This window comes from Salvelinus fontinalis, chromosome 7 (assembly GCF_029448725.1).
Source record: "Salvelinus fontinalis isolate EN_2023a chromosome 7, ASM2944872v1, whole genome shotgun sequence".
In the NCBI taxonomy this organism is placed as follows: Eukaryota; Metazoa; Chordata; class Actinopteri; order Salmoniformes; family Salmonidae; genus Salvelinus; species Salvelinus fontinalis.
In genome coordinates this window covers 8,392,212-8,464,300 of record NC_074671.1, presented here as the reverse complement: position 1 = coordinate 8,464,300, position 72,089 = coordinate 8,392,212, and the positions used below count along the sequence as shown (strand labels likewise).

The 72,089-nt window shown below is 44.5% G+C and overlaps 1 pseudogene; it reads left to right on the top strand.

Annotated features, from left to right (window-relative positions):
- The first annotated feature begins 14,544 nt into the window (after positions 1 to 14,544).
- On the top strand, positions 14,545 to 31,580 carry LOC129858885 (protein arginine N-methyltransferase 6-like; annotated as a pseudogene).
- Positions 31,581 to 72,089: the final 40,509 nt, after the last annotated feature.

The following is a 72,089-nucleotide window of genomic DNA, read 5'->3' as shown; positions in this document are numbered from 1 at the left end:
TATCAGGCTATTTAAGGCAGAACGTGGAGACACCATTCCATGGGGGACCCATTTAGAGTGCATTAATAAATGGTTTATTCAGTTTAATGTTCCCTTCATTATGCTGGGCCGAAACCAGAGGAAGAGGAGAGATAGAGCTGGAGGAGCCGGACTATTATTTACAGCTTATTAGCCAGATGCAGAGAGGTATTACTTAACACCATGCTGTGAAGCCCTGCCATCTTGACTGTGTCCCAATACCTCACAGGGTAATGCTGTCATCTATAGCACACCCCTCCCTCCTTCCTCCCTCCTTCCTCCCTCCCTCCTTCCTTCCTTCCTTCCTTCCTTCCTTCCTTCCTTCCTTCCTTCCTTCCTTCCTTCCTCCCTCCCTCCTCCCTGCCTTCTCACAGACACAGTGCCAGTCCTAACCATTCCCGAGGGACAGGGAGGAGGGATAATGACCAAGTTTAACTAAGTGTCCTCTGCAGTGGCCTGGAGCAGCCGTTTGGCAAAGCAATGCAGTCCCCTCTGATACCTCCGGTACATACTAGAGCTGACCACACTAGAACTGACCAATTAGAGCTGATCAATAGAGCTGACCACACCAGAGATGAACAATTAGAGCTGATTACTCCAAAGCTGACCAATTAGAGTTGACCAACTAGAGTTGACCAACTAGAGCTGACCGACTAGAGCTGACCAATTAGAGATGACCAATTAGAGATGACCAATTAGAGATGACCAGACTAGAGCTGACCACACTAGAGCTGACCAATTAGAGCTGACCAACTAGAGCTGACCAATTAGAGCTGACCACACTAGAGCTGACCACACTAGAGCTGACCAATTAGAGCTGACCACACTAGAGCTGACCACACTAGAGCTGACCACACTAGAGCTGACCAATTAGAGCTGACCACACTAGAGCTGACCAACTAGAGCTGACCACACTAGAGCTGACCAACTAGAGCTGACCAATTAGAGCTGACCAATTAGAGCTGACCAATTAGATCTGACCAACTAGAGCTGACCAATTAGAGCTGACCAATTAGAGCTCACCAACTAGAGCTGAACCAATTAGAGCTGACCACACTAGAGCTGACCACACTAGATCTGACCAACTAGAGCTGACCAACTAGAGCTGACCAATTAGAGCTGACCAATTAGAGCTGACCACACTAGATCTGACCAATTAAAGCTGACCAACTAGAGCTGACCAACTAGAGTTGACCAATTAGAGCTGACCAATTAGAGCTGACCACACTAGAGCTGAACCAATTAGAGCTGACCACACTAGAGCTGAACCAATTAGAGCTGACCACACTAGAGCTGAACCAATTAGAGCTGACCAACTAGAGCTGACCAACTAGAGCTGACCAATTAGAGCTGACTACACTAGAGCTGAACCAATTAGAGCTGACCAACTAGAGCTGACCAATTAGAGCTGACCACACTAGAGCTGACCAATTAGAGCTGACCACACTAGAGCTGACCACACTAGAGCTGACCAATTAGAGCTGACCAATTAGAGCTGACCACACTAGAGCTGACCAATTAGAGCTGACCACACTAGAGCTGACCAATTAGAGCTGACCAACTAGAGCTGACCAACTAGAGCTGACCAATTAGAGCTGACCAATTAGAGCTGACCAACTAGAGCTGACCAATTAGAGCTGACCACACTAGAGCTGACCACACTAGAGCTGACCAATTAGAGCTGACCACACTAGAGCTGACCAATTAGAGCTGACCACACTAGAGCTGACCAACTAGAGCTGACCAACTAGAGCTGACCAATTAGAGCTGACCAACTAGAGCTGACCAACTAGAGCAGACAAACTAGAGCTGACCACACTAGAGCTGAACCAATTAGAGCTGACCACACTAGAGCTGAACCAATTAGAGCTGACCACACTAGAGCTGAACCAATTAGAGCTGACCAACTAGAGCTGACCAATTAGAGCTGACCAACTAGAGCTGACCAATTAGAGCTGACCACACTAGAGCTGACCACACTAGAGCTGACCAATTAGAGCTGACCAATTAGAGCTGACCACACTAGAGCTGACCAATTAGAGCTGACCACACTAGAGCTGACCAACTAGAGCTGACCAATTAGAGCTGACCAACTAGAGCTGACCAATTAGAGCTGACCACACTAGAGCTGAACCAATTAGAGCTGACCACACTAGAGCTGAACCAATTAGAGCTGACCACACTAGAGCTGAACCAATTAGAGCTGACCACACTAGAGCTGAACCAATTAGAGCTGACCACACTAGAGCTGAACCAATTAGAGCTGACCACACTAGAGCTGAACCAATTAGAGCTGACCACACTAGAGCTGAACAAATTAGAGCTGACCACACTAGAGCTGAACCAATTAGAGTTGACAGAATGGAGCTGTTGTTGCTGTTTCACCTTATTGTGGTCGGGGATAGATGATGTCATTGTTTTCAGGATGTACAGCAGCCTGAGCCATGGAGTGATGTCACATTGGAATGATGTCACATTGGAATGATGTCACATCCCAGTAAATTCAGACCAAGGAGCAGGGAAAGGAATGCGTTTCAATTATACCGCTGAAGATGCTATTTTGATTGTGCTTGGACAACCTCAGACACCATCGTCCAAATCAACAGACAGGGAATATCTCACACATATATGAACATAAAGTATTGGACTGTCAGGCTCATGCAGAGCGGTAGATGAATAGATTAGCCTAGCGGAAAGACAAGGGCAAGACTTACAGTAGTCGATGTACATACATAGCCGCAGGAAGCACCCCCTGATAAATCACAAATAGTTGTTTTTATGTACACATTTAAAAATATATATATTTTTCCCCTCCACCAAATGAGTGCCCTCCCTAGGCCTTTATTACTCCCGAATGAGCGGAGAAAAATACTGGTCAGCAGAGTGAGGAGAACCCCCCCCCCCCCCCCCGACAAAACATTTCAACACCCCCACCCCAAATCATCTTCCCGCGGCCATGTGTACACAGCCAACAAATGAACATAATATTTACTTGACTCTCAGAGGAAAGAGAGGCAGTGTGTTTTTGAACGGATGCTGGTGGAGAATCGTCTGTTTGTCCTGACTGTCTGGGGACCTTGGCTGAACTAGCCTCAGGGCTGACGCCCGTAGTCCCCAAGCTAAGAGTCAAGACGGGTCACTTTACTGTCCTTTAGGCAAAATGCTACTTTGTGCTGCTCAGAGCACGTAATGGAAACGTATGATTCAGTTTGTTTTGTCTTGTAGAGAGGGACATTTTTTTCTCAGACTCTGTGTTGTTTAAAAACGGAACTGAACTGATAAAAAAAATACTACAAAATGTACTATTCTCTTCAACACGACTTAATGTCCTTGAGAAAATTATTATTTAGCAGTAGTTGTATGATTTGGAAACATTTATGTAGAAAAGGGAACAAATCAATAGATGCATGTTTTTAACAAGGGCTACATGAGTGTGCGTGTGGGTGTGTGTGGGTGTGTGTGTGTGTGTGTGTGTGTGTGTGTGTGTGTGTGTGTGTGTGTGTGTGTGTGTGTGTGTGTGTGTGTGTGTGTGTGTGTGTGTGTGTGTGTGTGTTAATATGCTAGTGGTCTGGAGGCAGTCCTCCTCCAGGCAGTCCTCCTCCAGGTAGTCCTCCTCCAGGATGTCCTCCTCCAGGCAGTCCTCCTCCAGGCAGTCCTCCACCAGGCAGTCCTCCTCCAGGCAGTCCTCCTCCAGGTAGTCCTCCTCCAGGCAGTCCTCCTCCAGGCAGTCCTCCACCAGGCAGTCCTCCTCCAGGCAGTCCTCCTCCAGGCAGTCCATCAGGCAGTCCTCCTCCAGGCAGTCCTCCACCTGGCAGTCCTCCTCCAGGCAGTTCTCCCCCAGGCAGTCCTCCTCCAGGCAGTCCTCCACCAGGAAGTCCTCCACCAGGCAATCCTCCTCCAGGCAGTCCTCCTCCAGGCAGTCCTCCACCAGGCAGTCCTCCTCCAGGCAGTCCTCCTCTAGGCAGTCCTCCTCCAGGCAGTCCTCCATCAGGCAGTCCTCCTCCAGGCAGTCCTCCACCAGGCAGTCCTCCTCCAGGCAGTCCTCCTCCAGGCAGTCCTCCTCTAGGCAGTCCTCCTCCAGGCAGTCCTCCTCCAGGAAGTCCTCCCCCAGGCAGTCCTCCTCCAGGCAGTCCTCCTCCAGGCAGTCCTCCACGCAATCCTCCACCAGGCAGTCCTCCTTCAGGCAGTCCTCCTCCAGGCAGTCCTCCACCAGGCAGTCCTCCTCCAGGCAGTCCTCCTCCAGGCAGTCCTCATCCAGGCAGTCCTCCATCAGGCAGTCCTCCTGCAGGCAGTCCTCCTCCAGGCAGTTCTCCCCCAGGCAGTCCTCCTCCAGGCAGTCCTCCACCAGGCAGTACTCCTCCAGGCAGTCCTCCTGCAGGCAGTCCTCCTCCAGGCAGTTCTCCCCCAGGCAGTCCTCCTCCAGGCAGTCCTCCTCCAGGCAGTCCTCCCCCAGGTAGTCCTCCTCCAGGCAGTCCTCCTCCAGGCAGTCCTCCTCCAGGCAGTCCTCCACCAGGCAGTCCTCCTGCAGGCAGTCCTCCTCCAGGCAGTTCTCCCCCAGGCAGTCCTCCCGCAGGCAGTCCTCCCCCAGGCAGTCCTCCTCCAGGCAGTCCTCCACCAGGCAGTCCTCCTCCAGGCAGTCCTCCTGCAGGCAGTCCTCCTCCAGGCAGTCCTCCACCAGGCAGTCCTCCTCCAGGCAGTCCTCCTCCAGGCAGTCCTCCTCCAGGCAGTCCTCCACCAGGCAGTCCTCCTCCAGGCAGTCCTCCTCCAGGCAGTCCTCCACCGGGCAGTCTTCCATCAGGCAGTCCTCCTGCAGGCAGTCCTCCTCCAGGCAGTTCTCCCCCAGGCAGTCCTCCTCCAGGCAGTCCTCCACCAGGCAGTCCTCCTCCAGGCAGTCCTCCTCCAGGCAGTCCTCCTCCAGGCAGTCCTCCACCAGGCAGTCCTCCTGCAGGCAGTCCTCCTCCAGGCAGTTCTCCCCCCCGGCAGTCCTCCTCCAGGCAGTCCTCCACCAGGCAGTCCTCCTCCAGGCAGTCCTCCTCTAGGCAGTCCTCCTCCAGGCAGTCCTCCATCAGGCAGTCCTCCTCCAGGCAGTCCTCCACCAGGCAGTCCTCCTCCAGGCAGTCCTCCTCCAGGCAGTCCTCCTCTAGGCAGTCCTCCTCCAGGCAGTCCTCCACCAGGCAGTCCTCCTCCAGGCAGTCCTCCTCCAGGCAGTCCTCCTCCAGGCAGTCCTCCACCAGGCAGTTCTCCCCCAGGCAGTCCTCCTCCAGGCAGTCCTCCACCAGGCAGTCCTCCTCCAAGCAGTCCTCCTCCAGGCAGTCCTCCACCAGGCAGTCCTCCATCAGGCAGTCCTCCTCCAGGCAGTCCTCCTCCAGGCAGTCCTCCTCCAGGCAGTCCTCCTCTAGGCAGTCCTCCTCCAGGCAGTCCTCCCCCAGGCAGTCCTCCTCCAGGCAGTCCTCCTGCAGGCAGTCCTCCACCAGGCAGTCCTCCGCCAGGCAGTCCTCCTCCAGGCAGTCCTCCTCCAGGCAGTCCTCCTCCAGGCAGTCCTCCTCCAGGCAGTCCTCCTCCAGGCAGTCCTCCTCCAGACAGTCCTCCTCCAGGCAGTCCTCCTGCAGGCAGTCCTCCTCCAGGCAGTCCTCCAATTCAAATCAGCCACAATCCTCCTGTGTTTGTTTTTCTTTTAGTCTGTTTTGATTTCACCGCATAAAACACTGCTTACGTAGGCATCCATGTAATCAAGGCCAGAATTGCCCAAGAGTGTACACTTCTGTCCCATCTGGCCAAACAGATGTATGAAGTGTTGCATTCTGGGTAGAAACATGACGCAAGCCTGAGAGAATAAGAAAACATGCACTCAAATAAAGGTACAGGAGATATCTGAAAAACAAATCATAAATATATACATTCAGTCTGGTTCCAAAGGCCACAAAACAGCCTTCAACAAACAGTTAGGTCTCCAACAGATTTACTGAATAGGTTGTAGTGAAAGCAGACTGGAAGGAGGTTACTTCTGGAACATGCCACCATGCAAATCCAAGACATTTCTATTGAAAATAACAATTAAAATGCAATTTAATTGTTTTGCATACAGCACTTCAAGAAAATCAAATGACTGTTGTTCCTAATCCTTTATTTGCATCAAATCCATCTGAAATTCAGTTGAATATGATATTAACACTTTTTCTTTCTTTATCTAATTTAAAGTTTAAAACATTTTTTTTAAATTGAATTTCAAGTGGAGAAGGGTTTGTGGACAATCGATGCATGCAATTAGACTCACAGCGTCTACCAATTAGACTTTGTGCTAATGTAGCAGAATGGATTTTTCTAACTGGATGGGAGAGAGCAATACTGTCCGGCTAAACGTCTAGCCTGCCTGTCACAGTACGAGGAAATCTAGAACACTAAAAGCACCAATAGCATTCCAGGAAGTGTTTTGTTTCAGCTTCATCCACCAGTACCAGCAGGAGTTTGATCTGCTAGTATCCCTGTCACCTTAGTCTAGCTGCTTCAATTGAGACAAATACCACACCAGCTATGATAATGATGGATTCAAGATGTATTTTTAATCATCCTCTCTATCACACAACAGCCACACATACAGACAAGCACAGACACCCCCTCCCTCCCTCCCTCCCTCCCTCCCTCCCTCCCTCCCCATAGGTGTCATTAACCATATCACTGTTTTTTATCATTCCATTATGAGTCTGGACGGACTGTTTGCATAGGGTCTCTTCTTTCCAGACAGCGGGACAACTCCACTCCATACATGACTGACACTTCAGTGTGTCCTCATGGCGTCCTTCCCTAGTCTAGTCTGCACCTGGGAGACAGACAGACAGACAGACAGACAGACAGACAGACAGACAGACAGACAGACAGACAGACAGACAGACATACTGGTAATACAATCATTTGAAATACATATAGATATATTTTCATCTTTGCTAAAATGCTTGTAATGCCTAAGAATATTCCAGAAATGCATGGCTAGGACATCTAGTCTACAGGGTGGCCAAAGTGCTTCCTGATTCAGCTTCTTAAATTACTCGTTATATATTGATCAATGGAGATACTTTTGCTGACCATCAAGCCAAAACCTTGGCAGTGATATAATAAAAATTGCGTTGGTGAGTAAAACAAAACAACATCTGATTTCAGCAAATTTTTGACACACTGTCATAAAGAGCACATGCTCCAACTTCATTAAAAAAACATGTTTTCGCATCGCAAGAGATACAATTTAAATGACTATAGTAAGTGCCTCTCTTCAAGTTTAATAAAAAAAACAAAAAATAATCTAGTGCAGTGAGATCGGGCACTAGGCTGTTTGTCCGATGATATATTTCTTTATTGATTTAAACAAAAACTATACTGTACATCATATAACGTTCCACAATATGTCACAGTGTAGGTCTAGGTCCATTGCTTCCAAATTGTATTTTACAGCTCTACAGTGAATGGTTAGCGGTGTTATTGTGCGTTCTTAACCAAGTGAGAAGTGGGAATTTAACACATCTGGGAAAAATCCGCTTGAACGGCCATCCAACTGGTACTAGTTAAATCAGCCTTGAATCCCCCTGTGACAGAGGGAATGGAAGCTTGTGTGCAACATGGAGGGTCAATTGCATGCAAGCTTGGTTCAAACATTTCTAGGCTGTCAATCTTTGGGTAAGAGGGTTGGCGTGTTATAAACGACCCGCTCAGTTTTCCACCATAAAACACCACAAAATGGTCAGAAAGTGTAGAACCAGCTAACCCCTTTTTACACTATGATTTTATTATTAGATGTTCAATGTTTCTTTATAAAAATTATTTAAGAAGGAATAGTTTCACCATATTAAAACAAGAGTACAGTTCACTTAACAGGGTTGCCCCTAAAAATGACGTACACGGTTTTCTTTGACCTTAAACTGAATCACTAATCACATGAAATAAATAATAATCATCAGACATGACTTTCTCAAAGCAGAAAACTAGGATTTTACAATGATAGTGAAAACGTGGAGAAAATGTTGGTTTTAAATGGGTTAAAATCACAGAGAGCACAGATTGTCACGTCCTGACCATAGAACGCTTTTATTTTCTATGGTAGAGTAGGTCAGGGCGTGACTGGGCGGTTGTTCTAGTTTATATTTTCTATGGTAGAGTAGGTCAGGGCGAGACTGGGGGGTTGTTCTAGTTTATATTTTCTATGGTAGAGTAGGTCAGGGCGAGACTGGGGGGTTGTTCTAGTTTATATTTTCTATGGTAGAGTAGGTCAGGGCGAGACTGGGGGGTTGTTCTAGTTTATATTTTCTATGGTAGAGTAGGTCAGGGCGAGACTGGGGGGTTGTTCTAGTTTATATTTTCTATGGTAGAGTAGGTCAGGGCGTGACTGGGGGGTTGTTCTAGTTTATATTTTCTATGGTAGAGTAGGTCAGGGCGAGACTGGGGGGTTGTTCTAGTTTATATTTTCTATGGTAGAGTAGGTCAGGGCGAGACTGGGGGGTTGTTCTAGTTTATATTTTCTATGGTAGAGTAGGTCAGGGCGAGACTGGGGGGTTGTTCTAGTTTATATTTTCTATGGTAGAGTAGGTCAGGGCGTGACTGGGGGGTTGTTCTAGTTTATATTTTCTATGGTAGAGTAGGTCAGGGCGTGACTGGGGGGTTGTTCTAGTTTATATTTTCTATGGTAGAGTAGGTCAGGGCGTGACTGGGGGGTTGTTCTAGTTTATATTTTCTATGGTAGAGTGGGTCAGGGCGAGACTGGGGGGTTGTTCTAGTTTATATTTTCTATGGTAGAGTAGGTCAGGGCGTGACTGGGGGGTTGTTCTAGTTTATATTTTCTATGGTAGAGTAGGTCAGGGCGTGACTGGGGGGTTGTTCTAGTTTATATTTTCTATGGTAGAGTAGGTCAGGGCGAGACTGGGGGGTTGTTCTAGTTTATATTTTCTATGGTAGAGTAGGTCAGGGCGTGACTGGGGGGTTGTTCTAGTTTATATTTTCTATGGTAGAGTAGGTCAGGTCGAGACTGGGGGGTTGTTCTAGTTTATATTTTCTATGGTAGAGTAGGTCAGGGCGAGACTGGGGGGTTGTTCTAGTTTATATTTTCTATGGTAGAGTAGGTCAGGGCGAGACTGGGGGGTTGTTCTAGTTTATATTTTCTATGGTAGAGTAGGTCAGGGCGTGACTGGGGGGTTGTTCTAGTTTATATTTTCTATGGTAGAGTAGGTCAGGTCGAGACTGGAGGGTTGTTCTAGTTTATATTTTCTATGGTAGAGTAGGTCAGGTCGAGACTGGAGGGTTGTTCTAGTTTATATTTTCTATGGTAGAGTAGGTCAGGGCGTGACTGGGGGGTTGTTCTAGTTTATATTTTCTATGGTAGAGTAGGTCAGGGCGTGACTGGGGGGTTGTTCTAGTTTATATTTTCTATGGTAGAGTAGGTCAGGGCGTGACTGGGGGGTTGTTCTAGTTTATATTTTCTATGGTAGAGTAGGTCAGGGCGAGACTGGGGGGTTGTTCTAGTTTATATTTTCTATGGTAGAGTAGGTCAGGGCGAGACTGGGGGGTTGTTCTAGTTTATATTTTCTATGGTAGAGTAGGACAGGGCGAGACTGGGGGGCTGTTCTAGTTTATATTTTCTATGGTTGAGTAGGTCAGGGCGAGACTGGGGGGTTGTTCTAGTTTATATTTTCTATGGTAGAGTAGGTCAGGGCGAGACTGGGGGGTTGTTCTAGTTTATATTTTCTATGGTAGAGTAGGTCAGGGCGTGACTGGGGGGTTGTTCTAGTTTATATTTTCTATGGTAGAGTAGGTCAGGTCGAGACTGGAGGGTTGTTCTAGTTTATATTTTCTATGGTAGAGTAGGTCAGGGCGTGACTGGGGGGTTGTTCTAGTTTATATTTTCTATGGTAGAGTAGGTCAGGTCGAGACTGGAGGGTTGTTCTAGTTTATATTTTCTATGGTAGAGTAGGTCAGGGCGTGACTGGGGGGTTGTTCTAGTTTATATTTTCTATGGTAGAGTAGGTCAGGGCGTGACTGGGGGGTTGTTCTAGTTTATATTTTCTATGGTAGAGTAGGTCAGGGCGTGACTGGGGGGTTGTTCTAGTTTATATTTTCTATGGTAGAGTAGGTCAGGGCGAGACTGGGGGGTTGTTCTAGTTTATTTTTTCTATGGTAGAGTAGGTCAGGGCGAGACTGGGGGGTTGTTCTAGTTTATATTTTCTATGGTAGAGTAGGACAGGGCGAGACTGGGGGGCTGTTCTAGTTTATATTTTCTATGGTTGAGTAGGTCAGGGCGAGACTGGGGGGTTGTTCTAGTTTATATTTTCTATGGTAGAGTAGGTCAGGGCGAGACGGGGGGGTTGTTCTAGTTTATATTTTCTATGGTAGAGTAGGTCAGGGCGAGACTGGGGGGTTGTTCTAGTTTATATTTTCTATGGTAGAGTAGGTCAGGGCGTGACTGGGGGGTTGTTCTAGTTTACATTTTCTATGGTAGAGTAGGTCAGGTCGAGACTGGAGGGTTGTTCTAGTTTATATTTTCTATGGTAGAGTAGGTCAGGGCGTGACTGGGGGGTTGTTCTAGTTTATATTTTCTATGGTAGAGTAGGTCAGGGCGTGACTGGGGGGTTGTTCTAGTTTATATTTTCTATGGTAGAGTAGGTCAGGGCGTGACTGGGGGGTTGTTCTAGTTTATATTTTCTATGGTAGAGTAGGTCAGGGCGAGACTGGGGGGTTGTTCTAGTTTATATTTTCTATGGTAGAGTAGGTCAGGGCGAGACTGGGGGGTTGTTCTAGTTTATATTTTCTATGGAGAGTAGGTCAGGGCGAGACTGGGGGGTTGTTCTAGTTTATATTTTCTATGGTAGAGTAGGTCAGGGCGAGACTGGGGGGTTGTTCTAGTTTATATTTTCTATGGTAGAGTAGGTCAGGGCGTGACTGGGGGGTTGTTCTAGTTTATATTTTCTATGGTAGAGTAGGTCAGGTCGAGACTGGAGGGTTGTTCTAGTTTATATTTTCTATGGTAGAGTAGGTCAGGGCGTGACTGGGGGGTTGTTCTAGTTTATATTTTCTATGGTAGAGTAGGTCAGGGCGTGACTGGGGGGTTGTTCTAGTTTATATTTTCTATGGTAGAGTAGGTCAGGGCGTGACTGGGGGGTTGTTCTAGTTTATATTTTCTATGTGGGGTTCTAGTTTGTTTTTTCTATGTTGGTGTTTTAGTATGATTCACAATTAGAGGCAGGTGGTTATCGTTGTCTCTAATTGGGGATCATACTTAAGTAGCATTTTTTCCACCTGTGGGTGTTGGGATATTGTTTATGTTTAGTTGCCTGTCTGCACTGCATTGTCGTCACGGTTCGTTTATTCTATATTTGTTGTGTATTTGCTTAAGTTTCACTTTATTCATTAAAAGTATGTGGAACTCGAAGTACGCTGCGCCTTGGTCCGACCATCATTATTACGAACAACGTGACAGAATATCCCATCCCACCAGCACCAAGCAGCGTGCTACAATGGGGAAAATAAGTTGGACCTGGGAGGAAATAATGGAAGGACAGGAGATCCTTCCTTGGCAGGAGTCACAGCAGATGGAAGGAGATAATGGAGAGCAGCGACGACGCCAGGGTTCGCGGCCATGACGCAAGCCCAAGAAGCAGCCTCAAAAAAACAGAGTGGTCGTTGACGCTGAGGGGTGAGTCAGAGACCGAGGAGGAATATTGGGACAGATTGAGCGAGGAGTGGTCGGCGAAAGTTGAGGGGAGTGAACCAAAGACTGTCAGTGAGTTGAGGGAGAATGTGGAGGAGAGAGAAATGAGAGAGTTATTGAATTGGTGGAGGATGCACGACATTTGCCCTAAGGAGAGTGTGATCGATTTAAAGCCACCTGAGTCAGCTCTCCGTACTCATCCTGAGAAGTGTGTTAAAGTTCCGGTACAAGTGATGCCGGCTATACGCACCAGGTCTCCAGTACGCCTTCCCAGCCCAGTACATCCTGTGCCAACTCCCCGTACTCATCCTGAGAAGTGTGTTAAAGTTCCGGTATAATTGATGCCGGCTATACGCACCAGGTCTCCAGTACGCCTTCCCAGCCCAGTACATCCTGTGCCAACTCCCCGTACTCATCCTGAGAAGTGTGTTAAAGTTCCGGTGTAATTGATGCCGGCTATTTGCACCAGATGTCCAGTGCGCCTTCACAGCCCAGTACGTCCCAGTACTTCTCTGGGATGCTAACGTCCCACTTGGCCAAAAGCCAGTAAAAATGCAGCGCGCCAAATTCAAATACATTTCTATAAAATTCTATCTTTCATGAAATCACACATGAAAGACACCAAATTAAAGCTATGTCCTGAATCCAGCCAAAATGTCTGATTTCAAAAAGGATTTATGGCGAAAGCACACCAAACGATTATGTTAGGTCAGTACATAGCCACAGAAAAACACAGCCATTTCCCCAGCCAAAGATAGGAGTCACAAAAAGCAGAAATAGAGATAAAATGTATCACTAACCTTTGAGGATCTTCATCAGATGACACTCATAAGACATCATGTAACACAATACATGTATGTTTTGTTCGATAATGTGCATATTTATATCCACAAATCTCTGTTTACATTGGCGCCATGTTTAGAAATGCCTCCAAAATATCCGGAGAAATTGCAGAGAGCCACATCAAATAACGGGAAATACTCATCATAAACTTTGATGAAAGATACATGTTTTACATATAATTAAAGATACACTTGTTCTTAATGCAATCGCTGTGTCAGATTTCAAAAGAAGTTTACGGAAAAAGCACACCATGCAATAATCTGAGACGGCGCTCAGATGTAAACAACATTCCTCCGCCATGTTGGAGTCAACAGAAATACGAAATTACATCATATATATTCCCTTACCTTTGATGATCTTCATCAGAATGCACTCCCAGGAATCCTAGTTCCACAATAAATTGTTTTTGTTCGATAATGTCAAATATTTATGTCCAAGTAGCTACTTTTGCTAGCACGTTCAGTACACATGTCCAAACGCTCGCGCCGGTCCAGGCGAACTCGGACGAAAACTTCAAAAAGTTATATTACAGGTCGAATAAACTTCTCAAACTAAGTAGAGAATCAAACTTCAGGATGTTGTGATCATATATATCCAATAACGTTCCAACCGGAGCATTCCTTTGTGTCTACAGAAGTAATGGAACACAAGGCGATTTCATTTGGAATGCGCATGACCAAGAACTGGTACTCTGCCAGACCACTGACTGAAATACCTCCCATCCGGCTCAACATCACAGTAGAGGCTTCATTCAACGTTCTACAGACTGTTGACATCTAGTGGAAGGCGTAGGAAGTGCAAACAGATCCATATCTTACTGGGATTTGAATAGGCGATGAGTTGAAAATCAACCAGCCTCAGAATTTCCACTTCCTGTTTGGAAGTTTGCCTGCCATATGAGTTATGTTATACTCACATACATAATTCAAACAGTTTTAGAAACTTCAGAGTGTTTTCTATCCAATAGTAATAATAATATGCATATATTAGCATCTGGGACAGAGTAGGAGGCAGTTCACTCTGGGCACGCTATTCATCCAAAGTGAAAATGCTGCCCCCTATCCTAGAGAAGTTAAAGTTCCGGTAGAATTGATGCCGGCTCTACGCACCGTGTTTCCAGTGCGCCTTCACAGCCCAGTATGTCCTGTGCCAGTTCCTCGCACTTGCCGGGCGAGGTGTGCCATCGAACCGGTACCATTGATGCCGGCTATATGCACCAGGTCTCCAGTACATCTCCACAGCCCGGTACGTCCTGTGCCTGCTCCTCGCACTCTCCCTGAAGTGCGTGTCCCCAGTCCAGTACGTCCTGTGCCTCCTCCCCACACTCGCCCCGAAGTGCGCGTCACTAGTCCGGTGCCACCTGTATCGGCCCCACGCATCAGGCCTCCAGTGTGCCTCCCCAGTACAGTACGTCCTGTGCCTGCTCCCCGCACTCGCCCTGAGGTGCGTGACACCAGCCCAGTACCACCAGTGCCGGTCTCACGCACAAGGCTTCCTGCGACAGTTCCCAGTCCAGAGCTTCCGGCGACAGTGCCCAGTCCAGAGCTTCCAGCGACAGTGCCCAGTCCACAGCTTCCAGCGACAGTACCCAGTTTAGAGCTTCCGGCGACGTTTCACAGTCTGGAACCTCCAACGACGGTCCACAGTCCGGGACCTCCAACGACGGTCCACAGTCCGGAACCTCCAACGACGGTCCACAGTCCGGAACCTCCTGAGACGGTCCACGGTCCTGAACCTCCTGAGACGGTCCACGGTCCGGAACCTCCTGAGACGGTCCACAGTCCAAAAATTCCTAAGATGATCCACAGTCCGAAACCTCCTGAGACGGTCAACGGTCCGGAGCCTACTGAGACGGTCCACGGTCTGAAACCTCCAGCTCCATGGCCGGAGCCTTCCCCTGCGCCGATGCCCAGTCTAAGCACGGCGTCCAGTCCAGCTCCAAGGCCAGAGTCTTCTTCTGCGTTGGTGCCCAGTCCAGGCACAGCGTCCAGTCCCGCTCCATGGCGGGAGCTTCCCCTGCACCGATGTCCAGTCCAAACACGGCGTCCAGTCGAGCTCCATGGCAGGATCCTTCCTCTGCGCTGATGCCCAGTCCAGACACGGCGTCCAGCCTGGAACCATGGCTGGACCTGCGGGATGAGCGGGTTCTTCGTCCCGCACCAGAGCCACCACCGGTACTAGACACCCCCCCCTAACCCTCCCTTTTTGTTTCAGATTTTGCGGTCGGAGTCCGCACCTTTGGGGGGGGTACTGTCACGTCCTGACCATGGAAAGCTTTTATTTTCTATGGTAGAGTAGGTCAGGGCGTGACTGTGGGGTTGTTGTGGTTTATATTCTCTGTGGGGTTCTAGGTTCATTTTCTATGTTGGTGATTTTTATGATTCCCAATTAGAGGCAGCTGGTTATCGTTGTCTCTAATTGGGGATCATACTTAAGTAGCATTTTTTCCACCTGTGGGTTATGGGATATTGTTTATGTTTAGTTGCCTGTCTGCACTGCATTGTCGTCACGGTTCGTTTATTCTATATTTGTTGTGTATTTGCTTAAGTTTCACTTTATTCATTAAAAGTATGTGGAACTCGAAGTACGCTGCCCCTTGGTCCGACCCTCATTATTACGAACAATGTGACACAGATGGACAAGTCTTTATTAAAAATGTATAGAATTTTCCTTGTGATCTATATTAAAGGGAAATTCATTAACAGGCTTTTAAATTGTAATATTTGTGCGTACTTTCTACTTAAAATACCAAAACACTTGTTTCGTAGAATGACCTAGCACCTACAGATGAAGCGTCTTAAAGGAGGCCTGTAGCACCTACAGATTAAACATTATGGAGTCTTAAAGGAGGCCTGTAACACCTACAGATGAAACATTATGGAGTCTTAAAAGAGGACTGGGTAAGGCCAAAAAGTCGAAAATATTCCAACTTCAATTAATGATTTCTCAATTATGCTTTAAGATACAAATATTTGTGGCATCCCCCTGGCGGTCGAGGGCCCAGCATTGCACACTCCTGCCACCATCATTATGCACACCTGCCTTCCCCCCCGTCACACGCATCAGCGATTATTGGACTCACCTGGACTCAATCACCTCTGTCTTTACCTTCCCTATATATGTCTGGTTCCCTGCTCTGTTCTCTGCTTCAGCATTGATTGTCGTATGTCCTTTTTACCTGTTTACCTGTCTTGTTACCTGTTTTTTCCTGATTAAATGTTGACGACCCGTACCTGATTCCCATCTCCTGCGTCGGTCCTTACAATATGAAAACAATCCTTCCTCCAAAGGACCTTTCTCTACATCAAATTTTGTCAAAATACCAAATAATATAGTAATTTTTTTATAGTTTTGTGAGGAATCACCTACTGTGGAGACAGGCTGTATTCACAACAGAGAGGGAGAGAGAGACACAGAGAGAGAGAGCGAGAGAGAGAGCTGCTGCTGCCCCGTGTCTCAGACTGAAAAGCATTGATTTTTTTTTCTCTCACAACCTCAAGGTCAGTGTTGAGGAGCAACCTAAAGTATCACATCTCCTCAGAGCTGCTCTCAGTCTGACCTTTTTATTGAGAGGATAAATCTTACGTTTGTTAGTTTAACTTAAACACCCCTACCTTAGATTGAATGTGGTTTATAAACACTTATACTACTGTGGTTAATGAGAGTAATGAATTTACAGACTATTTCAAACAGCAATAGGAATGTTTACATCTTGTACACCGCAGTCTTCCACACAACGTATACGTCATACAAACTCTACAAGTGCATACGACATGACGTAACCTTATACATTTAGTGCATTATAAAAACATTGTTAGCGAGAGGTTGTCTGGCTATCGTTCATTTAATTCCTTGACCTCAGATCTTTGAATGAATAGCTCCCTATCTGACTTTCTAATTAGGCCAGGTCAATAAGCCAGATGTCTGCTATCTGTCCAATTATCACCTGTCTGTTAAATGGCCATTACCCCGTGGTGTCCACACATAGCCTGCTGGACGCCTGGTGAGATGATAGCATATGACTTGAATGTGCATGGATCATTGCTTTAGAGTTTGTTCTATGGTCCTATCAATTATGCTTTAGAAAAATGCTGTGCAATATACCAATAATGAATAATATACACATTCTTATGTTTGCACATTGATATAGGACATATAGCCTACAGTTCTGTATACAGTGTATGCATAAAGACATACAGTATGTACCACTAACAGCATTGAGGTAGCAATGCAAAAAGATTTGCCTCTTTTTAAAGGGGCAATCTGGCGTTCAAACATCAACAAATAGGTTACCCCGACACTTTCTTTGTTGAACATCAAAATAATGTAAAAGCACAAAAATGGATGTACCAACCCCAGATTTCCCCTTTGTCGTTACAACTTTGCATGTCATTCAATGAAAAAACAAATTTCAGGGAAATTATTGAAACTGTCTGTGGCATTTTCTGTTTCAACGACTAAGTTTCTGTTTCGACTTCTCAGAGCATCAAGCATATTTAAGTGCACCGTCAAGTTCACCACAATCTGTTTGGACCACAATCTGTTTGGAGAACCGTCTGTTTGGAGCACCGTCTGTTTGGAGCACCGTCTGTTTGGAGCACCGTCTGTTTGGAGCACCGTCTGTTTGGAGCACCGTCTGTTTGGACCACCGTCTGTTTGGAGCACCGTCTGTTTGGAGCACCGTCTGTTTGGACCACCGTCTGTTTGGAGCACCGTCTGTTTGGAGCACCGTCTGTTTGGAGCACCGTCTGTTTGGACCACCGTCTGTTTGGACCACCGTCTGTTTGGACCACCGTCTGTTTGGAGCACCGTCTGTTTGGACCACCGTCTGTTTGGACCACCGTCTGTTTGGAGCACCGTCTGTTTGGAGCACCGTCTGTTTGGACCACCGTCTGTTTGGACCACCTTCTGTTTGGAGCACCGTCTGTTAGGAGCATTTCAAACCTTACCAACCTTTTACAGGATGTTTGATTAATGAGCACTTTTGGAAAGGCTTCACTTGACTTGGTGGTTAAGTGTTAAAGGTGATACAGAGGTGGACAGGAGGAGCTGGGGGTTAAGGTGATACAGATGTGAACTTGGGGTTAAGGTGATATGGAGGTGGACTGGAGGAGCTGGGGGTTAAGGTGATACAGATGTGAACTTGGGGTTAAGGTGATATGGAGGTGAACTGGAGGAGGTGGGGGTTAAGGTGATAAAGAGGTGGAACTGGAGGAACAGGGGGTTAAGGTGATACAGAGGTGGAACTGGAGGAGCTGGGGGTTAAGTTGATATAGAGGTGGAACTGGAGGAGCTGGGGGTTAAGCTGATATGGAGGTGGACTGGAGGAACTGGGGGTTAAGTTGATATAGAGGTGGAACTGGAGGAGCTGGGGGTTAAGGTGATACAGAGGTGGAACTGGAGGAGCTGGGGGTTAAGGTGATACAGAGGTGGAACTGGAGGAGCTGGGGGTTAAGGTGATACAGAGGTGGAACTGGAGGAGCTGGGGGTTAAGGTGATACAGAGGTGGAACTGGAGGAGCTGGTGGTTAAGGTGATACAGAGGTGGAACTGGAGGAGCTGGGGGTTAAGGTGATACAGAGGTGGAACTGGAGGAGCTGGGGGTTAAGGTGATACAGATGTGGACTGGAGGAACTGTGGGTTAAGGTGATACAGAGGTGGAACTTGAGGAACTGGGGGTTATGGTGATATGGAGGTGGACTGGGGGAACTGGGGGTTAAGTTGATACAGAGATGGAACTGGAGGAGCTGGGGGTTAAGGTGATACAGAGGTGGACTGGAGGAACTGGGGGTTAAGGTGATACAGAGGTGGACTAGAGGAGCTGGGGGTTAAGGTGATACAGAGGTGGAACTGGAGGAACTGGGGGTTAAGGTGATACAGAGGTGGAACTGGAGGAACTGGGGGTTAAGGTGATATGGAGGTGGACTGGAGGAACTGGGGGTTAAGTTGATACAGAGGTGGAACTGGAGGAACTGGGGGTTAAGGTGATACAGAGGTGGACTGGAGGAACTGGGGGTTAAGGTGATACAGAGGTGGAACTGGAGGAGCTGGGGGTTAAGGTGATACAGAGGTGGAACTGGAGGAGCTGGGGGTTAAGGTGATATGGAGGTGGACTGGAGGAACTGGGGGTTAAGGTGATACAGAGGTGGACTGGAGGAACTGGGGGTTAAGGTGATACAGACGTGGAACTGGAGGAGCTGGGGGTTAAGGTGATACAGAGGTGGAACTGGAGGAGCTGGTGGGACCAGACAGTAAAGCTACACGAGGCTGCTGCACACAATATCAGAAGATGTAAACAAGACTGTTTGTCTGACTGTGCATGTTTGTCTTCTATGTAGTTATGTTTCTTATACAGTTGAAGTCGGAAGTTTACATACACCTTAGTTAAATATATGTACTCTCTATTTTTCACAATTTCTGACATTTAATCCTCATAAAAATGTCCTGTCTTAGGTCAGTTAGGATCACCACTTTATTTTAAGAATGTGAAATGTCAGAATAATAATAGAGAGAATTGTTTATTGCAGCTTTTATTTCTTTCATCACATTCCCAGTGGGTCAGAAGTTTACATGCACTCAATTAGTATTTGGTAACATTGCCTTTAAATTGTTTAACTTGGGTCAAACGTTTCGGGTAGCCTTCCACAACTTCCCACAATAAGTTGGGTGAATTTTGGCCCATTCCTCCTGACAGAGCTGGTGTAACTGAGTGACGTTTGTAGGCCTCCTTGCTCGCACATGCTTTTTCAGTTCTGCCCACAAATTTTCTATGGGATTGAGGTCAGGGCTTTGTGATGGCCACTCCAATACCTTGACTTTGTTGTCCTAAAGCCATTTTGCCACAACCTTGGAAGTACGCTTGGGGTCATTGTCCATTTGGAAGACACTTTTGCAACCAAGCTTTAACTTCAAGACTGATGTCTTGAGATGTTGCGTCAATATATTCACCTAATTTTCTTTCCTCATGATGGCATCTATTTTGTGAAGTGCACCAGTCCCTCCTGCAGCAAAGCACCCCCAGAACATGATGCTGCCACCCCCGTGCTTCATGGATGGGATGGTGTTCTTCGGCTTGCAAGCCTCCCCCTTTTTCCTCCAAACATAACAATGGTCATTATGGCCAAACAGTTCTGTTTTTGTTTCATCAGACCAGAGGATATTTCTTCAAAAAGTATGAGCTTTGTCCCCATGTACAGTTGCAAACCGTAGTCTGGCTTTTTTTTTATGGCCGTTTTGGAGCTGTGGCTTCTTCCTTGCTGAGCGGCCTTTCCAGGTTATGTCGATATAGAACTTGTTTTACTGTGGATATAGATACTTTTGTACCTGTTTCCTCAACCATCTCCACAAGGTCCTTTGCTGTTGTTTTGGGATTCATTTGCATTTTTCGCACCAAAGTACGTTAATTTCTAGGAGACAGAACGCATCTCCTTCCTGAGCGGTATGACGGCTGCATGATCGCATGGTGTTTGTTTGTACAGATGACCGTGGTACCTTAATGCGTTTGGGAATTTCTCCCAAGGATGAACCAGACTTCAGGAGGTCTACAATTTGTTTTCTGAGGTCTTGGCTGATTTCTTTTGATTTTCCCATGATGTCAAGCAAAGAGGCACTGAGTTTGAAGGTATGCCTTGAAATACATCCACAGGTACACCTCCAATTGACTCAAATGATGTCAATTAGCCTATCAGAAGCTTCTAAAGCCATGACATCATTTTCTGGAATTGTCCAAGCTGTTTAAAGGCACAGTCAATGTAGTATATGTAAACTTCTGACCCACTGGAATTGTGATACAGTGAATTATAAGTGAAATAATCTGTCTGTAAACAATTGTTGGAAAAATTACTTGTGTCATGCACAAAGTAGATGTCCTAACCGACTTGCTAAAACTATAGTTTGTTAACAAGACATTTATGGAGTGGTTGACAAACCAGTTTTAATGACTCAGACTTAAGTGTATGTAAACTTCTGACTTCAACTGTTTGTACCAATCCATCACCACACATGAAGTTCCCTCTCGGGAAAAACACTTTTTTGGAATTGAATTGAAATTGCTGCTACATAAACACAATGCCAGTAGACAACATGATCCATCTGGTAACCCTGGAGAACAGCCTGTACATGTAAATAATGCATGTAATACAATGTACAGTACAAAGATGTTGCTTGAACCTGAAAAAAGGACAAGATGTGAGATGTCTAATGACGTCTGTGAATAATCGTAGTTCCAATTGTAGTCTGGCTTATACTCAGGAGGAATTCTAGTCTAGTTACACATTATACTCAGGAGGAATTGTAGTCTGGCTTATACTCAGGAGGAATTCTAGTCTAATTACACATTATACTCAGGAGGAATTGTAGTCTGGCTTATACTCAGGAGGAATTGTAGTCTAGTTTACACATTATACTGAGGAGGAATTGTAGTCTAGTTTACACATTATACTGAGGAGGAATTGTAGTCTAGTTTACACATTATACTGAGGAGGAATTGTAGTCTGTTACACATTATACTGAGGAGGAATTGTAGTCTAGTTTACACATTATACTCAGGAGGAATTGTAGTCTGGCTTATACTCAGGAGGAATTGTAGTCTAGTTTACACATTATACTGAGGAGGAATTGTAGTCTAGTTTACACATTATACTGAGGAGGAATTGAAGTCTAGTTTACACATTATACTGAGGAGGAATTGTAGTCTAGTTTACACATTAGACTGAGGAGGAATTGTAGTCTAGTTTACACATTATACTCAGGAGGAATTGTAGTCTGGCTTATACTCAGGAGGAATTGTAGTCTAGTTTACACATTATACTGAGGAGGAATTGTAGTCTAGTTTACACATTATACTCAGGAGGAAGTGTAGTCTAGCTTACACATTATACTCAGGAGGAATTGTAGTCTAGTTTACACATTATACTGAGGAGGAATTGTAGTCTAGTTTACACATTATACTCAGGAGTAATTGTAGTCTGTTACACATTATACTCAGGAGGAATTGTAGTCTAGTTACACATTATACTCAGGAGGAATTGTAGTCTAGTTTACACATTAGACTGAGGAGGAATTGTAGTCTAGTTTACACATTATACTCAGGAGGAATTGTAGTCTAGTTTACACATTATACTGAGGAGGAATTGTAGTCTAGTTTACACATTATACTCAGGAGGAATTGTAGTCTAGTTTACACATTATGCTCAGGAGGAATTGTAGTCTGTTACACATTATACTCAGGAGGAATTGTAGTCTGTTACACATTATACTCAGGAGGAATTGTAGTCTGTTACACATTATACTGAGGAGGAATTGTAGTCTAGTTTACACATTATACTGAGGAGGAATTGTAGTCTAGTTTAAAACATTAGACTGAGGAGGAATTGTAGTCTAGTTTACACATTATACTCAGGAGGAATTGTAGTCTAGTTTACACATTATACTGAGGAGGAATTGTAGTCTAGTTTACACATTATACTCAGGAGGAATTGTAGTCTAGTTTACACATTATACTCAGGAGGAATTGTAGTCTAGTTTACACATTATAGTGATGAGGAATTGTAGTCTAGTTTACACATTATGCTCAGGAGGAATTGTAGTCTGTTACACATTATACTCAGGAGGAATTGTAGTCTGTTACACATTATACTCAGGAGGAATTGTAGTCTGTTACACATTATACTGAGGAGGAATTGTAGTCTAGTTTACACATTATACTGAGGAGGAATTGTAGTCTAGTTTAAAACATTAGACTGAGGAGGAATTGTAGTCTAGTTTACACATTATACTCAGGAGGAATTGTAGTCTAGTTTACACATTATACTGAGGAGGAATTGTAGTCTAGTTTACACATTATACTCAGGAGGAATTGTAGTCTAGTTTACACATTATACTCAGGAGGAATTGTAGTCTAGTTTACACATTATAGTGATGAGGAATTGTAGTCTAGTTTACACATTATGCTCAGGAGGAATTGTAGTCTGTTACACATTATACTCAGGAGGAATTGTAGTCTGTTACACATTATACTCAGGAGGAATTGTAGTCTGTTACACATTATACTGAGGAGGAATTGTAGTCTAGTTTACACATTATACTGAGGAGGAATTGTAGTCTAGTTTAAAACATTAAACTGAGGAGGAATTGTAGTCTAGTTACACATTATACTGAGGAGGAATTGTAGTCTAGTTTACACATTATACTGAGGAGGAATTGTAGTCTAGTTTAAAACATTAAACTGAGGAGGAATTGTAGTCTAGTTTACACATTATACTCAGGAGGAATTGTAGTCTAGTTTACACATTATACTGAGGAGGAATTGTAGTCTAGTTTACACATTATACTGAGGAGGAATTGTAGTCTAGTTTACACATTATACTGAGGAGGAATTGTAGTCTAGTTTAAAACATTAAACTGAGGAGGAATTGTAGTCTAGTTTACACATTATACTCAGGAGGAATTGTAGTCTAGTTTACACATTATACTCAGGAGGAATTGTAGTCTAGTTTACACATTATACTGAGGAGGAATTGTAGTCTAGTTTACACATTAGACTGAGGAGGAATTGTAGTCTAGTTTACACATTAGACTGAGGAGGAATTGTAGTCTAGTTTACACATTATACTGAAGAGGAATCGCGATACAGTCAGCATCTCTCTCTGCCTCCTTGGTGTCTGTCATACTTGGAGAATGTGGGAGGGAGGATGAGCTAGAGGATAGGGAAGAATGGGGGAGGGAGGGGAGGGCAGATGGGGGAAGAATAGACAGTGTTGCTACTGTATGGGTCATATTTGTGTGTATGTCTTGAATTAGACTTGACATGAACTATGTCCACATCTCACTGGTTCACATAAAATAGATGTTTTGTGACAACTGTGTTTGTCATGGAAACAAAGTGAAGGATAAAACAACAATCAATGTTTTGTGTAAAAGAAAAGCTGTTTTTTCGACACCACTGTTGGTGCATGCGAGTGTTGCTGGTGCAAGGCTGGTGACAGGTCTGGTCTGGGACTACTGTATACAGACTGACATTAGTCAGGCTGCTACTGGGGGACTATACAGACCTCCAGTACCGCCAACAGCCCAACTCCAGTCCCCCAGTACCCCCAACAGCCCAACTGGAGGACTGGAGTTGGGCTGTTGGGGTTCCTGGAGGACTTGAGTTGGGAACCACTCTACTATGCAAAATGAGTAGGTCTACATTTTGTGGCAAATGGTAAAATGTGTGGATTTACCATGGGCACAGAACCCCCAAAAATATACAATAATTGTTTCTAATGTTAACAATTTTGATAAACCAGGTCATGGTAAAGTTTCGTTACATGATATACTACTTTCCATGCATGCTCACACTACACACATGCTCAAATGTTTCATCACACTGCCCTGTGTTTCCATTTGAAAAGAAGGCAGTCTGTAATGCTGGAAAACCCAACAACCTGGCAGCTCTCTACTTTCCTTTTCATCTTAGTGAAATGGGATACAGCTCCTGCTCCACTAGCACTAGCCAAGGATCTTTGGAAGGAACTGAGAAAGTCACAGAGGATTCACTCAAAGAGGAGAACAGTTCCATAAACCTGTGTTCTGCCTGCCATAACTCTGGGGATGGACAGCTTAGAACTATTTGTGGGCATGCTGGGTAGCCTATAATTGGTCTTCCCCACAGCAAAACATATCCTAACGGAGTACATGTAGGCCTATGATGGCCACTGTATCCTGTTTTATATTGTTTTACAGTGATGATGATGATGGTTTTCTTGCATGCTGCATATGATATGCAAGGTTGTCTTGGTGAACATTCACTAGTCCCATTTTCAATATCATAACGTTTCTCACTATTCCTTAAGATGATTTTTGATGTCCTGCTATTCATGCCATTGATTGATTAATAGGTGTATCAAACAATGCATTGCGACCGCCGTCTTTTTACTTATGGGAAATGTAGTTCTACCGCAAGAAAATAGCTATCACATTGACAAATTTGACTGCTTATAAAACTACAAAGACCACGATGGAACCCATTTCCACTTTCAGGACGTATAATGCACTGAAATTCCATTTCCAATGTGATAACAAGAATTTGAGGGCAAGGAAAATTCCACTTCACAAAGAAAAGGAAATTAGACAGAAATGTGCAGGATAACTTGTACTTTGACAGTTATTCTGATATTACCATTCATGAAGAAATGATTGCAGACACTGTCCGGACGAACACGTACAGGACAGGGGTACTGAGGAACAGCAGTTCAATCCAAACTAAAGTAGTGTTGGATGTCGGGGAAGGAACTGCTGTTTTTTTGCCCAAGCCGGGACCAGGAAAGTTTACGACGTGGAGGGTAGTTCAATCGCTGATCAATCTGTGAAAATCGTTAAAAATATACTAAGATTGAAGACAGAATCGAAGTGATTAAAACTACTCTGGAGACAATCGATTTGCCCGAGCAGGTGGACGTGATGAGTGTATGTGCTGCTTCACGAATCCATGCTGAATTCCGCTTTCCATGGTGGAATTGTACATTGCACCCATCAATGACTTGGTGGTGGAGGGCTGGCTGAGTTTCTGGTCCACTATGAAGGACCAGTATGGACATGTCATGCATGTCTGTATTCGCCAGGAAATGCATCATGAAAAAATGACATCACCGTGAACTTGGTGATGGTAGAGGACGTGCTCTCCCACCTCTCCAAGTTCGCAGAGTTGGATCTGTACTCGTTTGCCACGGAGCAGCTGAAATCAGTGAAGGAGGCATTCAAGTGCGACTGTTTTGGTTCGTCTGCTGTGAACGCGATTAAGCGTGTGGTTCACAGTAACCTTTCCTGGTAGCGAGGAAAAGCCCCTGGTCCTCTCCACATCTCCTTTCAAACTGGATATCCACTGGAAGCAGGCGGTGATGTATCTGGATGAACCAGTGGTTGTAGGTAGGACACCGTAGTGGTGGGTGAGGTCAACATGAATCCCTCAGAGGACAGTTCCAAACATATAACCATCCACGTGGACTACATTATAGGAGAACTCAAAAAACATTCCAAGACCTTCTCCATCCCAGATGGATATTCTGGAGAGGCTCAACTGGCGTTAGCAGTGTCAGTATCAGGCTTAAAGTAGCGTACTGGCTTAGCATATTAGCTTAGCGTACTGGCTTAGCGCACTGGCTTAGCGGACTGGTTTAGCGCACTGGTTTAGCGTACTGTCTTAGCGTACTGGCTTAGCGTACTGGCTTAGCGTACTGGCTTAGCATATTAGCTTAGCGTACTGGCTTAGTATACTGGCTTAGCGCACTGGCTTAGCGCACTGGTTTAGCGTCATTAATTGTCATTAATTGTCATTAATTGTGGTCATTAATTGTAGGCCTATGTTGTAAAGAAGGAAGGATGGAAACAATCTCACTATTGTTAAGGAATTTGCTGATGTCCTTGTACTTGTGGAGAGCCTAAGTGTTGTTATAATTGATCTGAATTGATTACCCGAGTGGATGGAATTAAATGAATCAATTCAACCGAGAAGTTCTCTTTATTCGAAATGGTATACTTTTACTCATGTTTACATGAACTATTTGTTTTATCTCTAAAACCTACGAGCGACTCTGACAGTAGAATAAAGGAAACAACTCAGGTCTACCATTTATCAGCAGTAGGTGAACAGCTCTGTCAACAGTCACCATAACTGTTGTCTGGATCCACTGATTCCTATGATGTCTTGTCTTCTTGTCTTGTTCAGTATAGGTAGGCTAGATATTAGACCAGCAGCAGACGTTTGACATTACACATGCTGATCTAAGGCTTGTATGCAGCTGCTTAGCCATGAAAACCTATAAGCTCTCGACGAACAGTTCTTGTGCTGAAGTTGCTTCCAGAGGCAGTTTGGGACTCGGTAGTGAGTGCTGCAACCGAGGACAGACGATGTTTGAGCGCTATACCCTTCAGTGCTCAGCAGGCCCGTTCTGTGAGCTTGTGTTGCCTATCACTTTATGGCTGAGCAGTTGTTGCTCCTAGACGTTTCCACTTAAGAAATTCCACAAATTAACTTCTAACAAGGCACACCTGTTAATTAAAATGCATTCCAGGTGACTACCTCCTGAAGCTGGTTGAGAGAATGCCAAGAATGTGCAAAGTTGTCATCGAGGCAAAGGGTGGCTACTTTGAAGGATCTCAAATATAAAATATATTTTGATTTATTTACGACATTTTTGGTTACTACATGATTCCATATGTGTTATTTCATAGTTTTGAAGTCTTCACTATTATTCTAAAATGTATAAAGTAGTAAAAATAAAGAAAAACCATTAAATGAGTAGGTGTGTCCAAACTTTTGACTGGTACTATATATTTGCAGGATTCCCATCTCACTGGGCCATAGACTTGAACCCATTGAACTGAATCTGATATCATATTTGAACTCATTGTCATTCTAATGGTTATGCACTATTAAAACTTCTACTTGGTCACCATCCCGGATCCGGGAGCATCCTCATCAGTAAAAAAGCTGACTAGCATAGCCTAGCATAGCGCCACAAGTAAATACTAGCATATAAATATCATGAAATCACAAGTCCAAGACACCAAATGAAAGATACACATCTTGTGAATCCAGCCATCATTACCGATTTTTAAAATGTTTTACAGTGAAAACACAATATGTATTTCTATTAGCTAACCACAATAACAAAAGACATATTTTCACCATTTTTTTACCGCATAGGTAGCTATCACAAAACCGACCAAATAGAGATATAATTAGTCACTAACCAAGAAACAACTTCATCAGATGACAGTCTTTTAACATGTTATACAATAAATCTATGTTTTGTTCGAAAATGTGCATATTTTGAGGTATAAATCATAGTTTTACATTGCATCTACCATAAAAAATATCACCAAAGCAGCCGGAATAATTACAGAGAGCAACGTGAAATACCTAAATACTCATCATAAAACATTTATGAAAAATACATGATGTACAGCAAATGAAAGATAAACATCTTGTGAATCCAGCCAATATTTTACAGCGAAAACACAATATAGCATTATATTAGCTTACCACAATAGCCAACCACACAAACGCATGTATCAGCAGCAAAATGTAGCGATTGCAAAAACCAGCAAAAGATATTAAATTATTCACTAACCTTGACAAACTTCATCAGATGACAGTCCTATAACATCATGTTACGCAATACATATATGTTTTGTTCGAAAATGTGCATAGTTAGAGCTACAAATCCTGGTTTTACAATGTGAATACGTAGCCAAACTGCACAAAATTCTCCGGAGATATTTTGGACAGTCACCTAATCTAATCAAAGAACTCATCATAAACTTTACTAAAAAATACATGTTGTACAGCAAATTAAAGATACACTTGTTCTGAATGCAATCGCCGTGTTAGATTTTTAAAAATAACTTTAGTACGACATACAGCTTACGTTATAGCGAGACAGCGCCTGCAATGAGGGCGGAAAATAGAACTAAACATTTTCCACAGAAATACGAAATAACATCATAAATGGTTCCTACTTTTGCTGAGCTTCCATCAGAATCTTGTACAAGGAGTCCTTTGTCCAGAATAAATCGTTGTTTGGTTTTAGAATGTCCTCTTCTCCTGTCGAATTAGCAACCATAGCTAGCCAAGTGGCGTGAACATGTCCATCTTCTCTCGAGGCAAACAACGCGAAAACTCCAAAACTCCCGATAAACGTTGAATAATCTGATAAAAGTCGATTGAAAAAACATACTTTACGATGATATTATCACATGTATCAAATAAAATAAAAGCCGGAGATATTAGCCGTGTATACCGAAAGCTTTTCAGAAGCCAATGCTGATGTCCTTCCCGCGCCTTCGAAGACAAAGGAAATATTGGTCACGTTATTCCAAGAGCTCTTGTTCGACCTCAGATCAAGCTAGACACCCCATTCCACTTCCAACTGCCTGTTGACATCTAGTGGAAGACGTATGTATATCCATAGATTTCAAGCAAATGAATAGGAAGGCCCTGGAACAGAGCCTCGATTTCAGTTTTTTCACTTCCTGTCAGGAAGTTTGCTGCAAAATGAGTTCTGTTTTACTCACAGATATAATTCAAACGGTTTTAGAAACTTGAGAGTGTTTTCTATCCAACAGTAATAATATGCGTATTGTACGAGCTAGAATAGAGTACGAGGCAGTTTAATTTGGGCACGATTTTTTACAAAGTGAAAATAGCGTCCCCCTACTGAGAAAAGGTTTTAATGTTATAGATTAATCCAATAGTGGACTGAATTCTAGTTTGAAACTCCCTGATGTATACTATTATATTACCCAAACATGACTGCTTTGCTATTATATTACCCAAACAAGACTGCTATGCTATTATATTACCCAAACAGGACTGCTATGCTATTATATTACCCAAACAGGACTGCTATGCTATTATATTACCCAAACAGGACTGCTATGCTATTATATTACCCAAACAAGACTGATGTATGCTATTATATTACCCAAACAAGACTGCTATGCTATTATATTACCCAAACAAGACTGCTATGCTATTATATGACCCAAACAAGACTGCTATGCTATTATATTACCCAAACAGGACTGCTATGCTATTATATTACCCAAACAGGACTGCTATGCTATTATATTACCCAAACAGGACTGCTATGCTATTATATTACCCAAACAGGACTGCTATGCTATTATATTACCCAAACAAGACTGATGTATGCTATTATATTACCCAAACAAGACTGCTATGCTATTATATTACCCAAACAAGACTGCTATGCTATTATATGACCCAAACAAGTCTGCTATGCTATTATATTACCCAAACAAGACTGATGTATGCTATTATATTACCCAAACAAGACTGCTATGCTATTATATTACCCAAACAAAACTGTTATGCTATTATATGACCCAAACAAGTCTGCTATGCTATTATATTACCCAAACAAGACTGATGTATGCTATTATATTACCCAAACAAGACTGCTATGCTATTATATTACCCAAACAAGACTGATGTATGCTATTATATTACCAAAACAAGACTGCTATGCTATTATATTACCCAAACAAGACTGCTATGCTATTATATTACCCAAACAAGACTGATGAATGCTATTATATTACCCAAACAAGACTGCTATGCTATTATGTTACCCAAACAAGACTGATGTATGCTATTATATTACCCAAACAAGACTGCTATGCTATTATATTACCCAAACAAGACTGCTATGGAGGTCAAGTGAGGTGAACATTTCCAGCTTTCTCTGATATTTCAGTTCTCATTCCACAGCATGAGAGTCTATCCATTAGCTTACAGTAATGCATTTCAGTTTTCATTCCACAGTATGAGAGTTAGCTTACAGTAAGGTGATCATGTGTGATAGGGTAATGTCACAACTTCTACTGAAGTCGGTTCCTCTCCTTGTTCGGGCGAGTGTTCGGCGGTCTACGTCACCGGTCTTCTAGCCATCGCCGATCCATTTTTCATTTTCCATTTCTTTTGTCTTGTTTTCCCACACGCCTGGTTTTCATTCTCTCATTACGTGTTGTGTATTTAACCCTCTGTTCCCCCCATGTCTTTGTATGGTATTGTTTGTTTGTAAGTGCTTGTGCACATGTGGACTGGTGCGCATCGGGTTTTGTACCCAAGTTGTTATTTTCTTGATGCCCTTGGTTTTGGTATTAAACTGCTCCGGCTATTACCTAGTTCTGCTCTCCTGCGTCTGACTTCCCTGCCACCAGTTACGCACCCTGTACAAGTAATTAATGTATACTGAACAAAAATATAAATGCAGCATGTAAAGGTGTTGGTCTCATGTTTCATGAGCTGAAATAAAAGATCCCAGAGAATTCAATTTTCATTTCTCTACCATAAGCAGCCTCCAACATCGTTTCAGAGAATTAAGCAGTACGTCCAACCGGCCTCAAAACCGCAGACCACGTGTAACCACACCAGTCCAGGACCTCCACATCCGGTTTCTATACCTACAGGATCATCTGATACAGCCACCCGGACAGCTGATGAAACTGAGGAGTATTTCTGTCTGTAATAAAGCCATTTTGGGGGGGGAAAGTAATTCTGATTGGTTGGGCCTGCGCTCTTGCCCAATCATGTGAAATCAGTAGATTAAGACCTAATGAATTAATTTCAATTGACTGGTTTCATTATATGAACTGTAACTAAGTAATATCTTTGAAGTTGTTGCATGTTGCGTTTATATTTTTGTTCAGTATATATGGATAAGGGCATGACAAACGTGTTTTTGTCTTCATGATTCTGCAGTGTGGGACAGGAGGTGGGAGAGGAGGTGGGAGAGGAGGTGGGAGAAGAGGTGGGAGAAGAGGTGGGAGAGGAGGTGGGAGAGGAGGTGGGAGAGGAGGTGGGAGAAGAGGTGGGAGAAGAGGTGGGAGAAGAGGTGGGAGAAGAGGTGGGAGAGGAGGTGGGAGAGGAGGTGGGAGAGGAGGTGGGACAGGAGGTGGGAGAGGAGGTGGGAGAGGAGGTGCATGGCAGATAGGATGTTATTCAGTAGTCTTTCTTGACTCTCATTGTTCAATCTGACTTCACAGCAACATTTTGTCTCAAATTTGCTCTGCTGCCACATTTTGGCTCAAATTCACTTAGTTGCCACTGTGCCACAGGTGTCTCCTAACCTGCCAGTTCTCCGCTCAGTAGACAGACTAACTGCAGATGCGCAGATATTGGAAATGTCAAGTGCAGTATTAGCTTCCAGCCGCTCCTGAACTCTGTATCAAACTCTGGCATACACAGTCATTCTCTGCTCAATACTAAACCAATATTAAACCATCCTTGGCATAGAACTTTAAATGGGTTTATTTGTCTTGTATTGCACTACGATGGAGAGAAAGATCAATAGAGAATGTTTTTAATCTAACTCATTCTGGAGGCATTATGTGTGAGAGGAGAATCCACTATGTTCGAGCTCCTGGGTAGGTAACAACTATTCTGTCCAAAGGTTCATAGTCCCGTATCTCTCTTAAAAATATCTTCCCAGTCGGAGAAACACAAGCACTCGTCTGACAGCAGGCGATGAGGAAAACAGCTGTTATGGGACAACATACGTCATCAAATAAATGAAAGAAATCTAAATACGCATCTGACGTTCTGTGATTTTCAGCATTATAACTTCACAGACTGATGAAGGCCCTCGAGGAGGAAGGAAGGCGCTAGGAGGAAGGAGGGCGCTAGGAGGAAGGAGGGCGCTAGGAGGAAGGGGGTGTGCTAGTTGCTAGGAGGAAGGAGGGTGCTAGGAGGAAGGAGGGCGCTAGGAGGAAGGAGGGCGCTAGGAGGAAGGAGGGCGCTAGGAGGAAGGAGGGCGCTAGGAGGAAGGAGGGCGCTAGGAGGAAGGAGGGTGCTAGGAGGAAGGGGGGTGCTAGGAGGAAGGAGGGTGCTAGGAGGAAGGGGGGTGCTAGGAGGAAGGGGGTGTGCTAGTTGCTAGGAGGAAGGAGGGTGCTAGGAGGAAGGAGGGCGCTAGGAGGAAGGAGGGTGCTAGGAGGAAGGAGGGTGCTAGGAGGAAGGGGGGTGCTAGGAGGAAGGGGGTGTGCTAGTTGCTAGGAGGAAGGAGGGTGCTAGGGGGAAGGAGGGTCCTAGGAGGAAGGAGGGTGCTAGGAGGAAGGAGGGCGCTAGGAAGAAGGAGGGTGCTAGGAGGAAGGAGGTGTGTTAGTTGCTAGGAGGAAGGAGGGTGCTAGGAGGAAGGAGGGCGCTAGGAGGAAGGAGGGCGCTAGGAAGAAGGAGGGTGCTAGGAGGAAGGAGGGTGCTAGTTGCTAGGGGGAAGGAAAGTGCTAGTTGCTAGGAGGAAGGAGAGTGCTAGTTGCTAGGAAGAAAGAGGGTGCTAGGATGAAGGAGGTTGCTAGGAGGAAGTAGAGTGCCAGGAGGAAGTAGTGCCAGGAGGAAGAAGTGTGCTAGGAAAGTGTGAAATAGCTGAGGAAGATAAATAGAAGCTTCATAATGTAGGACATAGTGCAGGACATAGTGCAGGACATAGTGCAGGACATAGTGCAGGACATACTGTAGGACATACTGTAGGACATACTGTAGGACATACTGTAGGACATACTGTAAGACAAACTGTAAGACATACTGTGGGACATACTGCAGGCCATACTGTAAGGCATACTCCACTGTAAGACAAACTGTGGGACATACTGTAGGACATAGTGCGGGACATACTGTAAGACATACTGTAGGACATACTGCAGGATATACTGTAGGACATACTGTAAGACAAACTGTAAGACATACTGTGGGACATACTGCAGGACATACTGTAAGGCATACTCCACTGTAAGACAAACTGTGGGACATACTGTAGGACATAGTGCAGGACATACTGTAAGACATAATGTAGGACATACTGCAGGACATACTGTAAGGCATACTCCACTGTAAGACAAACTGTAAGACATACTGTACTGTAAGACATACTGTAAGACAAACTGTAAGACAAACTGCAGGACATACTGTAAGGCATACTGTACTGTAAGACATACTGTAAGACAAACTCTTAGACATACTGTAGGACATATTGTAGGACATACTGTAGGACATACTGTAGGACATACTGCAGGACATACTGTAGGACATACTGCAGGACATACTGCAGGACATACTGCAGGACATACTGTAGGACATACTGTAGGACATACTGTAGGACATACTGCAGGACATACAGCAGGACATCCTGTAGGACATACTGTCAGAAGTACTGTAAAACATACAGTAGGACATACTGCAGGACATACTGCAGGACATACTGTAGGACATACTGTAAGACATAATGTAGGACATACTGCAGGATATACTGTAGGACATACTGTAGAATATACTGTAAGACACTGTAAGACATACTGTAGGACATGTATTCTTACACCAATAGTGTTCCATTGTCTTGTTAAAACCTGTTTGGGATAGGAGGCAGCATTTTAACATTTGGATGAAAATCGTCCCCAGAGTAAACTCCCTGCTACTCAGTCCCAGCTGCTAATATATGCATAGTATTAGTATATTTGGATAGAAAACACTCTGAAGTTTCTAAAACTGTTTGAATGATGTCTGTGAGTATAACAGAACTCATAGTGCAGGCAAAAACCTGAGAAAAATTCAACCAGGAAGTGGGAAATCTGAGGTTTGTAGCTTTTCAACTCTTGGCCTATCGAATACACAGTGTCTATGAGGTCATATTGCACTTCTTAAGGCTTCCACTAGATGTCAACAGTCTTTAGAACCTTGTTTGATGCTTCTACTGTGAAGTGGGGGCGAATGAGAGGGGCTTGAGTAAGGTCTCTCCCAGAGTGCTATGAGCTGACCATACTCGTTCACGTGAGAGTTAGCTTGAGTTCCATTGCATTTCTGAAGACAAAGGAATTCTCCGGTTGGAACATTATTGAAGGTTTATGTTTAAAACATCCTAAAGATTGATTCTATACTTCGTTTGACATGTTTCTACGGACTGTAACGGAACTTTTTGACTTTTCGTCTGCACCTAGTGATAGCGCGTCATGAATTTTGATTACCGTGCTAAACGCGCGAATGAAAAAGAAGTATTTGGACATAAAGATTAACTTTATCGAACAAATCAAACATTTATTGTGGAACTGGGATTCCAGGGAATGCATTCTGATGAAGATCATCAAAGGTAAGTGAATATTTATAATGCTGTTTCTGACTTCTGTTGACTCCAACATAGCGGATATCTGTTTGGCTTGATTTGTTATCTGAGCGCCGTACTCAGATTATTGCATGGTTTCCTTTTTCCATAAAGTTTTTTTGAAATCTGACACAGCGGGTGCATTAAGGATATGTATATCATTAATTTAAAAAAAATGTAACCTTTATTTACGTAGGCAAGTCAGCTGTGAACAAATTCTTATTTTCAATGACGACCTAGGATCAGTGAGCTGCCTTGTTCAGGGGCAGAACGACAGATTTGTACCTTGTCAGCTCGGGGATTTAAACTTGCAACCTCGCGGTTAATAGCCCAACGCTCTAACCACTATGCTACCCTGCTGCACCAATTCTGTGAATAACACTTGTACCTTTTATCAATGTTTATTATGAGTATTTATGTAAATTGATGTGGCTCTGTGCAAATTCACAGGATGTTTTGGAGGCAAAGTCAAATGTAAACGGAGGTTTTTGGATATAAATATGAACTTGATCGAACAAAACATACATGTATTGTGTAACATATTGTCCCGGAAGTTCTGATGAAGAATATCAAAGGTTAATGATTAATTTGATCTCTATTTCTGCTTTTTGTGACTCCTCTCTTTGGTTGGAAAATCGCTGTATGCTTTCTGTGACTAGTTGCTGACCTAACATAATGATATGTTCTGCTTTTGCCGAAAAGCCTTATTGAAATCGGACACTGCGGTTGGATTAACGAGAATTTTATCTTTAAAATGGTGTCAAATACTTGTATGTTTGAGAAATTTGAATTGTGAGATTTCTGTTGATTGAATTTGGGGCCCCGCTAGCGGAACCCCGTTCCCAGACAGACAATAAGGCTACATTTCAATCACTCTTTTGTACACAAACATTGACGCACATAGTATAGCTGTTCAAATACTATGATTTGTTCCTATAAAAACTCAGCAAAAAAAGAAATGTCCTCTCACTGTCAACTGCGTTTATTTTCAGTAAAATGAACATGTGTAAATATTTTTATGAACTTAACAATATTCAACAACTAAGACATGAACTGAAAAAGTTCCACAGACATGTGACTAACAGAAATTGAATAATGTGTACCTGAACAAAGGGGGGATCAAAATCAAAAGTAACAGTCAGTATCTGGTGTGGCCACCAGCTGTATTAAGTACTGCAGTGCATCTCCTCCTCATAGACTGCACCAGATTTGTCAGTTCTTGCTGTGAGATGTTATCCCACTCTTCCACCAAGGCACCTGCAAGTTCCAGGACATTTCTGGGGGGACTGGCACTTACTCTCACCCTCCGATCCAACAGGTCCCAGACATGCTCAACGGGATTGGGATCCGGGCTCTTTGCAGGCCATGGCAGAACACTGCCATTCCTGTCTTGCAGGAAATCACACACAGAACGATCAGTATGGCTGGTGGTACCACATGAGGGAGGAGGATGTCTTCCCTGTTACGCACAGCGTTGAGACATCCTGCAATGACAACAAGCTCAGTCCGATGATGCTGTGACACACCGCCCCAGACCATGACGGACCCTCCACTTTCATATCGATCCCGCTCCAGAGTACAGGCCTCGGTGTAACGCTCATTCCTATGACAATAAACGCAAATCCGACCATCACCCCCAGTGAGACAAAACTGCGACTCGTCAGTGAAGAGCACTTTTTGCCAGTCCTGTCTGGTCCAGCAACGGTGGGTTTGTGCCCATAGACGACGGTGTTGCCGCTGATGTCTGGTGAGGACCTGCCTTACAACAGGCCTACAAACCCTCAGTCCAGCCTCTCTCAGCCTATTGCGGACAGTCTGAGCACTGATGGAGGGATTGTGCGTTCCTGGTGTAACTTGGGCAGTTGTTGTTGCCATCCTGTACCTGTCCCGCAGGTGTGATGTTCAGATGTACCGATCCTGTGCAGGTGTTGTTACACGTGGTCTGCCACTGTGAGGACGATCAGCTGTCAGTCCTGTCTCCCTGTAGCGCTGTCTTAGGCGTCTCACAGTACGGACATTGCAATTTATTTTCCTGGACACATCTGCAGTCCTTATGCCTCCTTGCATGCCTAAAACACGTTCACTCAGGTGAGGAGGGACCCTGAGCATCTTTATTTTGGTGTTTTTCAGAGTCAGTAGAAAGGCCTCTTTAGTGTCCCAAGTTTTCATAACTGTGACCTTAATTTCCTACCCTCTATAAGTTGTTAGTGTCTTAACGACTGTTCCACAGGTGCATGTTCATTAATTGTTTGTGGTTCATTGAACAAGCACGTGAAACAGTGATTTTTACGAATTATCTTTGAAAGACAGAGTCCTGAAAAAAGGCAGTTTATTTTGTTGCTGAGTTTGGTTTTATCCCCATCCCATGATTGTTTCAAAAAATATATACAGTATATATATTTAACCTTTATTTAACTAGGCAAGTCAGTTAAGAACAAATTATTGTTTACAATGACGGCCTACCGGGGTACAGTGGGTTAAACTGCCTCATTCCGGGGCAGAACCACAAGTTTTGACCTTGTCAGCTCGGGTATTCCATCCCTCAGGGATTCGATCCCCCAACGCTCTAACCACTAGGCTACCTGCCGCCCCATTGTGACTGACTTCACATTCAAATGCTTAGCTGGAGATCCCATGTGTGTGTGTGTGCGTGCGTGCGTGCGTGCGTGTGTGTGTCAGAATTGCATCGAACTGAATTCAGTGAGGCATGACTGTATAGACGGACACAACAGCAACCAATCACAAGAGGAAAATAGTTGGCTGGTGCTGTTAAGTACATCCCAAATCGCTTGCAGAGCAACAACACAAATCCGAACAGGACACCCAAATCTCAATCAGTGGTTGAGTGAGGTACAAATCCAACACAAACTACGTGGGCCTTTGTGGTTCTAATCCTTTTTCAATTCCCTTGGATTACGCTCCTGTGTAATTCTTCCCAGGTAATGTTTTTTTTTTTTTTTTTTTTACTTATTATGATATTTCAATTTCGGGGAGTCGAGTTCTGGGTTTTAAACACTATGCAGTACCAGCAGATGCCTGTAAAACACAGATTGACGAAGGGACTTTAGCCAGGTCTAGAGCGCACGGTGAAATTCACAATGGATGTTCTCTTAATTAGCATACCTTTACCAGTTTAGTAGTAATACACCTATTACTGGGCTTTATGACATAATCGTTTTATTCTTGGTATTATTGTGTCCTAACCATCCCACTGCTGACACCGATGTAGCACATTTTGTCAAACTGGGCCTATTTTTGTTCCAGTGCTTGTAACAAACTTCCTGATAATTACTAAGTCTGTTTTTGTTTTGTTATTCAGGACAAAATGTTAAGTAAGCCTGTCTCCCCCTCACACACACTGCCTTGCACTTACTTACCGACCGGATGAAGGCAACAGTACAGTCCATTGAACCAAGGTAAAATCCAATACTCAGCCTGCCGTCTGTGAGACAGTGATGGGTGCAAAAACAGCTGTAGATGTACAATATATGTCAGAAAAGCACACTGCCACACTCAGATTAAGGCACACACACACACACACACACACACACACACACACACACTGACAGAGTAGGATAACAAATAATGGAGTGTGAGGCACATGAATGACAGTCTGTGTTGATTGCAGCGCCGGCTATCGAACCTCCACATAGATTTGAAGACGCGTGTTTGTGCTGAAAGGGGGAGAGCAGACACACATGCTATGGAAGCTTTTCAATCACAAGAGGAAGGGGCCAGTGGATCACAGTTGGTTTTTGCAATCCGTTCTACCACGATTCATTTGAGGTCTCATTTAAGTACCATTTTTACCCCTCTGTCTGTGTGATATTTTATTGGTAATTGTTTAGTGACTGTTAGATAGAACAACCTTTTTCGATTGAGAGGTTATTGTTAGGGGTAGATAGTTATAGACGATAAAAACAGTAAGGCCCTTGAGTTATAGACTATAACTACAGTAAGGACCTTGATTTTTAGACTATAACTACAGTAAGGGATTTGATTTATAGACTAGAACTACAGTAAGGGATTTGATGTATAGACTATAACTACAGTAAGGGCTTTGAGTTATTGACTATAACCACAGTAAGGGCTTTGAGTTATTGACTATAACTACAGTAAGGGACTTGAGTTATAGACTATAACTACAGTAAGGGCTTTGAGTTATAGACTATAACTACAGTAAGGGCTTTGAGTTATAGACTATAACTACAGTAAGGGCTTTGAGTTATAGACTATAACTACAGTAAGGGCTTTGAGTTATAGACTATAACTACAGTAAGGGCTTTGAGTTATAGACTATAACTACAGTAAGGGCTTTGAGTTATAGACTATAACTACAGTAAGGGCTTTGAGTTATAGACTATAACTACAGTAAGGGCTTTGAGTTATAGACTATAACTACAGTAAGGGCTTTGAGTTATAGACTATAACTACAGTAAGGGCTTTGAATTATAGACTATAACTACAGTAAGGGCTTTGAGTTATAGACTACAACTACAGTAATGGCTTTGAGTTATAGACTATAACTACAGTAAGGGCTTTGAGTTATAGACTACAACTACAGTAAGGGCTTTGAGTTATAGACTACAACTACAGTAAGGGCTTTGAGTTATAGACTACAACTACAGTAAGGGCTTTGAGTTATAGACTACAACTACAGTAAGGGCTTTGAGTTATAGACTATAACTACATTAAGGGCTTTGAGTTATAGACTATAACTACAGTAAGGTACTTGATCTGGTTACCTAGTTATGTATACTGACCCTGAGGCATTGTTTTAAATAGACTTAAGTTCTTACTTCTATTCTTCAGAGTAAGTGGTGATGCAACGGGAACATTTCTACTCAGTTAAAGATATTCAGTGCATACCATCTGTATTCAAATGTACTATAAAGCTGTTCTGCCATTGGTGTAGCTAAGTGGGCATAAAATAGGCATTACGGGAAAAGAGAATTGCATGAAACGGCCTGTGTTATTCCATTGCTGGTTATTGTGAAGGCATGACGCATGTTCCTATTAGATTGATTGCTTTTGCCCCTCCGAGACACTTGAGGAACTGTCCACGGTGCTGACATGAGCGCCGCTGCAAATTTAAAATGTAAGGAACTGTCCACGGTGCTGATGTGAGTGGCCAGTTGACGCAATCTACATAGCGCTACAGTTTGTCTGGTCTTTTTCTCTTGAAGTGAACGTGTAATGCATTTTGAGCAGAGCACATAACACTGTAACACAATTTTAATAATTGTTCTCCATTTTAGGATTGGGGTGATCCTTAATTTGAATGTTTTATCAATTCACATGCCGACTCAAAAATAGCCCATGTGGCAGTCTTCCATCTATGTTTGCTAAAAAGGGCTCTGACGGGCTCAGATGCAATGTTATCATGATTCCACAACCGTTCTATGATTGTCACCTGTTATAGATTTTCCACTGGTCAATCTGTGTTCTCTAATGTTATCTTTTGACATGAGATGATTTACAAAACTTAGTTGCGACATTTTACTTACTATATGACTATACAGGCGCAAAAAAATATATACTCTTAACAAATGCGTTGATATTGATTAAACACGATGGTTCCACTATTGTTTTTAATGCTTGAACTGTGTGTCTCGTTAGACATGATAATTCACTACATGGCAGTATACTGTAGCACTACATGAGTGTCGCTATTATAACCGCTTCGTCTGCAAGCTGATAGTCTCTATAGCCTTTGCATTTTTTTTTCGACCAACGAGTTTTTCAGACAAGTATTAGGTAGAATCCAAAGTAGTATTTCCTTTTACCCTTGCGTGATATCGCATGTGTCTGTCTAGGTGTTTCACTAACTGAAGTGACATCCGCGCCTTCACTCACCCCATTCCGGGGAAGCCATGGAGTGAACCAGTCGTTTCGGAGCAAGTCTCTGCTCTCCGCGTGAACAACAATGTCCCGGTTTAAAAACAATAAATACATCGGTGTGTTACATGATCTTCACTATTCTTTGCAAAGTTACGAAATGAAGCTTTGAGAGAAAAGGTAAGGTCTACCTACCTGTTTTGGTATGTTGGAGGGATGATCGCGTCTATTTAAGACACCTTTTGATAGTGTGCCTTCTGACAGCCGACAGGAAAAGTTTATAATTGTCTAAGATAAAAACAGATCATACATAATCAATTGTCTTACATAGTGCTTCAGCAATAAATAGACCATGAAAGTACACTGGATTCAGCATTTCTAAATTGCTTCTCTTTACCGTTGATTTATTTGTATGTTCGCCGCATCGTGTAAAACTTGCCAAAGTGCTGTTGCACACTTTCTGTTCCGGAATATCTGACAGATGATTGAGTCAATATGCCTCACTGTAGGGCTCACTGTCCAATACACACATACGTGCATACTGACGCCACACACACACACACACACACACACACACACACACACACACACACACACACACACACACACACACACACACACACACACACACACACACACACACACACACACACACACACACACACACACACACACACACACACACACACACACACCACATAGACCTAAGCTGTTGCGACGGTCTATTTATCCTGTTTCCTAGTCACTTTACCCCTACCTAAATGTACATAGCTACCTCAATTACCTCGTACCCCTCCTGCACATCGACTCGGTACTGGTACTTACTCGTTATTTTTATTCGTTATTCACTGTGTATTCATTCCTCATGTCATTATTTATATTGTGTGTTTTATCTTATCTTTAAATCTGCATTGTTGGAAAAGGACCCATGAGTAAGGATTTCACTGTTGGTCTACACCTGTTGTTTTACGAAGCACGTGACAAATAGAATGTGATTTGACCAGAGGTCTGATGGATGCATGGCACAGCTCATACAGTGGTGAGCTGTGTGTGGGGCGTATAGGCCTAATGCATTCAGACCTCTATAGGTAAACGCTATAGGGACTGCTTTCCTTTGCTACACAATGGAGAACATTCAAAATAGCTTTTAAATCCAGGACTAGGCTTAATATGTCTACCGGAAACCGGTTCTAAGTGGCAAATCAGGTGCAGGGTCATTAATACATATTCAGTGTTCTCCTATTCTCCATCTGTGCTGTTTATGGTTTCATTCTCTCCCCGGATCGTCGCCGCTGGAGGATTTACTGTCAGAATGGATAGCATTTTAATATCATCTGCGCCCTCCCCAAGGCTAATATCATGACCGTGTGAGAGACTGCTGCGGACTCAACCCCTTGTAGAAATCAAATGTTTCCACTTTTGCCAGTGTCGGGTAAATTGCAGTGGAAAGTCAGCGAGCAGACTGAGTCTAACACAAGGTGTTATGACGTTGCTAAACTGTCGGCAACTCTACTGACTCATCAAGGCGGGCAACGGTGTGTGTGTGTGTGTGTGTGTGTGTGTGTGTGTGTGTGTGTGTGTGTGTGTGTGTGTGTGTGTGTGTGTGTGTGTGTGTGTGTGTGTGTGTGTGTGTGTGTGTGTGTGTGTGTGTGTGTGTGTGTGTGTGTGTGTGTGTGTGTGTGTGTGTGTGTATGTTGTAATTTGAGCGCGTAATTCGTAATGTGGCCTATGGGGTGTAGTGCCTGCTTTTAACAGATCTCTATAGCATACTCATCTTGTCTTAATTTAACAGACCTCTACTCATCTTGTCTTAATTTAACAGACCTCAACTCATCTTGTCTTAATTTAACAGGCCTCTACTCATCTTGTCTTAATTTAACAGACCTCTACTCATCTTGTCTTAATTTAACAGACCTCTACTCATACAGACCTCAACTCATCTTGTCTTAATTTAACAGACCTCTACTCATACAGACCTCAACTCATCTTGTCTTAATTTAACAGACCTCTACTCATACAGACCTCAACTCATCTTGTCTTAATTTAACAGACCTCTACTCATACAGACCTCAACTCATCTTGTCTTAATTTAACAGACCTCTACTCATACAGACCTCAACTCATCTTGTCTTAATTTAACAGACCTCTACTCATACAGACCTCAACTCATCTTGTCTTAATTTAACAGACCTCTACTCATCTTGTCTTAATTTAACAGACCTCTACTCATCTTGTCTTAATTTAACAGACCTCTATAGCCTACTCCACTTTTCAAACCTTCATTCATTTAACCCGGGCAGATATAGAGGCTCACGAGCACCATATTTAGGCATGGTATAGGCTTATGTGTTTAACAATTTGATATCGTTATTTCCTGCATCTCCAAGTCAATCACGAACATCACCACAATGTCCAATGCGCCTATTACGCGAGAAATGTTTACCTAACATTTAAACAGTTAGGCTATATCATTAAACCAAACCAACTGAATTTAAGAGAGTTAAAAACATTTTTTTTGAACAAATGGTTAAAAAACTAACAAAAATATATAAATCATAATTACAATTATCAAAAGGATTGACACCCTTTAGGACCCTGCAGAACGCACAAGTATTGAGGTAGAGGTAAGGGTTGCAATCACCAGCTCGCGTTTGGAAGAGATTTCTTATCTAATATAGATCGCTCTGCTCTGTCCTTGTTAAAGTGGTGGCAGGCATAGGAAACCACGGTTCACAGTGGTCTCTCATTTGTCCTCCAAGTTTAGCTACATCAACCCTATTGAGTCTCAGACTGGTCCTAAAAGAGGACTCGCTGCTGGGGGGGAATATTGAGTTCTAGAAGAATATTTAGGCTGAGTGAGCGGTTTCATCTGATGGACTCGAAGTGCGTTATCTCCTACCCGAAATCTCCACTGAGCAGTTTGCAGCGATGCGCTGTGATGTGTAATGCGCGAGGGATGCGTGACGCGGGCACATTGGAGGATATTCTCGGCAGCGCTGTGATTCATGTCCCCTTTTATTGCCTGTAGTACATAGCGAGAGAGAGGGGGGGTAGAGTCAGATATCCGCTCACCGGAGTCAAACGTATTGACTGTGGATCTAAGAAATGATACAGATAAAAGGGACATTTCATGAAAGACAACGGAGCGGTCTCCAAAGTTTTTCCTAGTGGAATTGTCCTAGTGGAATTCCTAGTGGAATTGTTTGTCTCCTGCAGACACGGTTCTAATACCGATAATGGAATGGCACATGGCGGAATGATGACTAGCTGGACATAGCCCAGTGTCAAAATACTCACCTTTTTGTTCTGTGATTGTGCTGATCTAAGACCCCACTAACAGCGATCAGTCAATTTGTATTTAAGTGGGAGAAAATCTCTTCTGATCCCGTTTCTCTTCGCCAAAGAGATGTTCCACTTTGCACAGCGATTCCAGGAAGATTTACGTGTGCGCGGGGGGACCATTCAATCGCTGCCTCAAGCTCCATTCAGCTTGTTTTCAGTCTTTGGTCATCAATTTTTACCATCCCGTTTATGCCAAACTCGTCACAGTAAGATTAACACGCGCATTTGAAAGGAGTTCCCGTGGTCTTGTTGAACTTGTTGATCACTTACAAAGACTGGACTGTGCACCGTGAATTGAGGGCAGACCTACAAAATGTAAGTATGCATATGAGGGGAAATGAGAGAAAGCTAAGACTATTTTGCATTGTACAATTAAAGTTGAGAGTCGTTCAAATTGTTGTCTTCGTTAAAACATTGTATGCTGTGTGAAGGAAGCAGAAATACTCATGTTTCAATACTTCTTGGAATTGTAGCTTAAGTTTTGTTGGCAAACCACCTACAACGGTGGAATAATTTGCCATGGCAGACAATGGAGTAGCCTATACGAATGAAGTTGAACGCGTCCATACTCATTTAATGACCTCCATGTAATGAGAACATGAATTACTGGACTCCGGTGCACTGTTGGCAAAGTTTAGGCGAATAGCGATTTGTTGAAGCGCCCCCTTGTGGAATCAATTCCGTATTAATACATCATAAATGTATAGCCTACCAGATTGTATATCATTTAATGTTATGAAATGCTGCTGAAAAGATACTATTTCATATGTCCTATTCATCCCTGTCCTATCCATACGCCTGCTGTATTTTAATCCCGAGACATGCGTGTGCGGGTAGTGGGGTACCAAAATAGAAAGGTTCTTAAAAGATAAGACAATCTATCTAAAGGGTTGATAGTGTGGTTGTATTGACTGTACTGATACGCATGGCGATATGTTTGATTGGTTGTTGTATTCAGAACACCTTTCTTTCCTCGCTTTACTTGTGCTTTTCCAATCCAGGTTTATCCTCTGACTTGGATTTGATTAGATGTGGTTAAAACGTAATGGTGATGAGAAGATGCAGGCTAAGAGTCAGGAGTATGTATATTATAAAGTTGAGATTGGTTCACATTATTGCATTATACTCCATATAATATATTTTATGGCATACTAGTTAATTACCTTATGATGTTATAATGGGCTTACCTACATGGTTTCTTTGTTAATATGTTTTGGTTTGTAGTTGTTATTAGTAGTAGTAAATCATTGTATGTATTTTGATTTTACATAACTTTTAAAACAAGTGCTGCAATGTTCACATGTGGACTTTCAGAGTTATTCCTTTTATTCATTGTAAGGTTTATATATAATATGCCTTCGGGAAAGTATTCAGACCCCTTGACTTGTTACACATTTTGTTACGTTTAAGCCTTATTCTAAAATTTATTAATAAACAAAATAATCACAGCAATCTACACACAATACCCCATAATGACAAACCAAAAACAAGTTTTTAAGAAATTTTTGAAAATGTATTTAAAAATAAAAACAGAAATACATTATTTACATAGGCATTCAAACCCTTTGCTATGAGACTCGAAATTGAGCTCAGGTGCATCCTGTTTCCATTGATCATCATTGAGATGTTTCTACAACTTGGAGGACACCTGTGGTAAATTATTATTTTTGGACATGATTTGGAAAGGCTCACACCTGTCAATATAAGGTCCCACAGTTGACAGTGCATGTCAGAGCAAAAACCAAGCCATGAGGTCGAAGGAATTGTGTGTAGAGCTCAGAAACAGGATTGTGCCGAGTCACAGATATGGGGAAGGGTACCAAAACAGAAGCATTGAAGGTCCCCAAGAACACAGTGGCCTCCACCATTCTTAAATGGGAGAAGTTTGGAACCATCTTCCTAGAGCTGGCCGCCCAGCCAAACTGAGCAATCGGGGGAGAATGGCCTTGGTCAGGGAGGTGACCAAGAACCTGATGGTCACTCTGACAGAGCTCTATATTTCCTCTGTGGAGGTGGGAGAATCTTCAAGAAGGACAACCATCTCTGCACCACTCCACCAATCAGGCCTTTATGCTAGATTAGCCAGACGGAAGCTACTCCTCAGTAAAAGGCACATGACAGTCCACTTGGAGTTTGCCAAAAGGCACCTAAAGATTCTCAGACCATGAGAAACAAGATTCTCTGGTCTGATGAAACCAAGATTGAACTCTTTGGATTGAATGCCAAACCTGGCACCATCCCTACTGTGAAGCATGGTGGTGGTAGCTTTATGCTGTGTGGATGTTTTTCTTTGGCAGGGACTGGGAGATTAGTCAGGATCGAGGCAAAGATGAAAGAAGCAAAGTACAGAGAGATCCTTGATGAAAACCTGTTCCAGAGCCTCAGACTGGGGCAAAGTTTCACCTTCCAACAGGACAATGAACCTAAGCAAACAGCCAAGATAATGCAGGAGTGGCTTCAGGACAGGTCTCTGAATGTCCTTGATTGGCCCAGCCAGAACCCGGATTTTAACACGGTCTAACATCTATGGAGAGACCTGAAAATAGCTGTGCAGCAACGCTCACCATCCAACCTGACAGAGCTTTTCGAGGATCTGCAGAGAAGAATGGAGAAACTCCCCAAATACAGGTGTGACAAGCTTGTAGCATCATAACCAAGAAGACTCAAGGCTTTCATCGCTGCCAAAGCTGCTTCAACAAAGTGTTGAGTAAATGGTCTGAATACATATGTAAATGTTATGTTTCAGTTTTTTGTTTTAATAAATTAGCAAAAATTGGGTAGAATTATGAGAAGAAAAAAAGAAATTTAATACATTTTTGAATAAGGCTGTAACCTACCAAAATGTGGACAAGTCAAGGGGTCTGAATACTTTCCGAACGCCCTTTGTATGTATGTGTGTCTGTGTATATATATACATATATATACCTGACAATGAATTATTCACCTTACAATTAATATTAAATAATATTATGTTCACCCTTAGATTATGATGTTGATCAAATTTGGTAAGAGCGATAGTCCTAATTCAGTCCCACTCATAGCTTTGCCATGTTGTCAGTAGTAACACTTGCTACTGTATTTACCTTACTATTTAGCCGTGGATGCTTTAATTTAAACATTGCTTGTTGATGGATTTTGATAAAGCTAATTATAACAGTATCAGCCATTATACACACATATTACGATTACAACACATGTTGTCTATTTCCAGTGGGTTACCTTGCTGGGCCTTTCCTATTGGCTGGAAGTGGACCTGTGGAGTAGCCTGGCATGGCTACCATATTATCCTTGCTGGGCCTATCCTAAGAGCTGGAGGTGGACCTGTGGAGTAGCCAGGCATGGCTACCATATTATCCTTGCTGGGCCTTTCCTATGGGTTGGAGGTGGACCTGTGGAGTAGCCAGGCATGGCTACCATATTATCCTTGCTGGGCCTATCCTAAGAGCTGGAAGTGGACCTGTGGAGTAGCCAGGCATGCCACTGTGAAAGTTCAATAATATGGTAGCAGAGCCTTTCAGGAATAGTGTCTTTAATAATGCATAAGGTGTTCCTATGTCGCTATGAAGTGTGCTTGGTGAAGAAGGGAGGGAGGAAGGAAGGGAGGGAGGGACGGGAGAATGTGAGAGAGTGAGAGGTAAGGAGGAAGAGGAGAATGTGAGGGAGGGAGGGGGTCAAGGAGTGCTAGTGACGGTGTAGACCTCTCTTTTGCTGCAGTATGCTTCTATATGTGGTGCTGCAGTAACAGACCCCCCCGAGCTCCAAACACACATAGCTCCACACAGACGGCTTCTCAAGAGTCACCCTGTCAAAAGTGCCACTCTCTCACACACAAAGTGCATGTGGCATTTTCCCTAGCTTGTAAGAGGGAGGACGGAGGAAGTAAGGAGAGAGAGAGAGAGAGAGAGAGAGAGAGAGAGAGAGAGAGAGAGAGAGAGAGAGAGAGAGAGAGAGAGAGAGAGAGAGAGAGAGAGGAGAGAGAGAGAGAGAGAGAGAGAGAGAGAGAGAGAGAGAGAGAGAGAGAGAGAGAGAGAGAGAGAGAGAGAGAGAGAGAGAGAGAGGAGAGAGAGAGAGAGAGAGAGAGAGAGAGAGAGAGAGAGAGAGAGAGAGAGAGAGAGAGAGAGAGAGAGAGAGAGAGAGAGAGAGAGAGAGAGAGAGAGAGAGAGAGAGCTGTAGGGGCAAGTCAAGCACGTTTTGGCAGCTGAGCTGAGGGATTGTCTTGCCTTCAGAGGTCCGGGACCTGTCTGGCTACAACAATCAGATTGTATTAGAGGGGGAAGGGATGGCTGTCATGTTCCACGATGTTCTGGGGAGCCAGGAGCCAAGACCAAACCCTCCGCTTTGATTTCTCCCTGCTCTCCTCCCTGACAGACAGCCATGCTGAATCACTGAAACAGTTGTTATAGCTTCATCCATTAGCTAGTCTACACCATATAATTATTAAAGAAAGATCATACACCTGTATGCAGATTGGCAGCAGAGACGCGCTGAAGACAGAGGGGAGGGAGTGTGGGGATCGGCTGGTGTTGTGGTGATGGCGTGCCACAGAGATAGTATGTGCTAGGTCCGTCACACATTCTGGAACATTGAACGTTTGGCTGTGATGTTTGCAGGGGCGTTCTCCGGTTGTCTGCCACATGTTTATTTATGAGGACTGTCATATTGGCAGTTTGTTAACAGGGAAGATTTAGCGATTCTGGGAAAGGAAGGCAGGCCCAGTAATCTAAGGAGAAAGAAGAGGCTCCCGGTGATGCTGGCCAAGCTTTCTGTCTCTCTGTTTCTGTGTCTCTCACTCCCCTTCTCTCTCTCTCTTTTTCTCTCACTCTCACTCCCTCTCTCTCTCTCCACATCTCTGTCTGTCTTTCTCCCACGTAAGCCATGCACATCACTGGCTTTGTTTAGCGAGACACGTATAGGGAGACAGAGGGAGATGAGGAACATCTGAAAAGGTGAAAAGTGAGGAAGATGACGAGATGAAGAGGAGGATGCGCAGGATGGTAGGGAGGCTGTGATGTAGGATGAAGAGGACATGGAGGGAGATGAAGACGTTGGGTATTCATACACATGTGTCATTTAGAAGCTACTGCTGTAGTTGTAACCACTGCCGGGCCAAGCATGCATGTCTATCCCTACCTGACTTTTAAACACTCAGCCGCGCTCGAGTTGCCCCAGGGACGACATGGAAGCGGATGCAACGGGCTGTTTCACAGCTTGAGAGAGAGAGAGAGAGAGAGCTCTCTAGCAGGTCATAAGGACCCTGTAAAACATTTATGGGTTTAAATATAAAACCAACCTCAGCATCATTGGTAGGATCCTACGTCCCAAAAATACACTCCCGTCTATCTATGCCACATCAGCCAGTGAGCCAGGAGCCCAGTACTGTTCACCTAGTTTACCTTAGAGCAGGAATCACTGAAAATACAAGTCATTTATTACAGGGTTTCACAAACTCAGTCCTGGGGCCCCACCTGGGTGCACCCTGAGGGGGGGGGGGAGGGGCAGGACTGAGTTTGGGAAACCCTGATTTAGTGTACTGTAGAAGAGTCTGTATAAGGGAATCTATTCCTATTCCATGTGAAGTAGTTCAGTAAATATTTTGTTTATTTTACAGTTTTGTTTGTGTTGCATTGCTTCATTATCAATAAATGGTACGGGTTATTTACCATTTTAACATGTCATCTATTCAGGACCTATTTTATCACACAATTAAGGACAACATATTCATCTTTGAACATATTTTTATTTATTTATCGAAATACAGTTCACTTCTTAAATGTCTTTCACATCCTCTTAAAACCCATTTCCCCAGTGTGTTTCAAGTTTTAAAGTCACATGGACTAGTACAGTGAAATGCCTTTCTCTCCAAAACCAACAACGCACCAATCAAGTTCAATGTAGTACCAGAAATAACAAGGTAGAACAAAAACACACAAAAAATACACATAAGAAGTAAGAAGAACACCAGAAGGAAGTAAGCTACATACAGGGACAGTCCCAGGATCAGTAGTTATATACAGGGTCAGTTCCAGGAACAGTAGCTATATACAGGGTCTGTTCCAGGGTCAGTAGCTATATACAGGGTCAGTAGCTATATACAGGGTCAGTTCCAGGGTCAGTAGCTATATACAGGGTCAGTTCCAGGGTCAGTATTTATATACAGGGTCAGTTCCAGGAACAGTAGCTATATACAGGGTCAGTTCCAGGGTCAGTAGCTATATACAGGGACAGTCCCAGGGTCAGTAGCTATATACAGGGTCAGTCCCAGGGTCAGTAGCTATATACAGGGTCAGTAGCTATATACAGGGTCAGTTCCAGGGTCAGTAGCTATATACAGGGTCTGTTCCAGGGTCAGTAGCTATATACAGGGTCTGTTCCAGGGTCAGTAGCTATATACAGGGTCAGTAGCTATATATGGGGTCAGTAGCTATATACAGGGTCAGTTCCAGGGTCAGTTCCAGGGTCAGTAGCTATATACAGGGTCAGTTCCAGGGTCAGTAGCTATATACAGGGTCAGTAGCTATATACAGGGTCTGTTTCAATACCACATTTTCAATGTGCAGGAATACTGGAGTGTCCCACATTATCCTTTGATCGATGGGAGGAAGACGTCGACAACCCCAAATAGCCCAGGTCTCAATTAAAATGCACAGGACGCTCCTCTCCTCTGCCGGTGACACTGGGTTTAAGTTGGGAATAATGAGAGGAAGGACCATTGTCTGAATTGTAAAGAGCGATAATGACCTCTGATCTATCTCTGTCCCCTCTCCCCTTATCTAGCCTGGTATCTCTGTCCCCTCTCCCCTTATCTAGCCTGGTATCTCTGTCCCCTCTCTCCTTATCTAGCCTGGTATATCTGTCCCCTCTCCCCTTATCTAGCCTGGTATCTCTGTCCCCTCTCTCCTTATCTAGCCTGGTATATCTGTCCCCTCTCTCCTTATCTATCCTGGTATCTCTGTCCCCTCTCCCCTTATCTAGCCTGGTATCTCTGTCCCCTCTCCCCTTATCTAGCCTGGGTATATCTGTCCCCTCTCCCCTTATCTAGCCTGGTATCTCTGTCCCCTCCCCCCTTATCTAGCCTGGTATGTCTGTCCCCTCTCTCCTTATCTAGCCTGGTATGTCTGTCCCCTCTCTCCTTATCTAGCCTGGTATATCTGTCCCCTTATCTAGCCTGCTATATCTGTCCCCTTATCTAGCCTGGTATATCTGTCCCCTTATCTAGCCTGGTATATCTGTCCCCTTATCTATCCTGGGTATATCTGTCCCCTCCCCCCTTATCTAGCCTGGTATATCTGTCCCCTTATCTAGCCTGGTATATCTGTCCCCTCTCTCCTTATCTAGCCTGGTATATCTGTCCCCTCCCCCCTTATCTAGCCTGGTATATCTGTCCCCTCTCCACTTATCTAGCCTGGTATATCTGTCCCCTCTCTCCTTATCTAGCCTGGTATTTCTGTCCCCTCTACACTTATCTAGCCTGGTATATCTGTCCCCTCCCCCCTTATCTAGCCTGGTATATCTGTCCCCTCCCCCCTTATCTAGCCTGGTATATCTGTCCCCTCTCTCCTTATCTAGCCTGGTATATCTGTCCCCTCTCCACTTATCTAGCCTGGTATATCTGTCCCCTCTACACTTATCTAGCCTGGTATATCTGTCCCCTCTCCACTTATCTAGCCTGGTATATCTGTCCCATCTCTCCTTATCTAGCCTGGTATATCTGTCCCCTCTCCCCTTATCTAGCCTGGTATATCTGTCCCCTCTACACTTATCTAGCCTGGTATATCTGTCCCCTCTCCCCTTATCTAGCCTGGTATATCTGTCCCCTCTCCCCTTATCTAGCCTGGTATATCTGTCCCCTCTACACTTATCTAGCCTGGTATATCTGTCCCCTCTCTCCTTATCTAGCCTGGTATCTCTGTCCCCTCTCTCCTTATCTAGCCTGGTATATCTGTCCCCTCTCTCCTTATCTAGCCTGGTATATCTGTCCCCTTATCTAGCCTGGTATATCTGTCCCCTCTCCCCTTATCTAGCCTGGTATATCTGTCCCCTCTCCCCTTATCTAGCCTGGTATATCTGTCCCCTCCCCCCTTATCTAGCCTGGTATATCTGTCCCCTCTCTCCTTATCTAGCCTGGTATATCTGTCCCCTTTCCACTAATCTAGCCTGGGTATCTTTGTCCCCTCTCCACTTATCTGGCCTGCAAATCTCTTTCCCCTCTCCACGTATCTAGCCTGAGTATCTCTGTCCCCTGCACCTTCTTTTAGCCTGGGTACCTCTATTCCAGCTCCCCTCATCTGGCTTGGTTACCACCATTCCAGCTCCCCTAGCCTGGGTGTCTCTCTCCCTACTACCCCGTCTTCATCCAGTCAGGCCTACCCTACTCAAACAGGTCCCTGTCCACTCCAACGTCAGGCCTACCCTACTCAAACAGGTCCCTGCCCACTCCAACGTCAGGCCTACCCTACTCAAACAGATCCCTGTCCACTCCAACGTCAGGCCTACCCTACTCAAACAGGTCCCTGCCCACTCCAACGTCAGGCCTACCCTACTCAAACAGGTCCCTGCCCACTCCAACGTCAGGCCTACCCTACTCAAACAGGTCCCTGCCCACTCCAACGTCAGGCCTACCCTACTCAAACAGGTCCCTGTCCACTCCAACGTCAGGCCTACCCTACTCAAACAGGTCCCTGCCCACTCCAACGTCAGGCCTACCCTACTCAAACAGGTCCCTGCCCACTCCAACGTCAGGCCTACCCTACTCAAACAGGTCCCTGCCCACTCCAACGTCAGGCCTACCCTACTCAAACAGGTCCCTGTCCACTCCAACGTCAGGCCTACCCTACTCAAACAAGCCCCTGCCCACTCCAACGTCAGGCCTACCCTACTCAAACAAGCCCCTGCCCACTCCAACGTCAGGCCTACCCTACTCAAACAGGTCCCTGTCCACTCCAACGTCAGGCCTACCCTACTCAAACAGGTCCCTGCCCACTCCAACGTCAGGCCTACCCTACTCAAACAGATCCCTGTCCACTCCAACGTCAGGCCTACCCTACTCAAACAAGCCCCTGGTAATTCCAACACTTCTCCTTAACATGAAAATATTATGTCTATTAATCACATGAAGCTCTGGTGCTAATGGATAGGCTCCGTTTTACCTGTCCACGTCTCCTCGGTTTTACCTGCCCACGTCTCCTCTGTTTTACCTGCCCACGTCTCCTCTGTTTTACCTGTCCACGTCTCCTCTGTTTTACCTGTCCACGTCTCCTCTGTTTTACCTGTCCACGTCTCCTCTGTTTTACCTGTCCACGTCTCCTCTGTTTTACCTGTCCACGTCTCATCTGTTTTACCTGTCCACGTCTCCTCTGTTTTACCTGTCCACGTCTCCTCCGTTTTACCTGTCCACGTCTCCTCCGTTTTACCTGTCCACGTCTCCTCCGTTTTACCTGTCCACGTCTCCTCCGTTTTACCTGTCCACGTCTCCTCCGTTTTACCTGTCCACGTCTCCTCCGTTTTACCTGCCCACGTCTCCTCCGTTTTACCTGTCCACGTCTCCTCCGTTTTACCTGTCCACGTCTCCTCCGTTTTACCTGTCCACGTCTCCTCCGTTTTACCTGTCCACGTCTCCTCCGTTTTACCTGTCCACGTCTCCTCCGTTTTACCGGTCCACGTCTCCTCCGTTTTACCTGTCCACGTCTCCTCCGTTTTACCTGTCCACGTCTCCTCCGTTTTACCTGTCCACGTCTCCTCCGTTTTACCTGCCCACGTCTCCTCCGTTTTACCTGTCCACGTCTCCTCCGTTTTACCTGTCCACGTCTCCTCCGTTTTACCTGTCCACGTCTCCTCCGTTTTACCTGTCCACGTCTCCTCTGTTTTACCTGTCCACGTCTCCTCTGTTTTACCTGTCCACGTCTCCTCTGTTTTACCTGTCCACGTCTCCTCTGTTTTACCTGTCCACGTCTCCTCTGTTTTACCTGTCCACGTCTCCTCTGTTTTACCTGTCCACGTCTCCTCTGTTTTACCTGTCCACGTCTCCTCTGTTTTACCTGTCCACGTCTCCTCTGTTTTACCTGTCCACGTCTCCTCTGTTTTACCTGTCCACGTCTCTTCTGTTTTACCTGTCCACGTCTCTTCTGTTTTACCTGTTCACGTCTCCTCTGTTTTACCTGTCCACGTCTCTTCTGTTTTACCTGTCCACGTCTCCTCTGTTTTACCTGTCCACGTCTCCTCTGTTTTACCTGTCCACGTCTCCTCTGTTTTACCTGTCCACGTCTCTTCTGTTTTACCTGCCCACGTCTCCTCTGTTTTACCTGTCCACGTCTCCTCCGTTTTACCTGTCCACGTCTCCTCCGTTTTACCTGTCCACGTCTCCTCCGTTTTACCTGTCCACGTCTCCTCTGTTTTACCTGTCCACGTCTCCTCCGTTTTACCTGTCCACGTCTCCTCCGTTTTACCTGTTCACGTCTCCTCCGTTTTACCTGTTCACGTCTCCTCCGTTTTACCTGTTCACGTCTCCTCCGTTTTACCTGTCCACGTCTCCTCTGTTTTACCTGTCCACGTCTCCTCTGTTTTACCTGTCCACGTCTCCTCTGTTTTACCTGTCCACGTCTCCTCTGTTTTACCTGTCCACGTCTCCTCTGTTTTACCTGTCCACGTCTCCTCTGTTTTACCTGCCCACGTCTCCTCTGTTTTACCTGCCCACGTCTCCTCTGTTTTACCTGCCCACGTCTCCTCTGTTTTACCTGTCCACGTCTTCTCTGTTTTACCTGTTCACGTCTCCTCTGTTTTACCTGTCCACATCTCTTCTGTTTTACCTGTCCACATCTCCTCTGTTTTACCTGTTCACGTCTCCTCCGTTTTACCTGCCCACACTCTTCCATTGGCATTCTTATTCTTTAGCAGTGAAGGTCTTTCTCTCGTACCCCTTCCACCCCTCTCTCTCCATCTCACCCCCTTCCCTCTCTCTCTTACCCCCTTCCCTCTCTCTCTCGCTCTCTCACATTCTCGCTCCATCCCCATCTCTCTCTCTTTCTCTCCATCTGCATCTCTCGCTCTCTCACTCTCTATCCCCATCTCTCTCTCCATCCACTTCTCGCGCTCTCTCTCCATCCCCTTCTATCTCACCATCTATCTCTCTCTATCCCTTTCTCTCGCGCTCTCTCTCCATCCCCTTATATCTCTCTCTATCCCTTTCTCTCTCTCTCTCATCCCCATCTCTCTCTCTCTCTCTCTCTCTCATCCCCATCTCTCTCTCTCTCTCTCTCATCCCCATCTCTCTCTCTCTCTCTCTCATCCCCATCTCTCTCTCTCTCTCTCTCATCCCCATCTCTCTCTCTCTCTCTCTCATCCCCATCTCTCTCTCTCTCTCTCTCATCCCCATCTCTCTCTCTCTCTCATCCCCATCTCTCTCTCTCTCTCTCTCATCCCCATCTCTCTCTCTCTCTCTCTCTCATCCCCATCTCTCTCTCTCTCTCTCTCATCCCCATCTCTCTCTCTCTCTCATCCCCATCTCTCTCTCTCTCTCTCTCATCCCCATCTCTCTCTCTCTCTCTCTCATCCCCATCTCTCTCTCTCTCTGTCTCCATCCCCCTCTTTCTTTCTTTCTTTCTCTCTCTCCATCCCCCTCTCTCTCTTTCCCCCTCTCTCTCTTTCCCCCTCTCTCTCTTTCCCCCTCTCTCTCTTTCCCCCTCTCTCTCCATCCCCCTCTCTCTCTCTCTCTTTCCCCCTCTCTCTCTTTCCCCCTCTCTCTCTTTCCCCCTCTCTCTCTTTCCCCCTCTCTCTCTTTCCCCTCTCTCTCTCTCTCTCTCTCTCTCTCTCTCTCTCTCTCTCTCTCTCTCTCTCTCTCTCTCTCTCTCTCTCTCTCTCTCCTCATCCCCATCTCTCTCTCTCTCATCCCCATCTCTCTCTCTCTCATCCCCATCTCTCTCTCTCTCATCCCCATCTCTCTCTCTCTCATCCCCATCTCTCTCTCTCTCTCATCCCCATCTCTCTCTCTCTCTCATCCCCATCTCTCTCTCTCTCTCATCCCCATCTCTCTCTCTCTCATCCCCATCTCTCTCTCTCTCCATCCCCATCTCTCTCTCTCTTCATCCCCATCTCTCTCTCTCTCCATCCCCATCTCTCTCTCTCTCCATCCCCATCTCTCATCCCCATCTCTCTCTCTCTCCATCCCCATCTCTCTCTCTCTCTCTCTCCATCCCCATATCTCTCTCTATCCCCATCTCTCTCTCTCTCTCCATCCCAATATCTCTTTCCCTTTCACATCTCATCTAGAGTGGTGGATATAATCAAGATCTCCACCCATAGCGTTACTGGTCATCATGATTGATATGATGGATTTAAATATAACAGAATTATATTTTTTACATTCATGAAAATAGATGTGTTTCTATTGCTGCCTGTATGAGTAGAAGAGTTCCGTGGGTTAGACAGGTACCACCATCTGACTCAAATGATTGGAGAATGACAATGTTTCTTCAAATAAAATATGACAAAATATTGTACTTTTACAGTAGGTATAAGATAGATATTACTGTATTCATTTGCAATAAGTTGTGAGCAAATAAAAAATAAATGTTTATATATATTTTTAAAGCTGATGGCATGTCCTATTTCATGGCATCTGAGGCCTGTTCAGGCTAGGCAGTGTTTTTAGCCCATCTCAATGTTAGACAGAGAGGCCTATACACAGGCTTAAGAAGATGAATTGAAGAGCTACTGGTAGTCTTGGTCCTCCTGGGGAGAGGGGTGTAGAACAGAAACCCATGAAAAGTGATAGCCAAAGTGAGGTGAGGTGTGGGCTTAGTATGAAAGGCATCCAATTCACCTTGATGGCCCAGGCCTTGGTTATCCAATCTCTCTCTGTAATGTACACATACACTATGGCACCCCCACCTCAAGGATCTGTCAGCGCCTGCTAATGTCAAACTCTATCCATCTACACACACACACACACACACACAAACACTCTCTTTCAAACTCTATCCTCCCGCCTGGCATTCACCCTCTAATTTTCTCCTCTTTCCTCGCTCCCTACAGAGCCTGGGTGGCGTTGCCGGGCTGAACAGAAACATGATTGACAGCAAACAAAACTGAGCGGCCTGTCACTCATCTCTCCATCAGCGTGTCAAAAGGCTGCCTCCTCCAGGGGCTGTCACCTCTCTGCTCCTCCTCCCTCCATCCTCTTCTCTTCTGGAAGGGCCAGTAACCCCGTACCTCGACGTACCGTGATTCCCCCCCGTTCCCACCCGGCCGGAGAGATAGACGGCAGAGACCAGGACAGGAGTTGGGAGAGGATTCCAGACCAAAACAAGTGTTTCCCCCTCCACCTTCACCTTGCCCTCCTCCTCATCAAGCTGTTAACAGCAGGCTGGCATGCTGCCACAGTTCCTTGGCTCCTCTCTCCGTAAAGGTTGAATTATTTCATAGACTCCAAAGCCCTTTTCCTCTGTCTCTCTGTCTCTGTTTCGGGAGAGAGGAAGAACAGTGATTCCTCATTGAGAAAGAAGGTCTCTTTTTCTAGAGACCTAGCGTGTCTGAGAGGAAGCCGCCATGCGTTTCCCTCTGTTGTTGACACTGCAGGCGCTGTGGGCGAGTGTGTGCCAGACCATGCAGCACTACCCTGCTGCCTGGGGACACTACGACGTGTGTAAGTCTCAGGTGTACACGGACGAAGGACTCACCTGGGATTATATGGCCTGCCAACCTGAGGCCATGGACATGACCAAGTACCTGAAGGTTACGGTGGACCCACCCAACATCACCTGTGGAGACCCACCTGAGACATACTGCGCCCTAGTAAGTCCTGCTTCTCTTCCATAGACAGGCCCCTTCCTTTCCCCAAATGTAGTTATGTAGAGCTCACCAGTGGATGCAGTACGAAAGGTAGTAAGGGAGATATGACTGAAAGTTAGGATAGCACACACACACACACACACACACACACACACACACACACACACACACACACACACACACACACACACACACACACACACACACACACCTTTTTACACATGCAAATGTGTAATGAATTCTGAATCCCATATGTATTCTGCTGGTCTCACAACCTCTCAGTAATGGGAACATACAGTATTTGATGGATTTTCATTTATTCTCCCCTCAAGAGAGAAACATTGTATCTTGCATGTAGATCTCTCAGGGGCCACAACACATTTAGATTCACCTCACTGGAGTTTCTCACCACTTGGCAATGATGCCTTGACGTGTGATGAGATACACCTGAAATTAAAGCATGTCAATGTAACAATTTTCTAAATTCATTTTCTCTGTTGAAAATGTCGTCTTGGTGTTTATTTGGATGCACTAATTTTTCCATCTGTCTCTACAGCACAGGCACTGATTACAGCACAGGCACTGATTACAGCACAGGCCCTGATTACAGCACAGGCACTGATTACAGCACAGGCACTGATTACAGCACAGGCACTGATTACAGCACAGGCCCTGATTACAGCACAGACACTGATTACAGCACAGGCACTGATTACAGCACAGGCCCTGATTACAGCACAGGCACTGATTACACCACAGGCACTGATTACAGCACAGGCACCAGCACTGATTACAGCACAGGCACTGATTACAGCACAGGCCCTGATTACAGCACAGGCACAGGCACTGATTACAGCACAGGCACAGGCACTGATTACAGCACAGGCACTGATTACAGCACAGGCACTGATTACAGCACAGGCACTGATTACAGCACAGGCACTGATTACAGCACAGGCACTGATTACAGCACAGGCACAGGCCCTGATTACAGCACAGGCCCTGATTACAGCACAGGCACTGATTACAGCACAGGCACAGGCACTGATTACAGCACAGGCACAGGCACTGATTACAGCACAGGCCCTGATTACAGCACAGGCACTGATTACAGCACAGGCACTGATTACAGCACAGGCACAGGCACTGATTACAGCACAGGCACAGGCACTGATTACAGCACAGACACTGATTACAGCACAGGCACTGATTACAGCACAGACACTGATTACAGCACAGGCCCTGATTACAGCACAGGCACTGATTACAGCACAGGCACTGATTACAGCACAGGCACAGGCACTGATTACAGCACAGGCACAGGCACTGATTACAGCACAGACACTGATTACAGCACAGGCACTGATTACAGCACAGACACTGATTACAGCACAGACACTGATTACAGCACAGACACTGATTACAGCACAGGCACTGATTACAGCACAGGCACTGATTGAGAGAGTCTTGGTGGAATAAAACACAGAGCCATTAGCATTGGAATATTAGCAGCAAGAGAACACCCCTTGAAAGTTAGCATGTTGCTTTGAGGACTAAAGTGGTGTGCCTGTCTATTGTAAAAGAGGTGTATAGGGTAACGTTTGTCATTAGTGAAGGGCCTCCTCATTTGGGCTCTTTAGCTTTGAAAAACACAGCTAGCAGGCCACGTTTAGCAACACACTGGCGTGTGAATCCATTTTAGTGTATGTGTGTGTACCAGCCCATCAAAGATCCTATCTGAACAGCACTGTTTAAAATGTCAAGATCTTTTGAGAGAGAGTGAGAGAGAGAGAGAGAGACCCAATGAGTGAAGAGCTAATATCTTGTATATAGAGGCTTTGAAAAGTGAATAATTCAATATGTTTTGTAACTAATGTGTTTTATTCATAGGATACATTATTCAGCCAGACAGAGGCATTTTGAAAACGCTGACTCCATGACAGACTCCCAAGGTTGCTTTTAAAATGTCTGGGCTCTTTCAGCTTGGGGTCAGCGTCAAAATTGGGTAATTTTCAACTGTTCTTTGAGTTATTGAGCACCCAGATTGATTCAATTTGACACCCAGTATGTAATCCGTATTAGTCCAGACTTGGACAGAGGAGTATTACTCTGTGTATGTGCTATTCTATGGCAGTCACCCTGCTTAATTTCATAACCAGTGGTTCAATACTATCATTCTATTCCTGGGACTTTTTGAAACCAAGTTAATCATTGTTAGCCTGCATGCTTCTTGAAACAGTCCAATGATCTTTATATGACTGGAGTCTTTCAATTAAATAAGCTCATATCACTCATTAGTTGGTTCTACACTTAGCCTCTGGCCTACCAGGCACACGTCAACAAGGATATTAGCTACTGCCTTATCAGAATAGGAATCATCTCTCTTCAGGGGCCATTCATTCTTTAATTGGTAGGGTCAATGTAAATCAATGTTTCAGCGATTACCAGTGAAATAGCTGCAGCTGTGAATGTCGATACACTGCTTATGATGCCAATAGCAGTTTTCATTATGAGTATGATCACTGTGTATTCAGGCAATTACCATTTAGCATCAGGCTATCTGAGAATTAAATCGCTGTTAATTGATTTGGGCTCGCATTCAGCAGGCAGGAGCAGGGTCTAGGCCTCTAGTTCCAGGGCCACATGTCTGCTTCCTGCGTGATAACGGAGGTATCAGAAATCACATCATGGTCTGCAGATACAGAGAAAGAGAGGGGGAGAGGGGGGAGAGAGAGAGATGAAAGGGTGAGAGAGAGGTGAGGGTAGAGTGTGCAAAGCTGTCATCAATGCAAAGGATGGCTACTGTCGTGTCTTTTACTATGGATTAAATTAAATGGCATGCTATTTTATAAAATCTGATTAAACTAATCATGTAAACGTAATTAACTAGGAAGTCGGGGCACTACGGAAGAATGTTTATAGAGCTGTTACCTTCCGAATAAACTCTTAAAGACCTGGTCATCTTTTATATCAATAGCAGTCAATTATTAATCGTCATCTTATTCAGTCTCATCTGAACGTCGTAAAATTCTTGGTTATCTTCACGAACCCTGGCTAACAAGATGAATCAGCAAAACAAAATGTTGTTTATTTATTTATTTACTAAATAATCACACATAATTATTCATACACAGGATGGATCATACATTGATTACTAATTATGTAATAAAAGAAAATGTCCCTAGCAGACGAAACCGGTATGACGGCTGGTTGCACAAAGAAAGGGGGTTGGCTTTGAATGAAAGCGCGGGAAGACTGAGGAACAAAAGGATTGGGTCTCTATCGGTCCTTATGAAGCTATGCCATCGTAACTACAGATTCTTATGCATTCTAAATAACCGCCCATTCGAAAAAGGAAAATGCAAGAAATATATTTACTCTGAGCTGCGCTTTGATAGATTGGTTGAAGATGGAAGGCTGGGTTGCCCAGCAGTGATCTCCCTTGTCCTTTGAAGAATATTTCTGGGCGGATACGTTGTAGTCTGTTGTCTTGTGGTAGAACGGATACGTTGTAGTACCATCGTCGTGTGGTAGAACGGATACGTTGTAGTACCCTGTCGTTCTGAAGTGATTGTCCGTCCTTTCCTAGGCCACGCACGTTTACAGCTGCTGCTGATAACTCGACGTCTAGGATGTATCACTTCTATAGTGAATAAGTTCATACCAAGTTGCCATACTGTAACCTCATGCTATATTCTGGTTGGTATTGTCGAAATTCATCCTTCCAGGATGGCAATCGTCACCTCCACGTTGAAATTCGCCCTTTTAAACGTACGGACATCAGTCCTCACGTCATCGGGAACACAATCTTAATTTGGTTATGTTGTAGTCGTGCAACCAGAGCTTGTGCAGAGGTTGGCTTAGTTTGCTGTGAATTGGGTCCCGTGGGCTCTTATAGAAATGTAGAAAAGGCGTTGGTTCATCATTTCCAAGCAATGCCTATTCACGTGGGTGTGGCCACTGATTGAGCATATTTTACTTATGAAAACAATTCTCTCATTTTAAAAACTAAAATTACATTTCATCTTTTCACAAATAGTTTCATATTTAAACATTTAAATTGCACAACAATTCCACGTGAATTTGATAACTAGAATGTGTAGACTTTCCAAGACACAGTTTATGTCGTCCTATCATCAGATATAATGTCCCAGACAATAACTGATCTGACATCATATTCTCTAAGTACAAACGGACACCTTCAACTGGTTGGATTACATAAAGATTGTTCCATTCCCAACCTTTTGATGTTACCATACTGTCTCTATGTTAACAAAGGGCTTTCCAAGAGTCCATTCTGTAGAGTAGAGAGAGAAAAGTGGGAAAGGTATTTATGGGGGTCATAAACCTCACCAACAGGGCAACGTCATGACACTACTTTGAAGAATCTCGAATATAAAATATATTTTGATTTGTTTAAAACTTTTTTTGGTTACTACATGATTCCATATGTGTTATTTCATAGTTTTGATGTCTTCACTGCTATTCTACAATGTAGAAAATAGTAAAAAATAAAGAAAACGCCCTGGAATGATTAGGTGCGTCCAAACTTTCGACTGGTACTGTATATATATATATATTTGCGCCCATCTCAGTGAACTTATCCATTGAGGAGGCCTAGACTAAAAGCCAATTCATGCTTGAACCGAAAATGTGGTGGGAGGATCTATATGGAGTGTGTGTGAAGCAAATGTGGTGGGAGGATCTATATGGAGTGTGTGTGAAGCAAATGTGGTGGGAGGATCTATATGGAGTGTGTGTGAAGCAAATGTGGTGGGAGGATCTATATGGAGTGTGTGTGAAGCAAATGTGGTGGGAGGATCTATATGGAGTGTGTGTGAAGCAAATGTGGTGGGAGGATCTATATGGAGTGTGTGTGAAGCAAATGTGGTGGGAGGATCTATATGGAGTGTGTGTGAAGCAATTGCGGAGCCTCCAGATGCCAAATCGAGCCCCGTTCCGCATCGCCATTGTGTCTCCCACTTGTTTGAACAATGCGAAGGGCTCTGTAGAGCTACACATTGACATGACTAGTTGACGGTAGGTGGGGGCGGTACATCCTGTATAAACACAAACTCGCTTCCTTCACAACAGCTCTGCACTGCTCCCCTAAACGCAAGAAGTATGAATACCCTGACTTCTGCTAAGGCCATACCACCGTAAATACTGCACGGCCAATGAAGATGACGGATGGACCATGAGCCCAGATGAACAATGCAACTTCTCTCTCCAGAATGCGCTCTCTCCCGCTAATTTGTGCTCATTCATTGTTTCATAACTTATTTGTGTGAATTGTTTGCTTTTGATTGTTAGTGTCTATCAATTCACCCTTACATGTATATATCACCAGTAGTACATTTCCCGTTAATTCCTATAATTTCTAATCTACAATGTTTGTTACTTTGGTTATGGTAATTTCGGTTAATAGAATCAATATTATTGTTCCAGTCTTCCCGTTCTCGTTATTGGAGTGGACACATAGTTTACAGGGGGCACACTTGTCAGAAACAAGTTTTAGTTTATTTAATTTCGTTGACGAGTTTTGTTAATTTTGTCATTGTATTTTGTTTGGAGCGCTCCTGTCAATGTTGAGTAAGTACGCGCACGCATAGAAGTAGACCTATAGGCTACCTGGCCTGCGTGCAAATGTAGGCATATACATGTGCTCATTTGGGGATCTGATAGTTTTTCTGATTGGCTTAACGCACCACCACTAATGGCATGTGGAGTAATGTTTTCTTCACCGCAAACAAAGTCTGTTTTTACATCCATTGAGAATTACAATAGTTCCTCAAAAATCTTTCCAGCTCTCTCCCTTTCGACAACCACTCAGCGTTAAAGGGAAAAAATGTCATGCTCTGATCCAGTGGAAACGTTATAAAATAGGCCTACATGATTTACTAATTATCAGAGCTTGACTAGGGCTGAAATAGGTTCCCGTACTCATTTTGGGTGCTGGTACTGTTTATATTTAGGTGCAGGAGCTCCACAATACTTTTGAGCTAATATTTAATAAGAGGAACAGGAGCTGAAGCAGGAGACAATTTAAGGTTTCGGAGCTTCTTATCCCTTGTGCAAATAGCCTACAGCTGTGTCTGTCCTGAGCTCACTGGCCCTGGAAACTGAGGGACCGGAATATTTTATACAATGTTGCAAGTTCGCTAGCGCAAGCTTTGGGTGTGACCCACGTTGAGTGGGAGGAGAATAGTCGGGTCTGGATCTCTGGCTCTTGCTTGAGGAATTTGCATCTTATTTCAACAGTAAGCTTAAAGCATTAGACAAGCTTAATGCATATTTATTAAAAACTCAGTAGGGTGTGGTTTATATGTGGAAAAATACACATTTAAACATTTTGACCAATTGATTGGTCGAAAGAACAGACGACTTTCGGTCGACCAATATTTATTTTAGTCGAGGATAGCCCAAATAAAATGGGCCCTAACTTTAATTAAAACTATCAGAGATCCCACTGCAACTTTGATATGCCAGTATATTATGTAAAAAAATATATATAGAAAAAGATATGCCAAATCAAACATTTTATATTTTATAATTTTCATTTTTTTAATAAATTAATGTAAGAAAATTGTTAATGAAAACAAAATATTACTCATATTACAGAGCAAGCGGTAAAGCTTCATATGATTCCAACATTTGCTTGGTAGCATCTACACATGAAACATTATGGAGTCTTAAATGAGGCCTGGGTAAGGACAAAATGTCGCAAATATTCCATCTTCAATTCATTATGTCTCAATTATGCTTTAATATACAATGTTAAACATATCTCAACAATCCCTCCTCTATGGAAAACCCCCAAATCATGGTCTTGTACAGAGCGTACGAAAAGTATTCAGACCTTCTTGACCTTTTCCACATTTTGTTACGTTACAGCCGTATTCTAAAATTGATTAAATTTTTTAAAAATCCTTCAATCTACAAACAATAACCCATAATGACAAAGTATAAACAGGTTTTTAGAATGTTTTTGCTAATTTATTTAAAGATACCTTATTTACACAGGTATTCAGACCCTTTGCTATGAGACTTGAATTTGAGCTCAGGTGCGTCCTGTTTCCATTGATCATCCTTGAGATAATTCTACAACTTGATTGGAGTCCACCTGTGGTAAATTCAAATGATTGGACATGATTTGGAAAGGCAAACACCTGTCTATATAAGGTCCCACAGTTGACAGCGCATGTCAGAGCAAAAACCAAGCCATGAGGTCGAAGGAATTGTCCGTAGAGCTCCGAGACAGGATTGTGTTGAGGCTTAGATCTGGGGAAGGGTACCAAAAAATGTCTGCCAGCCAAACTGAGCAATTAGGGGAGATGGGCCTGGGAGGTGACCAAGAACGCGATGGTCACTCTGACAGAGCTCCAGAGTTCCTCTGTTGAGATGGAAGAACCTTCCAGAAGGACAACCATCTCTGCAGCACTCCACCAATCAGGCTTTTCTGGTAGAGTGGCCAGACGGAAGACACTCCTCAGTAAAAGGTACATAACAGCCCATTTGGAGTTTGCCAAAAGGCACCTAAATGTATCTCAGACCATGAGAAACAAGATTCTCTGGTCTGATGAAACCAAGATTGAACTCTTTGGCCTGAATGCCAAGTGTCACATCTGGAGGAAACCTGGCACCATCACTACGGTGAAGCATGGTGGTGGCAGCATCATGCTGTGGGGATGTTTTTCAGCGGCATGAACTGGGAGACTAGTCAGGATGAAGGGAAACCTGCTCCAGAGCGCTCAGGATCTCAGACTGGGGTGAAGGTTCCCTTTCCAACAGGACAATGACCCTATGCACACAGCCAAGACAACGCAGGAGTGGCTTCGGGATAAGTCTCTGAATGGCCTTGAGTGGCCCAGGCAGAGCCCGGACTTGAACCCTATCGAACATCTCTGGAGAGACCTGAAAATAGCTGTGCAGTGATGCTCCCCACCCAACCTGACAGAGCTTGAGAGGATCGGCAGAGAAGAATGGGAGAAACTCAGGTGTGCAAAGCTTGCTGCATCATACCCAAGAAGACTCGAGGCTGTAATCGCTGCCAAAGGTGCTTCAACAAAGTGCTGAGTAAAGTGTCTGAATACCTATGTGCATTTTATATTTCTGATTTTTTTATATATATAAATTAGCAAAAATGTCTGTCTTTTGCTTTGTCGTTATAGGGTATTTTGTGTAGATTGATGAGGGGGAAAAAAACTATTCACTCCATTTTAGAATAAGGCTGTAATGTAACAAAATGTGCAAAAGTCAAGGGTTCTGAATACTTTCGAAATGCACTGTAATTTCTTGAGGAATCACCCAAATGCCCATCCCTAGCAGGGACACAGCAGTCCCATAATCTACTTCGCGAGGCCTTTATTTCTTATAGCAATCCAGTGAGCTGTGCTGGAGCAATAAGTTGACCCCTGGTGAACTATAACACACAGCTCTGCCGTGCTATTACATTTCTTCGTCCCCTTTAGTTATAGTTTATGAGTTGCCTGCGAATGCTAGAAAAGGGCAGGGAGGTATGCAGAAGTGGAGATGGCGTGCCAGTCACATCTCCGGAAGGGTTTCAAAGAAGGAGATGAGTGTTCTGGAGAGGTTTCAGTTTAAAGAAAATATTCAGATGGAATGAGTTGCTCTGAATACCTTACTAGGGTTGCAACATTCTGGTAAATTCTTAGGATTTTGACAAATTCCGAGTTTGATTCATCTGGATTTCCTACTTGTACCCTCCTAACTCCGGGAATACTGCAACAGGGATATCCAGAGTCTGTTGTATCTTCTAGTAAGTGAGGCTAACCATGATCAACCACTTCCTAGGTTAGTAGAGATATCAGTTAGCGTTATTCTTTCTAGGTTAGTAGAGATATCATTTAGCGTTATTCTTTCTAGGTTAGTAGAGATATCATTTAGCGTTATTCTTTCTAGGTTAGTAGAGATATCAGTTAGTGTTATTCTTTCTAGGTTAGTAGAGATATCAGTTAGCGTTTTTCTTCCTTTGACTGTGACAATTGATCTTGATCTTCTTTGTGTTGCTTACAGGAAAGGGTAAACACATGCTGCCTGAAGAGAATATTCCTGCATTAATGTGTGTGTGTGTGTGTGTGTGAGTGCCCGCATGTGTGTGTCTGTCCTCACATGTGCGTGTGTGTGTCTGTCCTCACATGTGCGTGTGTGTGTCTGTCCTCACATGTGCGTGTGTGTGTGTCTGTCCTCACATGTGCATGTGTGTGTCTGTCCTCACATGTGCGTGTGTGTGTCTGTCCTCACATGTGCGTGTGTGTGTCTGTCCTCACATGTGCGTGTGTGTGTCTGTCCTCACATGTGCGTGTGTGTGTCTGTCCTCACATGTGCGTGTGTGTGTCTGTGTGTGTCTGTCCTCACATGTGTCTGTGTGTGTCTGTCCTCACATGTGCGTGTGTGTGTCTGTGTGTGTCTGTCCTCACATGTGCGTGTGTGTGTCTGTCCTCACATGTGCGTGTGTGTGTCTGTCCTCACATGTGCGTGTGTGTGTCTGTCCTCACATGTGCGTGTGTGTCTGTCCTCACGTGCGTGTGTGTGTCTGTCCTCACATGTGTGTGTCTGTCCTCACATGTGCGTGTGTGTGTCTGTCCTCACATGTGCGTGTGTGTGTCTGTCCTCACATGTGCGTGTGTGTGTCTGTCCTCACATGTGCGTGTGTGTGTCTGTCCTCACATGTGCAGTGTGTGTGTCTGTCCTCACATGTGCGGTGTGTGTGTCTGTCCTCACATGTGCAGTGTGTGTCTGTCCTCACATGTGCGTGTGTGTGTCTGTCCTCACATGTGTGTATGTGTGTCTGTCCTCACATGTGCGTGTGTGTGTCTGTCCTCACATGTGCGTGTGTGTGTCTGTCCTCACATGTGCGTGTGTGTGTCTGTCCTCACATGTGCGGTGTGTGTGTCTGTCCTCACATGTGCGGTGTGTGTGTCTGTCCTCACATGTGCGTGTGTGTGTCTGTCCTCACATGTGCGTGTGTGTGTCTGTCCTCACATGTGCGTGTGTGTGTCTGTCCTCACATGTGTGTGTGTGTGTGTCTGTCCTCACATGTGCGTGTGTGTGTGTCTGTCCTCACATGTGCGTGTGTGTGTCTGTCCTCACATGTGCGTGTGTGTGTCTGTCCTCACATGTGCGGTGTGTGTGTCTGTCCTCACATGTGCGTGTGTGTGTCTGTCCTCACATGTGCGTGTGTGTGTCTGTCCTCACATGTGCGGTGTGTGTCTGTCCTCACATGTGCGGTGTGTGTCTGTCCTCACATGTGCGTGTGTGTGTCTGTCCTCACATGTGCGTGTGTGTGTCTGTCCTCACATGTGCGTGTGTGTGTCTGTCCTCACATGTGCATGTGTGTGTCTGTCCTCACATGTGCATGTGTGTGTGTGTGTGTGTGTGTGTGTGTGTGTGTCTGTCCTCACATGTGCGTGTGTGTGTCTGTCCTCACATGTGCATGTGTGTGTCTGTCCTCACATGTGCATGTGTGTGTGTGTGTGTGTGTGTGTCTGTCCTCACATGTGCATGTGTGTGTGTGTGTGTGTGTGTCTGTCCTCACATGTGCATGTGTGTGTCTGTCCTCACATGTGCATGTGTGTGTGTGTGTGTGTGTGTGTGTGTGTCTGTCCTCACATGTGCATGTGTGTGTCTGTCCTCACATGTGCATGTGTGTGTGTGTGTGTGTGTCTGTCCTCACATGTGCATGTGTGTGTGTGTGTGTGTGTCTGTCCTCACATGTGCGTGTGTGTGCGCATCTAGGTGTATGTTCCCTCCCTCACAACCAGGAAGTGCTGATGACGGTTGGAACCTGAATCCGGAGTGCTGCGATGCATTTTCATAGCCAATCAAAACTAAATTAGGAAACAAAGACAGAGATGATTAAAACGTCCCTTGGCACAGCCACGGAGGTCATTAACCGTATTCCTAGGTGACAGACAGAGACAGGGCTATCTCACAAACGCACCATGTTCTTCATTATGGACTCCTCTTTTTATAACGGGAATACATGCTACAGTATGTCTTCCCCTTTTGTTTCTAATGTCATTTAGGCAATAGATGGACACCAGAGCAAGGAAAGCTATGGAATACAAGGTTGTGAGGATCCATCTCTGAGATGTAAATTACATGGAGGATCATTCATTCATCCATTCCTTCATTGGTTTAGTCAGTTAGCCACTCTTACGCCCGAGAGATTGCGTCTGAAAATAGTGTTGGCCTTATATAGACACAGACAATTGTTACCTTAATAACCCTTTTTCTAAGCTCTTCAGTCAGACAGAGGTGTTCCTCTACCCCAAACCCTCATCCTAACCCTATTCCTCAGTGGTGTTCCACTATACCCTAACCCTCATCATAACCCTATTCCTCAGGGGTGTTCCACTACCCCAAACCCTCATCCTAACCCTATTCCTCAGGGCTGTTCCTCTACCCCAAACCCTCATCCTAACCCTATTCCTCAGTGGTGTTCCACTAACCCTCATCCTAACCCTATTCCTCAGTGGTGTTCCACTATACCCTAACCCTCATCATAACCCTATTCCTCAGGGGTGTTCCACTACCCCAAACCCTCATCCTAACCCTATTCCTCAGGGCTGTTCCACTACCCCTAATCCTCATCCTAACCCTATTCCTCAGTGGTGTTCCACTACCCCTAATCCTCATCCTAACCCTAGTCCTCAGGTCTGTTCCACTACCCCCCCCCCCCCCCCAGGGCACCCTGCTATCCCTCAACCTAACCCTAGTCCTCAGAGGTGTTCCACTACCCCAAACCCTCATCCTAACCCTAGTCCTCAGAGGTGTTCCACTACCCCAAACCCTCATCCTAACCCTATTCCTCAGTGGTGTTCCACTAACCCTCATCCTAACCCTATTCCTCAGTGGTGTTCCACTAACCCTCATCCTAACCCTATTCCTCAGTGGTGTTCCACTAACCCTCATCCTCATCCTAACCCTATTCCTCAGTGGTGTTCCACTACCCCTAATCCTCATCCTAACCCTATTCCTCAGTGGTGTTCCACTACCCCTAATCCTCATCCTAACCCTAGTCCTCAGGTCTGTTCCACTACCCCCCCCCCCCCCCCCCAGGGCACCCTGCTATCCCTCAACCTAACCCTAGTCCTCAGAGGTGTTCCACTACCCCTAATCCTCATCCTAACCCTAGTCCTCAGGTCTGTTCCACTACCCCCCCCCCCCCCCCCCCCCCTCCCAGGGCATCCTGCTATCCCTCAACCTAACCTTAGGGTGAGAGGAAAGAGATTACCGAGGACTACAATTTTGATATCAGACAAACATTGGCATTCATTTTAATCTAATAGTTTATTCATGCTATATTCATGAGGGGAAGATTGTTAAACAAGACTTAGAAAGCAGCTTTTCAGAATGTGCTGACGTCCTTAAATGAAGCTGGACTCTGGAAAATATTAGCATTTTAACAGCATTGAAAAATGACTTTTTCAAGAGAACTGTTGAACGTCAGAAGAGTATTAAGTAGACTTATCAGTCTGAACGGAATCATTGGCGCCTGTTGAAATGCTTTTTATTACTATTTTCACTGAACCAGTTCTGTATCAAAAAACTGAACGACAACGTGTTTCATTTGGCTGTTAGAGTTGGTAGCTGTAAGTAATGGTTTGATTCAGGATCATGAGCTAGATTGCCCCCGAAACAAGCTGGCAAGTATGACAACGTCATCTAGTAAAGTCACTTAGAAATCACAACAAAACCATGTTTTATTTTGTTTGTCGCACGTTATCATAAATCAGCACATTTCTCCTTTGAAACAATTTAATTTCCCCCCTCAAACCATAAACAAGGAAACCATTTATTGTTTTATCTGACGTTAAAGCAACAATACACCCTGCAGTAAACACCAGGAAATATTGCCTAAGATTAGGCAGGGACAATAATATTGAGAGTGTAATATTTGACCAGAAGAAATACTGCAAGGTTAAACACAGCCAGTGACGTTGCTCGTCAGAGTAGGCTGTCCACTTAATTTTTCAGCTGCGGTTGCAGGGAAGCTCGGCCATAAAGTTTGCATGAGGCACAAGGCGGAGGGCGTGATGGCTAGAGATGTTTATATCATTTAATTATTCCTCCAGACTCTCCCCATGCAGCTACTAGCCTCTCATCCATCCGCCCAGGGCAGGCAGGCTGTAGTGCAACAGAAGCCTATTATCAAGGTGATGGAGGACATTTTCCACATATCAAGTTTTATTGGCATTGTCGCAGCTTAGCCTGCCCAGCCGTCCGTGGCCCAGGCACCTCTGTAGTCCGGGGGTCCTCCGTTACACAGAAGAGGAGAGGCGGTGTGAGACAATATGCTTCCCAAATGACATCATATTCCCCATAATAAAGCATTACTTTTGACAAGGTCCCAGGGGATAGGGCGCCATTGGGGATGTCGGCGTTCTATGGTGGTTTTAGACTACTGTACTTAATGGGAACACATACACATAGTCCAAATGTACTCCATGTACTGTAGATGGCCTTGGATACAAGCGTCTGCTAAGTGATATGTTGCTGCTGCTGCTACAGCAGTGATACTACGACACAGGGCTGAGGGGAGAAACAGTCCAGGGGATTAGTTACTATACTGGTTGAAGTTATTAATCATCATTGCATGTCTTTCCAGGTCAGACAAAACAGTGAATAAACTAGAGCAAACTGGAGAACGGCAGATACAGCCTCTTGTAACACAATCACACACAGACACACACAGGGGCGGGTGCCACACCGTGGATTCTGCCAAAACAAGATACGATAGTTCCTTCTTTTTCCACTTCCATGATGTTCTCTGTCATCAGCATATTGTTGCCCTCTGACGTGATATAATAGTCTGTGCCCCAAATGGCACCCTATTCCCTACATAGTGCACTACTTTTGACCAGATCCCTATGGCACCTTGTTCCTTACATAGTGCACTACTTTTGACCAGATCCCTATGGCACCTTGTTCCTTACATAGTGCACTACTTTTGACCAGATCCCTATGGCACCTTGTTCCTTACATAGTGCACTACTTTTGACCAGATCCCTATGGCACCTTGTTCCTTACATAGTGCACTACTTTTGACCAGATCCCTATGTCACCTTGTTCCTTACATAGTGCACTACTTTTGACCAGGGCCCCTAGGGATCTGGTTAAAAGTAGTGCACTATGTAGGGAATCGGGTGCCATAGGGATCTGGTTAAAAGTCGTGCACTATGTAGGGTATAGGGTGCCATAAGGGATGCACAGAGTGATGAGGACAACAAAATGAAACAGCAGAAATGTTCCATTATCTCTGTTTTGTGTTTTCAACGTCAAATGATACATTTGAGCAGGAGAGACAAGCAGTGTGATGTCATCCATAATGTCTTCCGGACTGTACACACGGAGAGTTCACGTGATAAGGAGAGGTTTGGTTTTCTGTCTCAGAATAAAACAAAAAAATCTTTAGCATCAGTGATTTCTTAAGTAACAATTCTTCGTCAGATTGGAAATACATTTATTTCCGATGAATTAGTCCGGGATTTAGCATAGAGATCCCAGCCATTGAGGGCATTGACAAATATCTTCTTTATTTTAATAACTAACCCAAGATACACCACAGCCTGTCGTTTCTAATGGGAGGCCAGTGAAGCTGAGTGGGCAGAACAAACATGGAGGGGGGCAGAGACAAGCACCAGCTAGTGAGATCCTATTGGCACGTTCGAGTTTGTATTTGCATATTTCCATTAGGGAACGCCTACTCTGTGAAGTGCGCTTGTGCAATAACTCAAATCGCCCTTTGCACTCTTCTTAAACTCTGCATTTGTTTTTTTTAAGGGTAAGGGACCTTTAAAGGGACCTTACCCTATTTTTTAAAGGGTAAGGTCTACAAAACTTAGTCCACTCTGTTTGTAAAATCGTCAGAATGTCGGCCCAGTTCCCTCTCTCCCAGTGTCGGTTACT